General features: G+C 36.0%; 3 protein-coding genes and 1 pseudogene across 4 annotated transcripts in view; 2 read left to right on the top strand and 2 right to left on the bottom strand.

Annotated features, from left to right (window-relative positions):
• The window catches only part of LOC133296411 (flowering time control protein FY), a 42,513-nt gene extending 14,955 nt beyond the window's left edge, over positions 1–27,558 (bottom strand). The window contains exons 1-10 of one of the 2 annotated variants that reach the window (XM_061495383.1): positions 27,211–27,558; positions 17,093–17,184; positions 16,879–16,947; positions 16,610–16,714; positions 6,442–6,537; positions 6,274–6,356; positions 6,094–6,165; positions 5,918–6,015; positions 97–156; positions 1–6 (exon numbers count right to left, since the gene is read on the bottom strand). The exon at positions 1–6 is cut by the window's left edge and continues 55 nt beyond it. In XM_061495383.1, coding sequence (XP_061351367.1) covers positions 1–6; positions 97–156; positions 5,918–6,015; positions 6,094–6,165; positions 6,274–6,356; positions 6,442–6,537; positions 16,610–16,714; positions 16,879–16,947; positions 17,093–17,184; positions 27,211–27,457 — 928 coding nt within the window. In that variant the 5' untranslated portion in view covers positions 27,458–27,558. Of the gene's footprint in view, positions 7–96; positions 157–5,917; positions 6,016–6,093; positions 6,166–6,273; positions 6,357–6,441; positions 6,538–16,609; positions 16,715–16,878; positions 16,969–17,092; positions 17,185–27,210 lie in introns of those variants that run through there. The other variant, XM_061495384.1, reaches the window with a different exon arrangement.
• A 9,149-nt stretch (positions 27,559–36,707) lies between these two features.
• On the top strand, positions 36,708–37,540 carry LOC133296409 (protein SENSITIVITY TO RED LIGHT REDUCED 1-like; annotated as a pseudogene).
• Positions 37,541–48,488: 10,948 nt separating this feature from the next.
• On the top strand, positions 48,489–50,860 carry LOC133296417 (uncharacterized protein At5g39865-like). Its single transcript, XM_061495393.1, has 2 exons — positions 48,489–48,852; positions 48,956–50,860. Exon 2 carries the CDS (start codon positions 48,961–48,963, stop codon positions 49,768–49,770), a length of 810 nt encoding a protein of 269 aa, XP_061351377.1. The 5' UTR covers positions 48,489–48,852; positions 48,956–48,960; the 3' UTR covers positions 49,771–50,860.
• Positions 50,861–56,058: 5,198 nt separating this feature from the next.
• LOC133296418 (probable ADP-ribosylation factor GTPase-activating protein AGD11) lies at positions 56,059–61,278 on the bottom strand. The gene is made up of 8 exons (XM_061495394.1): positions 61,236–61,278; positions 60,387–60,471; positions 59,398–59,473; positions 58,113–58,276; positions 57,787–58,030; positions 57,112–57,228; positions 56,921–57,016; positions 56,059–56,340 (listed from the first exon to the last, which is right to left on the bottom strand). Exons 1-8 carry the CDS (start codon positions 61,276–61,278, stop codon positions 56,059–56,061), a joined length of 1,107 nt encoding a protein of 368 aa, XP_061351378.1.
• Positions 61,279–72,089: the final 10,811 nt, after the last annotated feature.

Raw genomic sequence — 72,089 nt, 5'->3', positions numbered from 1 at the left:
TCCCACCTGTATTGTAAAAAAAAACAAATGGGATATGTATCACTATACTGAACTTCATAATATCAAGAAATTTCATAAAATAAATATTTAAAACACCTGATACTAAAAGAGATTTTGTAGGGTGCCAGTCAACACTCTTCACATCCCAACCATGGCCTGGCTGAGTTCAAATGCCACAACGATAACTCCGAAAGTTAGTTCATAAAAAAGGACAAAAGAATAGTATAAACACATGAGATGGATTCTAGGACTTCAATCAAGGAATTAATTATACAGCAAATTTTGAGTAATCACATCAAATAGACTGGCTTTAAAGCGAAGTTAATAGAAGCATAAAATTCAAGAGGTATAATCAAGTATTCTGCATTAGAGAAATTACTTCTGTGCAGTTCTATTGTAAAGACTGGGATCTCATGCTAGTACACTCAGTTTATGTGATTACTCAGCTTTCAGGATGGTTAGAATTCTGTTGTTGTAGTGAGTTGTGCTGAGGTAGCATTCTGTTATGCAGTTGCATAACAGATCCAACCTCTCCTAGCTTAGCTTACAAGCTTCCCCTGCTCTATATATATAGAGCTACTGTGAGTACTATCTATCTCTCACCTAGCTTTCTCTCTTTCTCTCCCTCCTCTCTATTCTCTTTAGAAAGGTGCAAACCTAAGTATTTACAACAGACATAATAATGAGTAGAAATGATAGATTGACCTCATCTTATTTGGTACTTCAAAAGTTTCTCCATGCAGTCAACATTGGACATTAATGCCAATAATGGTATTTTACATATGATAAAACAAGTTTTTCTAACAGATTACACAACAAAGTGCATTTTTTTCTGGTGTATTTGCATTGCAATATTTCATGTATAAGCCATTTTGTACTAAAAAAAATAAAAAATTGTCAAAAATTCAGTCATTACCTTCATTTAAATTTATCACTGTTCTGTTTATATTTAAAACTGTTGAAAATTTAAATAAAAAAATCCCTTGCCTATGACCCCTGGTGACACAAAAAGGCAGAAACATTTTTACTTCAAACATTAGTTTAGCACCATTCAAAATTGACAAAGGGGCCTAAGTACTCAAACATAGAGCAAGAGGTTCACTTTAAAATGCTTAACTCCATAGAAGGTCATATGATAATTCCATTTCCACTAAGAAATAAATCAATAATTGTGCCAAATTTCATGTTTAATATTATCCTATAGAAATTAGTGATATTGTAATCAAATACAAATTTGAACAAGAGAACCAGTTAAATTGAAGGTTTCTCTGTGTTAGAATAGTTGTAAAAATAGTTCAGTATATATATAGTCCCACATCGTATGAGCTCAACCTATTAGGTCTTTTAGTCTCTTTAAATAGAGAGCTCTTGTACATTGTAATACACCATGTGTTTATTCAATATACAATTATTCTTTAATCTTAAGTTGGTATCAGAGCTTTTTCTCTCTGGGGATCCGCTTCCGCTAAAACCCTAAGCCCACTGCTTAGGTGTTCTCTTCTACTTTGCCGTGCATTCTTCCGGTGAGTTTTTCTCTAAGCCGTGTGTCTCTCCGGCTTGTTTCTTCAACTGTCAGAACCACTTCCCGCCGCCAACAACCGCCGCTCGTCACTGTTCAGGCCACCGGAACCACTTCCGGCCGCCAACAACCGCCGCTCGTCACTGTTCCGGCCACCAGAGCACTGTTCCGGCGAGTTTTCAGCCCAGACTACCTGCGATCAGGACCGTCTCATCCCGGCGACCAGTTCTGTGGTGGTCCGACCACCGTCGCGTCATCAACGCGCCTCCACGCGCCGTTCTTCTCCTCTACGCGTGGTGTTCACGCGCCACCTTCAACCGGCGCGTGTGCACTGTTCCGGTGGATTTTTCCGGCCGTTCTTGGACAGAACTTCTCGCCTTCTTCTCCTCTTTCTGGATCTGTGCTTGGTTCTTTGTGGGTCTCACTTTAGACGCGTGGTTCTCCTTGATTGGATATCGTTTGCCTTCGTTTACGGCTTTTATATTCTGTTTTTAAATGGCAGCAGCGTCCACTGGTCTCTCGGAGGTTAACTCTCCTTGTCCTCCTGTCAAAACTTCCTCAGGAATCATCTCTACTAATATTGGGCTCATTACATCTTCCAAACTGAAGGATTCTACCTCTCTTGCTGCGAATATAGCTCAGTCAGACAATGCATCATTTGGTTCAGTTTCTCTCTCACTTGCGGACTATGCTGCACTCCAAACTCTTCTCAAGAAGGCTTCTCCTCAGTCTCAACCATATACTGGTAATCCCGTTGCTTGTGTTTCTCATTCTACATCACTTGGCACTTGGATATTTGACTCAGGTGCTACCGATCATCTCTGTGGTAATAAGGAACTTTTTACATCTCTTACTTATTCTGATCATTTACCTTCTTTTACCCTTGCGGATGGAACCAAAGCCCCAGTTCGTGGGATTGGACAAGCTCGTCCGACCTCTACCTTGGCCTTGACATCTGTTTATTACATTCCTGGCATCCCTTATAACTTAATTTCTATTAGTAAGTTGATCCACTCCCTCACTTGCACCATTACTTTCTCTAACCATTCTGTTTATGTGCAGGATCCGGGTACGGGCGAAATGATTGGAGTGGGTCGTGAGTCACGGGGGCTTTACTATCTGGATGTGCCTCGTCCTTCAGTGGCACTCTCTCTCACAGAATCTCCACAACTTATCCACAGTCGCCTCGGTCATCCAAGTCTTTCGAAGTTGCAAAAAATGGTTCCTCTTTTATCCGGTCTTCAGTCTTTAGATTGTGTGTCATGTCAACAAGGGAAGCATACACGTTCCTCTTTTGCCAGTCGAGTCAATAAACGAGCTGATGCCCCTTTTTCTCTTGTTCATTCAGATATCTGGGGTCCAAGTCGTACCTTGTCTGTTTTAGGTTTTCGGTATTTCGTTACCTTTATTGATGATTTTTCCCGTTGCACTTGGGTCTATTTAATGAAAAATCGTTCTGAGTTATTTTCCATTTATACAAAGTTTTATACTGAGATTCATACTCAATTTGGTGTTTCTATTCGTATTCTACGTAGTGATAATGCTAAGGAATATGTTTCTATTGATTTTTCTAATTTCTTGGCCACACAAGGTACTTTACATCAAACTACTTGTCCTCACACTCCACAACAAAATGGGGTGGCTGAACGTAAAAACAGACATCTCATTGAAACTGCACGTACCCTTCTTCTTCATATGCAGGTTCCCCTTCACTTCTGGGCAGATGCTGTACTCATCTCTTGTTTTCTCATCAATCGCATGCCCTCATCTGTGCTCAACAATGACATTCCTCATAACCTATTGCTTCCAGATGTTCCTCTTTATCCTCTAACTCCACATGTCTTTGGTTGTACTTGTTTTGTTCATGATCTCACTCCTGGTAAGGATAAGTTAACATCCAAAGCCTTTCAGTGTATCTTTCTTGGTTATTCTCGTCTTCAAAAGGGTTATCGTTGTTATTCTCCCGATCTTAAGCGTTACTTAGTTTCCGCTGATGTCACTTTTCTTGATCAACAACCCTTTAATTCTATTCCATCTCAGTTGTCACAGGTTGATCATGTTCTTCCTGTCCCTTTTCTTGACTTGTCTTTGCCAGCTGCAGGTGCTTCTATTCCAAATGAGCAACCTATTGCTTCTATACCTGAGGACCGTCCACTTCTCACCTATCAGCGTCGCAAAACTATGCCTCCTGTCGACTCGACTCTTGCTGACTCATCGCCCACTGCTGTTGCTTCTTCCTCTCCGGATCCTTCACCAGAGGCTCTTCCCATTGCTCAAAGAAAAGGTACCCGTACTACTCGTAACCCTTATCCTCTTTATACTTTTTTGAGCTATGACCGTCTTTCTTCACCTCATTTCACCTTTGTTTCTAGTCTTTCTTCTATTTCTATTCCTAAGACCACAGGTGAAGCACTTTCCCATCCAGGGTGGCGCCAAGCGATGCTTGATGAGATGACTGCACTTCATTCCAATGGCACTTGGGACCTTGTTTCTGCTCCTCCACAGAAGTCTACAGTTGGTTGTCGCTGGGTGTTTACTGTGAAAGTTGGACCTGATGGCCATGTTGATCGACTCAAGGCCCGCCTAGTTGCAAAAGGTTTTACTCAAATATTCGGCCTTGATTATAGCGATACATTCTCTCCGGTCGCTAAGATGGCGTCAGTTCGCCTATTTCTTGCTCTTGCTGCTATTCGTCACTGGCCACTCCTTCAACTTGACATCAAAAATGCCTTTCTTCATGGTGATTTACAAGAAGAAGTTTATATGGAGCAACCACCGGGTTTTGTTGCTCAGGGGGAGTCTGGGAAGGTGTGTCGTCTTCGCAAATCCTTATATGGTCTCAAGCAGTCTCCTCGAGCATGGTTCAGTCGCTTCAGTTCTGCTGTTCAGGAGTTTGGCTTAATTCGCAGTAAAGTTGACCACTCTGTGTTTTATAGGATCACATCTCCTGATAAGTGCATCTATTTGTTAGTCTATGTTGATGACATCATCCTCACCGGGAGTGATCAAGTTGGAATTTGTCAGTTAAAACAGTATTTATTCAGTCAATTTCAGACAAAGGACCTTGGAAAGCTGCGTTACTTCTTGGGAATTGAGGTAGCACAATCTAGACAGGGCATTTCTATCTGTCAAAGGAAGTATGCCTTGGATATCCTAGAAGAGACTGGTATGTTGGCGTGTAAGCCAGTTGACACACCCATGGATCCTACTATCAAATTACTACCCGGACAAGGAGAACCATTATCTGATCCTGGACGTTATCGGAGGTTGATTGGGAAGCTCAATTATCTCACTGTGACTAGGCCGGACATTTCTTTTGTTGTTAGTGTCGCTAGTCAGTTTCTTGATTCTCCGTGTGATTCTCATTGGGATGCTGCTGTTAGGATCCTTCGTTACATCAAAGGAGCACCAGGGAAAGGTTTATTATATTCAGATCAGGGAAATACAAAAATTTGTGGTTATTCAGATGCCGATTGGGCAGGATCTCTACTTCAGGCTATTGTGTTTTCTTTGGAGGAAACCTGATTTCTTGGAAAAGTAAGAAACAAACTGTTGTTGCCCGATCTAGTGCAGAGGTCGAGTATCGTGCAATGGGAGTTGCTACCTGCGAGCTAATCTGGTTAAAGCAGTTGATTCGGGAGCTCCATCTTTGTGAACAGAAAAAACCCATGACTCTCATTTGTGACAATCAAGCTGCACTACATATATCCTCTAATCCTGTATTTCATGAGAGAACCAAACATATAGAGATCGATTGTCATTTCATTCGAGAAAAGATTCAGTCAGGAGAAATCAAAACGGAATTTGTCAACTCCAATGATCAACTCGCGGATGTCTTCACTAAAGCTCTTAGGGGTCCTCGGGTTGAATATATTTGTGGCAAGCTGGGTGCTTACAATATATATGCTCCAGCTTGAGGGGGAGTGTTAGAATAGTTGTAAAAATAGTTCAGTATATATATAGTCCCACATCGTATGAGCTCAACCTATTAGGTCTTTTAGTCTCTTTAAATAGAGAGCTCTTGTACATTGTAATACACCATGTGATTATTCAATATACAATTATTCTTTAATCTTAAGTCTCTGCACATAGCAGCTCAGTCTTGTCACACTAAAAAGAGAAAAAAAACATCAAGTCAAATGGGCAACCCACAACCACTAAGCCCTATGCCAGAGCTCGGCCACATGGATCAACCGGGGCTCTCCAAATTTCAAGTGCCTAAGCAATACAGTTTGTTATTAACTAGCCTCAAATACAGCAGAGACGCTGATAAATTATGTGGGCAAAGTCAAGCCTCGACTGTATATATTAATAAAATATTGTTACGATTCAGTTTCAAGACTCCAACCAGATTAAATACAGAAAACTCCTCATATCAGGTTCATCAAAGTACATTACCAGTTAATGAACATTCTTCTTGACAGCGTGCAAAATCCCAAACTTTAACTGTGGTATCATCAGAGCACGAACAGAACTTCAAATCTGTCCTACAAAAACTGTTTACAAAAGAGTTACAGGACATTTTCCTCTTCAGCATGCTATAATTTTCATGTATAATCAAATAAAGTATCTACCTTAAGTCACGAACCGATTCTTTATGAGCAGATTTGTTGGCTTTAACATTGTTCATGTTGTTCTGCCAATACCTAGAAAAATGACCCATGCATACATGTGATTTTAAACACCAAAATCTACTCAAATATATGAAAATGAAACTTATAAGAAACAAACAACAAATTAAAGTATATATCTACTTTATTGCGCCTCCATCGTCACCAGAGACCATCCAGTTGTCATTGTGACTCCAGACCATGGATCTAATTGCTTGATCATGAGCCTGCATGCGTCAAAATCCACCTTTGACTGCTAGTATTCTTAAACTACTGACTACTACCATAATAACATCAAGACTAATTATGTACCTGAAGAATCATTTCAAAATTAAAAGACTGTCCATTCCAAAGAGTGAATTCTCCGGTCTGTGAGCCAGTAATAAGACGCCGGCCTGTTGGAGTCCACTTTTTTGAAAATCAATAAGTGGTACAGCATCACAAAGTTAGTCAAATACAATCCAGTGGCATATAAAAAAAATTAAAAATGCATAACTATCAGTTTCCTTAACTAATTGAAAGACCCTATAGAAACAAATGGTCCAGCTGCAACACAATACAACACAGCATTTTGTACAAAGATCTCACAATAACAAGATCCAATAAAACAACACAACAATATGTCTGATTATATAGTGTATGAGCAGTCAACCAATTTGATAAACAGAACAGGCACGTCTAAATTTGTAATAAAACCTAAATCATCCAATTGTAAAGGTAAACCATTTTTATATAACAAGACAGTCCAAGAACTAAAAGGCAACATGTTAGTGACAACTATTGAATTGAACAGGGCCCACATTTAGAATGTAATTAATTTGTTTTTATTAATTATGAGTCGCTAAACAAACTAAAGTCTTTGTTATCCAATCCTAGAATCATGAAGACTGAAGTAATTATATTTTCAGTTTTGTTCTGCAAATTTCTGAAGACAACCCATCTGAACCACTCCTAGGGTATTTAGCACCAAATTTAATTTTGTATGCATACTGGTCGTGCACAACATGGAATTACAAGCCCGTATATTTCGCTTCCATTGTTATGTAAACTGATATGCAAATATGCCTCTCACACCCACCCATCTTTTATGAGCTAACAAAGTAATATCTCAAGTAATTGTATCATATAATGTGTTTTAACTCAACTAAAAGCACTCATTAAGCAGAATTCAACTTGCATGAAAGGAAAGAACACGCCAAGGAAATTGTCATAACATGCATTTAAGGGGAACATTTGGTTTAAAATAAAACTGATGGACTGGAAAGAGAGGGAGTTAGTTAGTTAGGGGATTCTTGTGGAAGAGAGGGAATTGATGGAGTGAGGGTAGTATGAATTAAGCATTTTGGTAAGTGGGGAATTTGGGATCTCTTGGAGCCTAGGTCTGATGGTTCTAAAGGTGAGCTAGGTAGGGTCTTTTTAGTGTCTTGTTCTTGTATATGGCATTTGTAAGAGGCTCTGCCTCCATTTATTGAAAGAAATAAACAGTGAGATTTTTAGGTTCCGTCAATTTGGAATTAGAGCATCTTTGATCCCGGAGGTGCTACAGATCCAAATCCTAGAGTGTGAAAACCATGGGAGACACCAGCAAGTCAGAGTTCAAGGAAATTTTGATAAAAATGGTGAAGATTTTAGATGAGGCAATATAGAAGATGGAGACACCAAGATTGGAAATCAAGAAGAAAAACAGTCTTGAGCACAATATTGGGTCTGAAAAAAAAATTGAAGAAGAAAAAGAAGATATCAAAGAAGAAGCAAAAGACAAAATCAACGGAAGAGAAGAAGAAGAAACAACTACAGAAGAAGAAGATGACAAGGTAGAAGGGGAAGAAAAAGAAGATGTAGAAGAAGAAGAAGATGCAAAAGAAATCAAAGAATAGGAAGATGATAAAGAAGACAACGAAAGAAGAGAAAGAAGATGGAGAAAGGACGAAGTTGGTCTCCACGACCAAATTGATCTGGGTTGCATCTCCATGAATCAAATGATGGCTGTTGAGATATATAGTCCCACATTGGTTGTATGTGCAACTAATGTGGAGTTTATAAGGTCTTGGGCACTCCCACCCTTTGAGCTAGCTTTTGGGGTGATGTATCCCAAGGTTCTTTACATGGTATCAGAGCCTCGCCGTCCCCCACTTTCTCTTGTGGCGTTTCTTAGTACAGGAAGGCTGGGCCTGTTGCATTGTCCACTCTTCAAGCCCAATGGGCTCTCGTGTGAGGGGGCGTGTTGAGATATATAGTCCCACATTGGTTGTATGTGCAACTAATGTGGAGTTTATAAGGTCTTAGGCACTCCCACCCTTTGAGCTAGCTTTTGGGGTGGTGTATCCCAAGGTTCTTTACATGTGCACAGAAACAGAATGGTTAGAGAAAGTAATGGTGCAAGTGAGGGAGTGGATCAACTTACTAATAGAAATTAAGTTATAAGGGATGCCAGGAATGTAATAGACAGATGTCAGCGCCAAGGTAGAGGTCGGACGAGCTTGTCCAATCCCACGAACTGGGGGTTTGGTTCCATCCGCAAGGGTAAAAGACGGTAAATGATCAGAATCAGTAAGAGATGTAAAGAGTTCCTTATTACCACAGAGATGATCGGTAGCACCGGAGTCAAATATCCAAGTGCCAAGTGATGTAGAATGAGAAACACAAGCAACAGGATTACCAGTATAAGGCTGAGATTGAGGAGAAGCCTTCCTGAGAGGGGTTTGGAGTGCAGCATAGTCCGAACCTGAACCAAATGATGCATTGTCTGACTGAGCTATATTTGCAACAATAGAAGGAGAGTTAACCTCCGAGAGATCAGGAGATGTTGCTGCCATTTAAAGATAAAATATAAAAGCCGTAAACGAAGGCAAACGATATCCAATCAAGAAGAACCACGCGTCTAAGGTCAGACCCACAGAGAAACAATCACAGATCCAAAAAGGGGAGGAGAAGGCGAGCTTCTCTGTCCAAGGTCGGCCGGAAAAAGCCGCCGGAATAGTGCTCACGCGCCGGCAGAAGGTGGCGCGTGAAGCCCACGCGCAGAGAAGACAGGTGGCGCGTGACGGCGCGTGGGAGATGCGTTGCTGACCGGACCACCACAGACCTGGTCGCCGGGAAGAGAGGGTCCTGATCGCGTGAAGTTTGGTCGGAAAAGTCGCCGGAAAAAGTCTCTGGTTGCCTGAACAGTGATTCTGACGGCGGGCGGTGGTTCCGGTGGCCGTCGGAGGTGCTGACGCGTTTGGAAAAATCACTCAGAGGCTGTTTACAGCCCTAGAAGGCTTGCCAGAAGGACGCACGGCAAGAAAGAGGACTCCTAAGCAGTGGGCTTAGGTTTTAAAGCAAAAAACAAGGTTTCTAAGCGGAGGCGAGGGTTCCCAGAACGAAAGAACTCCATCTCTGCTTCCGCATATATATCTTTTCCTTCCTTTTTACTGCCGTGCATCATACCGGCAACCATCCTTTCACACCTAACCCTTATTTAGTCACAAATTTCTTGTCCTCAACCTCGTATCATCAGGAAAAAGATCGTAAGCCTCCGTTCATCGCCGGAAACCGCCACAAAACCACCATCTGCCACTGTTCACCGCCGTCAGACAGCTTTTCCGGCGACTTTTCCGACCAACCACCACGCGATCAGGAGCGGCTCAGGGAGGCGACCCTGTCTGTCCAAGCTGCGTGTTGATCGGAGCATCCACGCGCCGGTGGAAGTCTCTGGCGGCCGAACCACTGTTCCGGCGCGTGAGCCACCGTCCGGCCACCGTTCCAGGCCGGAACACCACCATCTTGCTCGCCTCCTCACCCTCTTTCCAGATTTGGTCTCCGTTCGTTGTGGGTCCCATTCATTTGAAAGATATCAGTGAAAAACCCGCTGTTTGGACGCTTTTGTGCAACGTTTTTGCGCGATTTCTTGCTTTCTTGTAGTTCTTTGCTATTTTCTGGTCATGTCCTTTTATTTTGTGATGGAGGGCTCAAATAATGCGTCCAAAAACACGACTGGCATCATCTCCGGTACTACCCCATCTCCATTCTTTTCTCGGGCCAGTGATTCCAATTGGAACAGTGGACGCGGTCGCAGACGTGGCCGCAGACAGAGGCCTCGTTGCAATTATTGCCAGAATCTTGGGCATTTTGAAGAACGCTGCTATAGGAAGTACCCTCATTTGAAGCCACCGTCTGCCAAATTTGCTCAAACTGATGTTACGCCACCTTCAACTGGATTAGTAACTCTTTCAAGTGCCGACTATGAGGCACTTCTCAAGAAAGTTTCTTCTCAGCATCCTACTCAAGACACTGGTAATCATGTTGCTTGTTTTTATCAATCATCTCTTGGACCCTGGATAATAGACTCAGGTGCTACTCATCATCTTTGTGGTAATAAAGATCTCTTCACTTCACTTTCTTATTCTAATAACCTACCCCCTGTCACTCTTGCTGATGGCACTAAGGCTTCTGCTCGTGGAATTGGGGAAGCCAACCCAACTCCCCTTTTAACTTTGAGTTCTGTTTATTATATACCTGGCATTCCTTTTAATTTAATCTCTGTTAGTCAGTTGATTCATTCTCTTTCATGTACTATTACCTTCTCTAACCAATCCTTTTCTATGCAGGATTCGGGTACGGGGAAGACGATTGGAGCAGGCGTTGAGTCACGAGGTCTCTACTATCTGATTGCACCACCTTCTCCAGTAGCCTGTTCTCTCACAGAGTCTCCTGAGCTAATTCACAGCCGTCTGGGTCATCCAAACCTCTCCAAGCTTCAGCATATGGTTCCCTTTTTATCCAATCTTAAGTCTTTAAACTGTCATTCTTGTCAGCAAGGAAAACACACTCGCTCCTCCTTTGCTAATAGAGTTAATAAAAGAGCTGATGCTCCTTTTTCTATTGTTCATTCTGAAATTTGGGGTCCGAGTCGAACAACGTCTGTTTTGGGTTTTCAGTATTTTGTCACCTTTATTGATGATTTCTCCCGTTGCACTTGGGTTTATTTAATGAAAAATCGTTCTGAGTTATTTTCAATTTATCAAAAGTTTTGTGCAGAAATAAAAACTCAATTTGGTGCTTCTATTCAAATCTTGCGCACTGATAATGCAAAAGAGTATGTGTCTCTTGAATTTTCTAAATTTCTGGATACACAAGGGACGATACACCAGACTACCTGTCCCCACACTCCACAACAAAATGGAGTCGCTGAACGTAAAAATAGACATCTAGTTGAAACTGCACGTACCCTTCTCATTCATATGAACGTCCCACTCCGTTTTTGGGCAAATGCTATTATCACCTCATGTTTCCTTATCAACCGCATGCCCTCTTCTGTGCTAAATAATGATGTTCCCCACAGTATTTTGTTTTCCGGAGCACCTTCTTATCCTCTGCCTTTACATATTTTTGGCTGTACTTGTTTTGTTCATGATCTTACTCCAGGTAAAGACAAGTTGACATCCAAGGCCTTCAAATGTATTTTCCTTGGGTATACACGTTTTCAAAAAGGGTATCGTTGCTATTCTCCTGATCTCAAGCGTTATATCGTTTCTGCTGATGTCACTTTCCTTGATCAGCAGCCTTTTCACTCTACTCCGTCTCCAGTGTCCCAAGTTGATCAGGTCCTTCCTGTTCCTTTTCTTGACTTGTCTTTACCAGCTGCAGGTGACCCTATTCCAGAGGAGCAACCAATTACCTCCATACCTGCAGATCGTCCTCTCCTCACATACCAGCGTCGTCAGCCTGCACCTCCTCCGACTTTGCCTCTTGATGACTCATCGCCCTTTCCCGTCGGCTCTTCTCCTCCGGATCCTCCATCAGAGACTCCTCCCATTGGGAAATTCGTTCCCTCAAACTCCAATGTCAAGCGGGTCCAGGGGAAGCCCGTGGCGGGGGCCACCACCAATGAGCTAAGGCTACACCAACCGTAGCAAGTGGATCCGACACCATGTCTCAACCCAAAACCTTAAGGCATTGGATTCATGGGTCATTTCACTTATATACTCTTCACTTAGCTCATCACCAACCAATGTGGGACTCATCACACTTGAATATCTCAACAATCTCCCCCTCAAGTGTGAAACCCACCATTGGTATGCTCCCCCTCAACCGAGTACCCGAAGCGCAAAGTACTCGACCCGCCTCCTAGCCAATCACTAGGCTAGCTCGAGCCCAATCCGGCTGTGATACCACTGTTGGGAAATTCGTTCCTTCAAACTCCAATGTCAAGCGGGTCCAGGGGAAGCCCGTGGCGGGGGCCACCACCAATGAGCTAAGGCTACACCAACCGTAGCAAGTGGATCCGACACCATGTCTCAACCCAAAACCTTAAGGCATTGGGTTCATGGGTCCTTTCACTTATATACTCTTCACTTAGCTCATTACCAACCAATGTGGGACTCATCACACTTGAATATCTCAACAATATGGCCTTAGCGCAGAGAGTGGAAGAAAGGGAACTAATCTTGAGCCACATAGGAATTAAGCCTGGAGGAGGAAGCAGGTATCGAAGACGACCCGCTTTATCAAATATAGAAAATCGAAATGGGGTGCAGGGAGTTCACGTGATAGGGCGAACAAGTCCAAATGCTTTGGCCCAAAGAAGGGTAATTCAAGGTAATGGCCCAGACTTATCCCAAATAGATAGTGGAGGAGGGCATTATTTCAGACCCGCTTTGCACAATAGGGCCACAAATGCTAATAATCCATAAAATAAGCCCACATTAGTACATAATGAAGGACGAAACACAAGTAGGTTGGGCTCACAAAATACAATACAAACGAATGGCCCAAATCATAACATGTTGGCTGGGTCAAGGGACTCTAATCGAACAAATGTAGCATCCTCCAACTAAAAAAATAGGGCTAGACGAAACCCTTACGGAAATGGAGGAGAGAGTTTAGCAGGGCTCAGACACTTGTCGTCAGACGAATTAAATGACAAACGACAACGGAATCTGTGTTTTTGTTGTGAAGCGTCTTATTCACCAGATCATGTGCGCTGCCCACCTAAATGGCATGCTTATCGACAATGAGGAACCAGAAGCTGGGGCAAAGGATTTGATGGCTGAGAATGAAGGAACAGAGACGCAATAACCTCTCCATCTTAGTGCCCACAATGTGGTAGAACTAACCACAAACAGGTTACTCAAACTGTAGGAAGAGATCAGAGGGCGTAAGGTGGTGGACCTAGTAGTAATTTCATAGCTAGCAAGCTGGCAACAGAGTTGGGACTTACAATGAACAATGCATGCATGGTTATAGGTATCATCCAGGGGCAGATGGCTATCATCCAGGGGGACCCGTCTCTCTCTTGCAGTAGGTTATCGTACAAGGGGTTCAATCGTTCTTGGACGAAAGGAGTGGAGGAATATTATTGTTAGAATTAGGGTTCTTTACAATTATATAGAATTAGGGTTCTGTGTGGTGGAGTTACAATAGAATCCAAAGTAATCAAGGAAAAGGGTGACCTTTAAAAGGCTCAATAAAGCTTGAAGGAAGAAGACAAAAGGTTATTATGTAGAGTTAGGATTTTTGACTACGGAGGAGGGTAAAAAAGAAGAACAATCACAAGATATGGTAGAGATACTATATAATAACCCAAACCTGTAAAATAAGTAATTAGGAATTTTCCATAATTTATCAGATAATAATTAGATCAGAAATCTAATTATCAATAATTAAGTCACTTTTCATATAAAAGTGCAATTATAAAGAGTTTTGGGATAAATGCAAATATACAAATTGTAAATAAATTAGTGGACATATTAGAAATGTTAAGCTAATTGGCTAGAATAAGATAAAAAGAGAGGTTAATAGAGTAAGTGACCAAGTCATTGACCAAGTCATAAGTGAGTAAAACACTTAAAGACTTCACATTTTACACTTAAGAAAAGCATGACCTTTGACCTCTTCTTCCTCACGACATGTGGATGGCCATTTGTAGAGAGAGAAAACTTGAAAACTACACATTGAGCTAGAGTGCATGAAACCAAAAACTTTCAACTTAAAAGTTGCTTGGAATCTCATCCTCGGTAAAACCCAACTTTCATCTTCGAATTCGAGGCATTGTGTAATGAGTTTCTTCCTTCACAAAGTTTGGAGAGATTTTGGAGTTTTGGGTTATTGAGAGAGTTTGAGCTCATTGGTGCTTGGGAAAGCTTCCTCCAAGGATTCTAGGAGGATTTATGGTAAGAAATATCCATTAATTTCAAGTTTCTACGGATTTTTGAAAATCTTAGATTTTTGGTGAATAGTGCCACGAAAATTTGATGGTTTGATGAATTAGAAGTTTATTTGTATAAATATTCCATTGTAGAACATGCTTAGAATTGGTTCTTGATAAAGGAAAACCAAAGAAATCACCATTTGACCATACTTTAGAAATTGGTCATGAAAAGTGTATGATTTTGTGATTTAAGTCGTGAGAATGGAATATTGATGGATAGTCTTGTGTTGTTATTGGTTGTGTAGTGTTGAGCCAATTGATATATTGGTTGAAGAGCAACCGTGGGAACCAACAATTGTTCAAGACTCAAGTTTCTTGATTTCTACCAAAGAGGGTAAGTTGAGATTTATAAGAAAATGATGGATTTCTAGTCAATAGCTTAACATGTTGTGTGTTGTATGATTTAATAATCACAATTCCACATTTTGCCATAGGTTTCCTTGTGAGATGTGTTGTAATTGAGGCTCTTGAAGCAGAAAACAGCAAGTATCAGAAGTTTACAACAAGTAAACTTCTGGACCTTGGGGTTAAGTTCCACCATGCTCCATTGGAGTAATGGTTTCAGTGATAAATGTGCATTGTAGTATTAGAACATGATATGATACATCCGTGGATGCATGAGATATATGTATGTTTATGAGAATTCTCTAGCCAATAGAAATATATGTATGTACACAGAGACATCTATTTCCCTTGGAGCACAGCCCCTTGAGGGACTCCTTGTGGAGTATTTCCTAGGAATATAGCCTTAAATGGAACTCTATAAGGAAATACCAAAGAGACACAGCCCTAGTGAACCTCTCTTGAAAGTTCCATATCAAAGAACAGAGTATACAGTATAGAAATGACAGAGTATGATGTGCGTATGTTATGTTTATTTTAATGTGATGCATGTGAAGTGAACTATAGGGTGGAGTAATCCTCCAAGAACTCTTAGTTTACTGAGATTTTTATCTCATCACGTGGCAAGAAGCCCATATTTCATAATGAGCATGATATACAGCCAAGGGTCACATTTAGTAAGGTAAAAGTTAGTCCATATTTCTGGATATATGTTAAAGTTTAGATTCCAATTTCAACTGTTATGTAAAGAGTATGGTATTAAGTCAATTGATGAGTTTCCGCACAATGTATGAGTTGCAATTAAATCTTTGAATTATGTAAGTACATAATCAATGTTATGTAGAGAATAAAAAATAAAAATACCACTCCCCGTTAAACCCGACTAGTGAGTGCGGGGTGGAGGTAATCCTTGTACGCAGTCTTACCCTTGCATACAAAAAGGTTGTTTCCTGGATTCGAACTTATGACATTTCAGTCATGAAGGAGTAGCTTTACCACTGCTCCGGTTCACCCCCATAAAAAGAATAAAAAGAAAAAAATTATCCGTAATTTTAATTTAATTGCTTTGATTGTAACTGTGTTTAATATCATATGCAATGACAACAAACCGGTTGCAAATGGGGTGTACATACTACAACATTTCTCAAGAGTATTCCAGGAACCTACTGGACTACCTCCAAGTAGACAATGTGACCATCGAATTTTGTTGAAAAAAGTAGCAAATGTACCCAATGACAGTTCCTTCACTTCATGCATTACTTAGTTCCTTCACTTCATGCATTACTTAGTCTGTATGCTTCAAATAATGGGACTCGGGTGGAAGTTCTCTCACATTACCTGTCATCTTTCTTCACCTTGAGGACAAGGTAAGTTTTGGAGAGGGAATATTGACAGGCCTAAAAAAGAGGGAGTAAGTTAGTTAGTAGGGGATTCTTTTAGATTATTCTTAGAGGAGGGGATAAAAGGAGAGGGAATCGGTGGAGTGAGCGGAGCATGAATTAAGCATTCTGGTGAGTGGGAAATTGGGGATCTATTGGAGCCTAGGTCTATTGGTTCAAAGGGTGAGCTAGGAAGGGTCTTATTAGTGTCTTGTTCTTGTATTTGTAAGAGGCTTTGCCTCCATTGATTAAAAGAAATAAACAGTGAGCATTTTGGGTTCCATCAAAAACCAACTCAGAAAACAAGTTAACAGGATACCTATTTTGTTTTATACATGCTGAATAAAGTCAGCAGTAAATTTTTTCATTGATATACATAGTTGAAAACATCGCAAATCATGCAACTCAAGAAATCTATTTCCTATCATAACAAAATCCAATCAAATGAGAATCATCTTCTGTTCAGAAATGTTTGAACAAATTTAGCAGAAAAACATGCAGCCGGCATATCTCTAACTGATATCAGCATAACATATTATACCAATCACAACATTTCAAACTAACTTACAAGAACACGATTAATAGGACAACGATTTTTATTTAGAGATGTATGAACAAACTTAGCAGCAAAGCTTGTAGATGGATTGTCTGAATAGCCAATTGCTGGCAACATCTGCATGAAACATAGCATAAGGTTAAAATCTATGGAAACAAGTTGATGATTACAACAAAAAATTCTCAAAATCAACCAAGCTATGTTATTACGATAAAGGTAAAGTGCAAACAAACTTGAAACAAATAAAAAAAAGGTACAAAACCAAAAAGAAGCTCACTGACATCAATTGCTGCTGCCAGGGTAGGTTGCAGTACTGTCCTATCCCTTGAATCCCGCTGCCACATACGAATCTGAAGGCAGATTCAGATTACCTATTAATTTCCAAGTGAAATATGCACAGATGGAGATGACCAAGTGAAAAGCTTTGCAATATCGCTATGAGCCTTTGGATGAAAATGTAAATTGATAATTCCATTAGTAAGCACTAATCATTACCTGCATATAACGCACAACTGTGCTCGTATAATCAACTGCCTTCCGTTGAGTAAGCTTTCTTATTCTTTTTGCACCATGGCTATCACTATGAACTGTAAAAAATATTCACCGTCAAATTACAATAGTCGTCAAAAACCCAAACCCAAAATTCTCAGCAAATTTAGCTAAGCTTATGGAGAATGAAGAAGATATATAAATTCAATGCCTTGAACTAAAACTATGTGCAGGCAAACATTTTTCTAACACCACAAAAAACCATCTTGTAGATGAAGTAGAGAAAATTTTCATTTAGAAGGAAAAAAATAAAAGAAAAACTATTCAAGGGAAAAGAGTAATAAAATACAATGATGACATACCCTCCAGAAGTGAGGAAACAAATATACATTCAAAAGAAAAGATTCAACAAATTAGCCTGACATGTCCACTCAACTAATGACTGTGGGGAAAAAATACTCATAAGCATGTGTTAAGAGTGTTAGTGTTAATAGTGTAAAAGTCCCACATTGAGTGTGTCTCTTTGTATTCTTCAATTGGTTTGCTATATAATAGCACCAATGTTGTGTAGTTTAATACAACAAGGATTACTATCATTTTCTCTTGTATCTATAATATTCAACATGGTATCTAGAGCCTAACAAGAGGAATCTTAATTCGTTCAACTTTGTTCTATTTTCCATAATTTTAATATGGTTATAGAGAGATATCACCCTCCTTGAGGGATTCCCGTTGCTATTTCCTTTTCGGATTTTTCTTAGTATGCTTTGTGACTGCAGCTTAGATTGATCTGTCACATCAGACAAGAATGATCCTTGGGAAGTTGTTGGGTTGACCACCGTTGTCGTTGACTGACCACCGTTGACCGCGTCGTCCACCGTTGACAGCCGTCTCCGGCGACTTTTCCAGTGACTTTTCCGATGACTTTCCGGCGACTTTTTCGGCGATCCACCACCGTCTCCGACGACTTTTCCGACGACCCACCGCCGTCTCCGGCGACTTTTCCGATTCCGCGAAGCTTTGTTTTTCTTTAATCTTCTTTCTTCCCAAGATGGAGTATTTATACTAGTCATCATCCATCTTGAGGGGGAGTACTGTCCAAGTTGCTGATGTTGTCTCCGCTGATGATAATTTTAGCACTGTTTAGAAGTTCCTCTTAAGGGGGACACTGTCCATGTTGCTGATGGTCATTCCAGCACAATTGTCTTTGCCGATGATAATTCCGGCACTGTTTAGAAGTTCCTCTTGAGGGGGAGCACTGTCCATGTTGCTGATGGTCATTCCAGCACAATTGTCTTTGCCGATTGTAATTCTGGCACTGTTTAGAAGTTCCTCTTGAGGGGGAACACTGTCCATGTTGTTGATGGTCATTCCAGCACAATTGTCTTTGCCGATGATAATTCCGACACTGTTTAGAAGTTCTTCTTGAGGGGAGCACCGTCCATGTTGCTGATGGTCATTCCAGCAAAATTGTCTTTGTCGATGATCATTCCGGCATCTTCCATGTTGATGTTCATTTCGACGCCATTTTTAGCACATTGTTGATTTTTGGTTTCTAATTTAGGAGATTTATTTTGATGTTATGTTACTTGGTCTTTCTTGTAATAAGCTTGTAGCATAGTCAAGGGGAAACCACGGCTGCTCACCAACTGTTAAATGAAATGTCTGAGAGGGATCTTGATGCTGATGTCCTGGTTAGCTCAGTTGTCTTTGCCGATGATATTTCCGGCACCATCCATGCTTTGATGTCCATTCCAGCACTGTCTCTTTATCAGCTCTTCACACTGATGGTCATTCCAGTTGATTTGTTGTACTTAGTCATTTCATTTCGTTGATGTAGCATTGTTGTTTTTGGTTCCTAATGGGAGTATTATTTATGTATGAAGCTTGTAGCATATGATCTATATGCTACAGCTTGAGGGGGAGTGTTAAGAGTGTTAGTGTTAATAGTGTAGAAGTCCCACATTGAGTGTGTCTCTTTGTATTCTTCAATTGGTTTGCTATATAATAGCACCAATGTTGTGTAGTTTAATACAACAAGGATTACTATCATTTCCTCTTATATCTATAATATTCAAGAGCATGTGTGCAGAGAACCGCAGAGAAACAGATTATTTATTCTATCCAAAGAAAACAAGGTTGCAAAACATGATAATTAAAAATCATGTATATCAAACTATGGCAAACTGATGCACTTACAGTTGGCCCATTGTACATGGCCCAACCATTGATTCAAGAAGCTTGTAGTCGACTAGAGTTATGGCCCAATAAGTATGACCAAATTGTTGAAAAAGGCAATAATTTGAAATATAACAAATTACAATCGAATCCAAGTCCCAATAAAGCAACATATATGATTGTGATTTATTTGGGAAGAAAAGGAAAGCAACACATCTGGCGTGATTTGAGATTAAAAATTTGCTCAATTATTGAAAGAGGCAGTGATTTGAAATATAACAAATTACAATTGAATCCAAGTCTCAATAAAGCAGCATATGTGATTGTGATTTGTTTGGGAAGAAAAGGAAAGCAACACAATTGGTGTGATTTGAGATCTAAGATTTCGGATGTGTTTTGAATAATTTAATTGTAATTATTTATTTAATTTTAGAGGTTAATTACTACTATATTTATTTTAGGAAGTTTTATTTTTTTTAGGATTTTAGATTTTTGAATCAATTTGTAATTAGTCTATAAAAGGGTGCTTATGACCCTTATTCTAGGAGTTGAATTTTGTTATTTGATAATTAGAAATTGAGAACCGGAGGGTTACTCTTTTGTGAAAATCCTAACTTTCTGTTTAGCCACTTTTCTATTCGCTTTCCGTTGGCCCATTGTACATGGCCCAACCATTGATTCAAGAAGCTTGTAGTCGACTAGAGTTATGGCCCAATAAGTATGACCCAATCGTTGAAAAAGGCAATAATTTGAAATATAACAAATTACAATCGAATCCAAGTCCCAATAAAGCCACATATATGATTGTGATTTATTTGGGAAGAAAAGGAAAGCAACACATCTGGCGTGATTTGAGATTAAAAATTTGCTCAATTATTGAAAGAGGCAATGATTTAAAATATAACAAATTACAATTGAATCCAAGTCTCAATAAAGCAGCATATGTGATTGTGATTTGTTTGGGAAGAAAAGGAAAGCAACACATTTGGTGTGATTTGAGATCTAAGATTTCGGATGTGTTTTGAATAATTTAATTGTAATTATTTATTTAATTTTAGAGGTTAATTACTACTATATTTATTTTAGGAAGATTTATTTTTTTTAGGATTTTAGATTTTTGAATCAATTTGAAATTAGTCTATAAAAGGGTGCTTACGACCCTTGTTCTAGGAGTTGAATTTTGTTATTTGATAATTAGAAATTGAGAACCGGAGGGTTACTCTTTTGTGAAAATCCTAACTTTCTGTTTAGCCACTTTTCTATTCGCTTTCCGTTGGCCCATTGTACATGGCCCAACCATTGATTCAAGAAGCTTGTAGTCGACTAGAGTTATGGCCCAATAAGTATGACCCAATTGTTGAAAAAGGCAATAATTTGAAATATAACAAATTACAATCGAATCCAAGTCCCAATAAAGCCACATATATGATTGTGATTTATTTGGGAAGAAAAGGAAAGCAACACATCTGGCGTGATTTGAGATTAAAAATTTGCTCAATTATTGAAAGAGGCAGTGATTTGAAATATAACAAATTACAATTGAATCCAAGTCTCAATAAAGCAGCATATGTGATTGTGATTTGTTTGGGAAGAAAAGGAAAGCAACACATTTGGTGTGATTTGAGATCTAAGATTTCGGATGTGTTTTGAATAATTTAATTGTAATTATTTATTTAATTTTAGAGGTTAATTACTACTATATTTATTTTAGGAAGATTTATTTTTTTTAGGATTTTAGATTTTTGAATCAATTTGAAATTAGTCTATAAAAGGGTGCTTACGACCCTTGTTCTAGGAGTTGAATTTTGTTATTTGATAATTAGAAATTGAGAACCGGAGGGTTACTCTTTTGTGAAAATCCTAACTTTCTGTTTAGCCACTTTTCTATTCGCTTTCCGTTGGCCCATTGTACATGGCCCAACCATTGATTCAAGAAGCTTGTAGTCGACTAGAGTTATGGCCCAATAAGTATGACCCAATCGTTGAAAAAGGCAATAATTTGAAATATAACAAATTACAATCGAATCCAAGTCCCAATAAAGCCACATATATGATTGTGATTTATTTGGGAAGAAAAGGAAAGCAACACATCTGGCGTGATTTGAGATTAAAAATTTGCTCAATTATTGAAAGAGGCAATGATTTAAAATATAACAAATTACAATTGAATCCAAGTCTCAATAAAGCAGCATATGTGATTGTGATTTGTTTGGGAAGAAAAGGAAAGCAACACATTTGGTGTGATTTGAGATCTAAGATTTCGGATGTGTTTTGAATAATTTAATTGTAATTATTTATTTAATTTTAGAGGTTAATTACTACTATATTTATTTTAGGAAGATTTATTTTTTTTAGGATTTTAGATTTTTGAATCAATTTGAAATTAGTCTATAAAAGGGTGCTTACGACCCTTGTTCTAGGAGTTGAATTTTGTTATTTGATAATTAGAAATTGAGAACCGGAGGGTTACTCTTTTGTGAAAATCCTAACTTTCTGTTTAGCCACTTTTCTATTCGCTTTCCGTTGGCCCATTGTACATGGCCCAACCATTGATTCAAGAAGCTTGTAGTCGACTAGAGTTATGGCCCAATAAGTATGACCCAATTGTTGAAAAAGGCAATAATTTGAAATATAACAAATTACAATCGAATCCAAGTCCCAATAAAGCCACATATATGATTGTGATTTATTTGGGAAGAAAAGGAAAGCAACACATCTGGCGTGATTTGAGATTAAAAATTTGCTCAATTATTGAAAGAGGCAGTGATTTGAAATATAACAAATTACAATTGAATCCAAGTCTCAATAAAGCAGCATATGTGATTGTGATTTGTTTGGGAAGAAAAGGAAAGCAACACATTTGGTGTGATTTGAGATCTAAGATTTCGGATGTGTTTTGAATAATTTAATTGTAATTATTTATTTAATTTTAGAGGTTAATTACTACTATATTTATTTTAGGAAGATTTATTTTTTTTAGGATTTTAGATTTTTGAATCAATTTGAAATTAGTCTATAAAAGGGTGCTTACGACCCTTGTTCTAGGAGTTGAATTTTGTTATTTGATAATTAGAAATTGAGAACCGGAGGGTTACTCTTTTGTGAAAATCCTAACTTTCTGTTTAGCCACTTTTCTATTCGCTTTCCGTTGGCCCATTGTACATGGCCCAACCATTGATTCAAGAAGCTTGTAGTCGACTAGAGTTATGGCCCAATAAGTATGACCCAATCGTTGAAAAAGGCAATAATTTGAAATATAACAAATTACAATCGAATCCAAGTCCCAATAAAGCCACATATATGATTGTGATTTATTTGGGAAGAAAAGGAAAGCAACACATCTGGCGTGATTTGAGATTAAAAATTTGCTCAATTATTGAAAGAGGCAATGATTTAAAATATAACAAATTACAATTGAATCCAAGTCTCAATAAAGCAGCATATGTGATTGTGATTTGTTTGGGAAGAAAAGGAAAGCAACACATTTGGTGTGATTTGAGATCTAAGATTTCGGATGTGTTTTGAATAATTTAATTGTAATTATTTATTTAATTTTAGAGGTTAATTACTACTATATTTATTTTAGGAAGATTTATTTTTTTTAGGATTTTAGATTTTTGAATCAATTTGAAATTAGTCTATAAAAGGGTGCTTACGACCCTTGTTCTAGGAGTTGAATTTTGTTATTTGATAATTAGAAATTGAGAACCGGAGGGTTACTCTTTTGTGAAAATCCTAACTTTCTGTTTAGCCACTTTTCTATTCGCTTTCCGTTGGCCCATTGTACATGGCCCAACCATTGATTCAAGAAGCTTGTAGTCGACTAGAGTTATGGCCCAATAAGTATGACCCAATTGTTGAAAAAGGCAATAATTTGAAATATAACAAATTACAATCGAATCCAAGTCCCAATAAAGCCACATATATGATTGTGATTTATTTGGGAAGAAAAGGAAAGCAACACATCTGGCGTGATTTGAGATTAAAAATTTGCTCAATTATTGAAAGAGGCAGTGATTTGAAATATAACAAATTACAATTGAATCCAAGTCTCAATAAAGCAGCATATGTGATTGTGATTTGTTTGGGAAGAAAAGGAAAGCAACACATTTGGTGTGATTTGAGATCTAAGATTTCGGATGTGTTTTGAATAATTTAATTGTAATTATTTATTTAATTTTAGAGGTTAATTACTACTATATTTATTTTAGGAAGATTTATTTTTTTTAGGATTTTAGATTTTTGAATCAATTTGAAATTAGTCTATAAAAGGGTGCTTACGACCCTTGTTCTAGGAGTTGAATTTTGTTATTTGATAATTAGAAATTGAGAACCGGAGGGTTACTCTTTTGTGAAAATCCTAACTTTCTGTTTAGCCACTTTTCTATTCGCTTTCCGTTGGCCCATTGTACATGGCCCAACCATTGATTCAAGAAGCTTGTAGTCGACTAGAGTTATGGCCCAATAAGTATGACCCAATCGTTGAAAAAGGCAATAATTTGAAATATAACAAATTACAATCGAATCCAAGTCCCAATAAAGCCACATATATGATTGTGATTTATTTGGGAAGAAAAGGAAAGCAACACATCTGGCGTGATTTGAGATTAAAAATTTGCTCAATTATTGAAAGAGGCAATGATTTAAAATATAACAAATTACAATTGAATCCAAGTCTCAATAAAGCAGCATATGTGATTGTGATTTGTTTGGGAAGAAAAGGAAAGCAACACATTTGGTGTGATTTGAGATCTAAGATTTCGGATGTGTTTTGAATAATTTAATTGTAATTATTTATTTAATTTTAGAGGTTAATTACTACTATATTTATTTTAGGAAGATTTATTTTTTTTAGGATTTTAGATTTTTGAATCAATTTGAAATTAGTCTATAAAAGGGTGCTTACGACCCTTGTTCTAGGAGTTGAATTTTGTTATTTGATAATTAGAAATTGAGAACCGGAGGGTTACTCTTTTGTGAAAATCCTAACTTTCTGTTTAGCCACTTTTCTATTCGCTTTCCGTTGGCCCATTGTACATGGCCCAACCATTGATTCAAGAAGCTTGTAGTCGACTAGAGTTATGGCCCAATAAGTATGACCCAATTGTTGAAAAAGGCAATAATTTGAAATATAACAAATTACAATCGAATCCAAGTCCCAATAAAGCCACATATATGATTGTGATTTATTTGGGAAGAAAAGGAAAGCAACACATCTGGCGTGATTTGAGATTAAAAATTTGCTCAATTATTGAAAGAGGCAGTGATTTGAAATATAACAAATTACAATTGAATCCAAGTCTCAATAAAGCAGCATATGTGATTGTGATTTGTTTGGGAAGAAAAGGAAAGCAACACATTTGGTGTGATTTGAGATCTAAGATTTCGGATGTGTTTTGAATAATTTAATTGTAATTATTTATTTAATTTTAGAGGTTAATTACTACTATATTTATTTTAGGAAGATTTATTTTTTTTAGGATTTTAGATTTTTGAATCAATTTGAAATTAGTCTATAAAAGGGTGCTTACGACCCTTGTTCTAGGAGTTGAATTTTGTTATTTGATAATTAGAAATTGAGAACCGGAGGGTTACTCTTTTGTGAAAATCCTAACTTTCTGTTTAGCCACTTTTCTATTCGCTTTCCGTTGGCCCATTGTACATGGCCCAACCATTGATTCAAGAAGCTTGTAGTCGACTAGAGTTATGGCCCAATAAGTATGACCCAATCGTTGAAAAAGGCAATAATTTGAAATATAACAAATTACAATCGAATCCAAGTCCCAATAAAGCCACATATATGATTGTGATTTATTTGGGAAGAAAAGGAAAGCAACACATCTGGCGTGATTTGAGATTAAAAATTTGCTCAATTATTGAAAGAGGCAATGATTTAAAATATAACAAATTACAATTGAATCCAAGTCTCAATAAAGCAGCATATGTGATTGTGATTTGTTTGGGAAGAAAAGGAAAGCAACACATTTGGTGTGATTTGAGATCTAAGATTTCGGATGTGTTTTGAATAATTTAATTGTAATTATTTATTTAATTTTAGAGGTTAATTACTACTATATTTATTTTAGGAAGATTTATTTTTTTTAGGATTTTAGATTTTTGAATCAATTTGAAATTAGTCTATAAAAGGGTGCTTACGACCCTTGTTCTAGGAGTTGAATTTTGTTATTTGATAATTAGAAATTGAGAACCGGAGGGTTACTCTTTTGTGAAAATCCTAACTTTCTGTTTAGCCACTTTTCTATTCGCTTTCCGTTGGCCCATTGTACATGGCCCAACCATTGATTCAAGAAGCTTGTAGTCGACTAGAGTTATGGCCCAATAAGTATGACCCAATTGTTGAAAAAGGCAATAATTTGAAATATAACAAATTACAATCGAATCCAAGTCCCAATAAAGCCACATATATGATTGTGATTTATTTGGGAAGAAAAGGAAAGCAACACATCTGGCGTGATTTGAGATTAAAAATTTGCTCAATTATTGAAAGAGGCAGTGATTTGAAATATAACAAATTACAATTGAATCCAAGTCTCAATAAAGCAGCATATGTGATTGTGATTTGTTTGGGAAGAAAAGGAAAGCAACACATTTGGTGTGATTTGAGATCTAAGATTTCGGATGTGTTTTGAATAATTTAATTGTAATTATTTATTTAATTTTAGAGGTTAATTACTACTATATTTATTTTAGGAAGTTTTATTTTTTTTAGGATTTTAGATTTTTGAATCAATTTGTAATTAGTCTATAAAAGGGTGCTTATGACCCTTATTCTAGGAGTTGAATTTTGTTATTTGATAATTAGAAATTGAGAACCGGAGGGTTACTCTTTTGTGAAAATCCTAACTTTCTGTTTAGCCACTTTTCTATTCGCTTTCCGTTGGCCCATTGTACATGGCTCAACCATTGATTCAAGAAGCTTGTAGTCGACTAGAGTTATGGCCCAATAAGTATGACCCAATTGTTGAAAAAGGCAATAATTTGAAATATAACAAATTACAATCGAATCCAAGTCCCAATAAAGCCACATATATGACCCAAGTCACAAACATCCACAAGCTGCATCTTCAGAAGATTCTGATGAGCTTTTAAAATCTTAAGCCTCATCTGGTCATCTCATAACATGACCAAACCACGTTAGACGAGTTTATATCATATTCTCCATGGCAGGTGCTACTCCAACTTTTTCACTAACACGTCCATTCCTAATCTTATCTTTCCTTGTATGTTCAATCATCCACCTCAGCATTCTCATCACTGCTACACTCTTTTGCTTTTGTCATTATTTCACTGCCAAAATTTCACTCCTGCCATAGAACATCACCGGCCTTATAATTTGTCTGGTACAACTTGATGAACAAGAATTTTCCCTTGTGTTTGATATGCACCTTTTTTATCACAAAGTACACCTAAAGCATTTCTCTATTTCATTCACCCAGCTCAAATCGTAAACGCTATTCCTTTAATCGCCCCCATCACTTTGCAAGGTAGGTCCATGATACCTAAATTTCCAACTTTTAGCACAATGAGATACCTGAATTTCACCTCTAAAAATTTCCAACTCATTTCCCATTTAATCCATCTTACTCCTAGTTAATTAAAAACACTCTGATCACAAAGTTTCTGTCCAAAACTCAACTTCACAGTTTAATTCTCCATTCCTATCATCAACTAGGACAATATAACCCCAAAAAGAGAGAGACTAGCTCTTGGATTTACTAGTGCATGAATTATTTAACCAATCAAACATTGCTTAAAAAAAACAACACACACACACACTAGCCATATCATTGGGTTTATCCAGCAATATAAAGAAATTACAACAACCGACCATACCTACTAAAAATCAATAGCGAACAAGTGTTTCCATTATATTAAATTTCCCTAAATAATAATAATAACAAATGCATGAAGCAGAAAAACCGAACCATCGTAATGAGGCGGAGGGGGGCCTCCGGGACCGGGGTGGTGAAACTCAGGGGCAAGGTTCGTGGACGAAGCAGAAGGCTGGCGCATCATCGGCGGCGGCTGCGGCGGCGGTCCACGGTGAAATTCCGGACCTGGCTGCTGATGGTGGAAATGCGGCTGCTGCTGCTGCTGCTGCTGTTGCTGCTGTTGGTACTGGTGCTGGTGCTGATGCTGGTGCTGGTGGTTATGAGGATCATTGTACATCATTGTGACTCGGATTGGTAGAAAGTGCAAAGTCTGGGAATAAGAGACAAATGGAGATTTGGAAATGGAGAGAATAGGAGGGAGAAAAACCCTAAAACCCCTAATTTTGGTGGGGATTGGGAAAGAGAGAACCAAGAATGCGGAGCGGGAAAGAGAGAGAGAAAGATGGGATAAAACTGTAGACGACGGCGTTTTAATTAAAGTATGTGTTAGTACAGTTTGTTTAACAAAACTTTATAATGATTAGATAAGTTTATCAAAAAAATTAAAATAGAAACTTCAAATAAAAAAAAATTGTACAAAATGTTTTATTATTTTTTAAAAGTACAAAAATATTACTTTGTAAATTTAAAAAAAAAAAAAACTGCATATTGTTAAAGAAATGAAGTTAAAACAAACACACCCTTAATTGAGTGATTAAAAACGATGAAGATATATGTCATGCTTAATTTATTGACTAAATATTGCTTTTGATATAATAAAAAAATATGCCCACCAAAATATATATATATATATATATATATATATATATATATATATATATATATATATATAAGTGGCTATAACTGTTTTTGTCATGACTTTTATACATAATAATTAATATGTTTATTACTATATTTGATTCGATAATTTTTTAAAATCTAATTAAATTTTGTCAAACATAATGAAAAATACTAAAAGTCGTAACTTTTTTGTCAAATTTTTCATATAAAATAATTTAGTATATTTGTTGACTTTTAAATGAATGAGTAATTTCAGCTACTTTTTTATTTTATTTGGTGAAATCTACTACTTTATTTTATCTAGTAATCATCTTTAAATTTAATTGAATCCTGTCAAGATTCCTTTTTTTTCTATTTATGGATCGCAGCTACTTATTATTATTGTCTTTATAACGAAAAGATTTTGTTAATGAGTGCCTTAAAAAATAAAAACTATTAAATGCAAAGTTTAAGCATAGTAAATAGCATGTTAGACCTTTGAATGGGTATATTTAAAAAAGGATGATAAAGGTGATTAAGAAAAAATAAACAAAAAATATATAAAAGAGAAATATAAAAAAATTATGAGGCCAGGAGAAAATAACGTGAGTCATGATGTAGAAAAGGATCTTGACATCAATGATAATCACCTTAACATCGAACTTTGTACATTGACTAAGTCATAATAAATGTAACATGAGCATGTTACATACGGCACAATTTTATCAACGGTATCAAAATCAAAACCAAACATATAAGCCCAAACAGTGGAAGCTATTACAATGTCAATACTACACACCATAGATATCATATCTCCGTGAATGTAACAGATCCATGTAGAAGTCCTTCTCCATCACCTCTGAATATAGATAAGATATCTCTATAAATATCCATAAGTGAATACAGTCTAATAAAGATACAATATTGACGCCCTCGCTTATGTAAAATGCATAATCCAAATACTTTGACGCCACAATGATCAGAGGAAGAAAATTAAAGATGAATTGGCTTGTCTCGGATTGATTATTACCAAACAAATAGTTGTATGACATATTCACATTCCTAGCATCAACCGAAGTAGAGAATGAACTTCTACGTAGATCATGGTGATTTTTAGTATGACTCTTATTAGCTGGGCATTCTCGTGAGCATTTATTAGATATCATTGTAAATAGTAGTTTAGAAGTCTCTTTGCAATTTCTCTTCTTTCGGTTATATAATAGAATCTCCATTATGTAATTGAAACACACAGATTAGTCACAAAAATCTCTTATTCTGATATTTAACACGATATCTAGAGTCTAACGAGAATAATAATAATCCACGTCTTTCTGGTGGACCCCATTGTCTGCCGAGTAAAATTCTACACCGAAAATTGTGACGTTTGTCAATTTTTGCATTAGTGTTCTGATCAAAAAGTACGTTGACGGAATCAGAAGGAGTCGATCTACTAAATGCCGCAAGACCCATAATCATCGGAGGCTGCACGTACCGATAAACCACAATTTTGACCATTGTTGACCACCACCTACGACCACTTTTCGGGCAATTTTTTTGGCAAGCCACCCACGGTTGTGATCGTCGCAGCGAGGCGAGTCTCTACATTAAGGGCCCACTCCCAGATTCATTCTCACGCGCATGAAACAGCCACACTTCGTCGGTGCATGCAGAATTTTTCGACTGTCGTTTGCCGCCGACCAGGGACAAACGAGGTCGCCCAGACGTCTTCTCTCCATACCTTCCTTCACTTCATTCAATGGATATCATTTGGGCAACGCACCAAGTAGCTTTGTGTTTGCTTCTCGGAACAACACCGCCAGTGTTGCTGTCAGATCTGTTCATGCTTTCCTAATCTGACAATGTTTTCCTGTTCACAGTTTGATTCACCATCAGTTTCAGCGCTGCAAGGTTTGATACGTCCATGTTCTCATTTCTGCTTACATTTTGTTTTGTGGGTGCCACCATCATCGTCAGATTAGATCTATGCACGCTTATCGTCATCGGTCGATCTTGCTACTGTGTGACACTGAGGTTCCTTATGACTTTGATTTTTTATTTATTTTGCTAGTGCTTTATTCTATTTTTTGAATCATGGATGATTCTAGCTCGTTTCCTCAATATGTTTCTCGGCCCACTATCCCCGATTCCAAAGCTATTGTTGTGCATACAAGTAATACCTTTGTTGGTTTCACTCAAAATTCATCCTTTGGTCATTGGGTTCTTGATTCCAGTGCCTCTGATCATATTTCTGGTAATAAGTCTTTGTTCTCCTCTCTTTCCAACTCTAGTTATTTTCCTATTGTTACTATGGCTAATGGTTCCCAAGTTCAGTCGTATAGGATTGGAACAATATATCTTTTTCCCTCTCATACTATTGATAATGTGCTTTATGTCCCTAGTTCACTCTTTAATCTCCTTTCCATTAGTCGTTTAATACATTCTTTTGATTGTTTCATTTCTTTTACCAAAAATTCTGTTATTTTATAGAATCAGAGTTCAGGGAGGACAATTGGCGACAGATTTGAGTCCAATGGCCTTTACATACTCTCTAGCTCCTCTCATAATCATTTTGTATGAGATTCTCCACTCACTGTTCATGCTCAGTTGGATCATCCTAGTCTTACAAAGCTCCAGAAGAAGGTCCACTTTGCAATGTAAATCATGTCAATTCGGGAAACATACTAGCAGTTCTTTTCCTGATAAAGTCATTGGTCATGCCTCATATCCTTTTAGTTTGGTTCACTCTAATGTTCGGGGACCCAGTCGTACTGAATCAACTCGGGGGTATAGATATTTTGTCACCTTTATTGACGACTATTCTCGGAGCATCTGGTTATTTTTACTGAAAAACCGCTTTGAGTTGTTTTTCATATTTCAAAGGTTTTATCATGAAATTCTTACTCAATTTGGTATTCATATCCGCACTTTTCATAGTGATAATGCTCGTGAGTATCTATATCAGCCATTTTAATCATTTATTGCCTTTCACGACATTCTTCACCATACGTCATGTACGCACACCCCCCAACAAAATGAGGTTGTTGAAAGAAAAAATCGTCATCTTATTGAAACAACTCGTACACTCTTAATTCATGGGAATTCTCCTTCTATTTTTTGGGCTGATGTTGTCCTCATTGTATACTATCTCATTAATTGCATGCCCTCCTCTATCCTCGATAACCAGGTACCGTGCTTTATCTTATTTCTCCATCAGCTTTTATATTTCTTACCCCTTCGTATTTTTGGTTCTACTTATTTTCTCCATGAACTCGGCCCCAATCGTGACAAGTTGTCTTCTAAGTCCCACAAATATATGTTCGTTGGTTACACTCGAACACAAAAATATTATAGGTGTTACTCTCCCAGCCTCTGTCGCTTTTTTGTCTCGATGGTCGTTACTTTCTTTAAGTCTGTGCCATTTTTTGGCTCCGCCTCCGTTCTTGGTGACTCTGTTGATACTCAGTTTCCTTTACTTTCTTTTTCAGTTGAATATGTCATGGCACCATATCCCCCACCACCATCGCCTATGGTCACTTCTCCATATGTCCCGATACTAGATCCCTCTCTCTAGGTTTATCACCGTCGGCCATGTCCGCCCATGCCCCAAGACACTAACTATATTGTTAATGAGGTTCCTATGGACTCAATTCTACCATCATCAAGGCATTACTCGGGTAAAACAACATCTCTATCATCATTTTTAGACAAAAGATCTCGAAAGACTTAAATATTTCTTTGGAATTGAAGTTTTCCAATCCAAGGATGATATTGTGATATCCCAGAGGAAATATGCTATGGACATTTTTGAGGAGACAACTCTATTAAATGCTAAGTCTGTCGATACCCCTATGGATCCAATAGTCAAGCTTATGTCAAATTCTCCTTATGAAGATCATTGAAATGTAGTGATTCATATTCTCGAGTACATCAAGACTGCTCCTAGTAAAGGTCTCCTCTATAAAAACAAAGGTCATACAAAAGTTATGGAATGCTCAGATGTTGATTGGGCAAGTTCCTCCATTGATAGAAGATCCCTCTCTTTGTATTATGTATTCATTGGAGGTCATTTGGTTTCCTGAAAAAGCAAGAAACATAATGTAGTTGTTAGATCAAGCGCTGAAGCAGAATATCACTCTATGACCATAGCCACCCGAGAACTTATCTAGTTAAAACAACTACTAAAGGAACTCAAGTTTGGAAACATTGGCCCAACATCTCTCATTTGTGATAATCAAACTGCTTTGTATATTGCTTCCAATCCAATGTTTCATGAAAGGACCAAGCATATTGAGATAGATTATCATTTTGTTAGGAAAAAAACCCTCTCAGGAGATATAGTCACTAGGGGTGTTCATCAACCGATCCAAACTGATTCAAACCGCAGTGACCGAACCGAAAAACTGAAAACCGAATAAACTGAAAAACTAAAAACTGAAAAAATACTGCAAAATTTAATTGGATTGGATCGGATTTCGGATTGGTTGATGAAAACCGATACAATCCAAACCGATCCAATATATTAATTCTCCTCTACCTACTTGGGCATTTTCCCAATCATAGCACAAAAATTTCTAAACCCAAGGCCGATTAACCCATCAACCAAACCCATGAAAAAACATAGTCACATCTCATCAACAAAATTTCATCTGTGTAGAGCTTCGTATCTCATTGCCAAAAAAAACTATATTATTTTGTATTTCAAAAAAAAATTTACAATGCCAATATATACAAAAGATGTTATTTGCACAATAATCATGAAACTAATTTTAGGATTTTCAAAAAACTGAAAACCGATCCAATTCAAACCGAAAAAAATTGGATTGAATCGGATCGGATTTGAAAAAAATACAAACTGAATTGATGATTATATGACCAAAGCGAAGAGATTGGATCTGATGATTTTTGCTTCCAAAATCGATCCAATCCACACCACGAGCACCCCTAATAGTCACTAATTTTGTTAATTCAAATGATCAATTAGTTGATGTATTCATTAAGTCTTTGATAAGACCTATGATAGATTACATATTTAACAAGCTTGGTGCATATGATCTTTATGCTCCAGCTTGAGGGGAGGAGTGTTGTAAATAGTAGTTTAGAAGTCTCATATCATGTAGGTCTCTTTGTAATTTCTCTTCTTTCAGTTATATAATAGAATCTCCGTTGTGTAGTTGAAATACACGGATTACTCACAAATCTCTCGTGTTAAAATTTTTTAACAAATATATCTACTTCAATCAATCAACTCACAACAATGAATCACAAAACAAAGCTCCTAAAACACACTAATTCAACCTTAATATGTGGAGGACATTTTGTGGTTTGTATTTGGGGTTTACATACAAAAATTTACCCTAAAATTTTAAGAAATTGACAAAATAAATTAATAAATGAGAGACTGGGGATGAAAATCAACTAGACAATTAATTTAGACTTGTTTGCAAGGTTTGAAAACCAATTATGAAGAATGAGAGAGAATCGACCACCGATAAATAACCCTTACTCGAGTATATGAGATTTTTAAAACATAACCCCATACCCCATATTTACTCAAGTAAATAAGGTGGTGTTTACTCGACCAAAAGAGTAATTTACTCAAGCAAGGGAGCCATTTACTCGACTAAGAGACCCCATTACTTGATTAAGTATTGGTAAATTGGTTAAACAAAAATTAATTGATATATGGAGAAGGATATTGTAACAACCAATTAGTGTTACTACCAATGTTACTACTAATTAATTTCACCGTTAGATCGATTATGTTGATCCAATGGTTATATTTATTTCCATCTTTGTATGATTATGATTTCTCATATTTAATATTTAATAATTTTTATAAAAATAAAAAAACTACAATTTTTAAAAAATTAATATATAAAACATTGTTTTATATTTTTGTATATCAATATTAAAATAATATATTAATTCTTCAGAATTGCATTTATCAGCAATGTTAATACATCAACCACTTATCCGGCTTAATCTAACCCTTTTAGACCTGATTAAGTTATACAACATTTTGATATATTAGGGATTCTTATGCATAAACTTAGGGTTTGTTTTTTCTACCGTGAATGCAGATAAGTTATCTGCATTGAGCACAAAACTACATCATTTTTGGGGCAGAAATCAATATATTTTTGTAATTTTAATTTATTTTAGGGTTATAATCATTTTATCATTATAATTTTTTAATTTTTCAATCCAAAACAATGTCATTTTGAGAATGAATGAAGATAACTTATCTGCATACTGTAAAAATATCAAAGCCATAAACTTATATTATACGACAGTTATATCAAATAACTAAAAATATCATAGAATATAGGGTTCGTATTTTCTATAGTTAATTTAGATAAATTATCTACATTGAGCCCAAAATCACATCGTTTTGGGACAAAAACCAAGGTATTTTTATAATTATAATTTATTTCATGATTATAATAATATTTCTAATTATAATTTTTAATTTTTCAACTCAAAACGACATCATTTTGGAAGTGAATATAAATAAATTATCCACACTCACGGTAGAAACATTAAAGCGTAGAATATAATATAAAAAGCCTTATATATCACATCAAACGAGTCTTAATTTCAATCTAAACATAGGATGATGTTATCGCTGAAAAAAGGAATTAAATGCGAGAACAGAGAGACAAAGGAGTCGGAAAAAATAAAAGAGCGTGTGATGCACGAATTGAGTTTTGGCTGGAAACGATCCGGATTACTGAGGTTAGTCTCCGGAAACGAAACGCAACTTTCGTGTTTTTATTTTTTATTTTTATTAATCTCGGACAGGGGTGAACTTTTTGGAGTTTTGGTCGAATCAGAAACCCTATGGGAGCGTTTGGTATAGAAATAATTTTTTAGTACCTGGGTATCACGATTACTGGAAATATTGTTGCAAAAAAAGGTGACCGGGAATAATACGAAAAAAGTGTTTGGTAGGCCAAAATATTACAAGAAATATTTATTAATTTTACTGAGGGAAAAATGTTTGTTATTTTAAATGACAAAAAGTTATGTCATTTTAAGATAGGGATAGACACAAAAAAATATTTTTTATTTAAAATTTAAACTAAAAAAAAACCACTCACTTTCTCTCCCATGATTTTCATTCCTTGTGTCTATCTCTCTCTTAAAATGACATAACTTATGTCATTTAAAATGACAAACACCAAACCCTTTTACTGAACGGGTGTTTGGTTGATGTTAAAATATTACTGGAAAAATAGGTAACTTTTACGAAACTACCCTCCCTCGTAATAGATAACTTTAAACACGATTTAAAAACAAAAATCATAATACAACACTGAAGAAAGAACAACCCATTTCGTGTAACAACATAAAACGGAGGAGAGCTTGTTTCACGGCCTGCATCATGAACCACGATGCAGAGCTTGTTACCGATTTGTGTAACAACATAAAACAGAGGCAACAAAGACAACAAAAAACTGAACAAACCAGAGAGAATTTCCGTCGATGGGCTACCTCCACAACAACATTGTTATTCTGAGGAAAACAACTTGTTCGAACAAAACTTATGCTAGGGCTCACAAGGGTATTTTTGTCTGCAAAATATATAAATGGATACCCAGTAGGTAGGTATAAAAAATTACCATGTCCAATTCGACATTTATCCTGGGTATCCCTTTAAGTACCATGTACCAAACATCTCCTAAGGTGGTGTTTGGTATAGGTTTTTTGAGAGGATAGCTAGGCATCTCAAAGAGGTATTATGTGTTGTCCATGTTTGGTAGAAGAGAATCCAAAATTTGCCTACCAAACTTAGTTGCCCAGCCTTTTAGGATTGTGTGAAAAAATTGACAAAAAATAATGTGTAAGAAACCCACTTCTTATATGGTATTCATGATAACCACCTAAATGAGGGATAGAAGATGAAGTAAAAGGACCAATATATTGTGAACTTCAGGCAGGCAACTGTATTTGTTATTTAAATATTAAGGGTTACTTTTGTAATTTTATACCATTTACCCATCAATATTCTATAATCAATCAAACATAGACTTTATAAATCTTACCTAATTTGTCCTGTAAATTTTTTTCTAACCAAACAACTTTTTTTACATTTTCCTACCAAAATCACTTTCCAACCATTTCCCTATCAATTACATTTCCCTAGTATTCAAAAAATTTCTCCTCAACCAAACGCCCCCTAAGTTTTTCTTTAAAATATAAATGGGAATGATATATCTTACTAGAATTGAAAAGATGCATGCTCTTCTTTGCACAAATAGGAAATAGCAACCATCTTTTTTTACTTGTGTCTCATGCTCTATATGTTATATCGAACAAGGGAGGGGCTAGGGTGGAAATCCATATAAAAACTTTGCCCTAATCAAGTTCAATTTTCCATCTTTTGTTCTAATTATTACTCACATAGGATGAAAACTTGGAGAGTTCATTAAATCTGTCATGTTATTTGCTTGAGTCGTGTGATATTTCATTCCGTGTAAAGTATTTTATTTTTATCTTGAACGGCATGTAGTATTGGGACTAGTAATATAGTTTTAATTAACTTACGATTTAAGAGCATCGGTATCCCGGATTCGATCTCGTTGTCCCCCCATTTTTTTGTGAAATTTCTTAGCATAGGTAGTTGAGCCTGATGCATCATCTACCTTTTAAATCCAATGAGTTCTTTTGTGAAGGGGCGTGTTCGAAATATATAAAAAATTTGACATTGCGTTCTGAAGTTTGAAGAAATGTGATATCAGAAAAAAATTCAGGAGAATTGTAGTATCTGAATGGCAGCTTCAGCAAAAACTCTTACAGTTGAAAATTGCACCTCAAATAGAGACTAACAGTTGTTTTACCCCGTCATGGAAGACAAAGAAGGAAAGCAACAAAGGTTGGAATTTTGGAAGAGAAACAAGAAGCATGGACTCCAACAGATTCTCAGACTGATCCATTCAGAGAAACAACATTGATGCGAAAAATTGAAAAATCTATAGCTAAGGTTGGGAACTCTAAGTTCTATAATATTTTTCGAGATCAAATCAAAACATCAATTTTTGATTACTTCCATAATGTTTTGGGTTTTGAGAAAAAAGATGCATATGGTAATTTATGGTATTGGGAGCATTGAATTGTATAAAACCCCTCGGTTGCAACTTAGCCTTGCAATATTGATGAAAAGAGATTTCCGTTGGATTGGAGACATAGAGGTATTTAATCCCATTCTCTCTGTGACTGAATCTCGGGTTTTGGAAGCTTTAGTTGTTCTGTTACATCTATAAATAAACATGGGAGAAGAGAGGCCCTAAAGCCAACTATGTTCTTCATGCCTCACTGTGAAGCAGAGTTATATAACAAACTGTTGCATGCAAATTGGAAACTAAAACTCTTGAGTAACATGGTCATATTTGGGAATAGTTTTGAAGCCTACGAGCAGCATGTGTCAATTTGTAAGAACTCACCTATTCTTAACTCAAGGGAGCATATTTTGGCTGTTAGAAGATTCATAAATGAATTTAGAATCAGAACAATTTCACATGATTACTATAATGCTTTTCATGATTCAAGTTGGCATTTTTTCAGCCGTGTCCATGAGATAGGGCAGCAATTTATTAATTCTTGATGGAGGATATGAGATAGGTGTGGATTCATTTAAAACGGGTGTATTCCTTGATGAATATGATTTGTTTGTACATCTATTTGGCTTATTATTGGTTAAGAAAGTATTCAGTTTGTTACTACCCATTATGGAATGAAATTCACTGCTATGGCTTCCCTGTTACTGTTTGGGATGAAAGGTGCATCACAATATCAGTAAGCACAATACATTTCATTAAGAATATCATGCATACAACTGGCATCAACTTACATAATGGAGCTCACCTCATTTCATAAAGGGGATGACAATATAGATTATATGTGGAAAGTTTATGTTGATGGTTCATCAAATACTAAAGAGAGTGGAGCTGGAATCATAGTTGAAAACCCATAAAGGGTTTCAATAGAACACTCCATTCAGTTGATTTTTCCAACTTCAAATAATCAAGCAGAATATGAGGCTCTGAAAGCTGGGTTAATGCAAGCCAATGAGCATGGAGTTAAAAGAGTTAAAGTTTTAAGCAATTCGCTACTTGTTACTTCATAAATTGAAGGAAAATATCAGGCCAAAGGTCTTTTGTTGATGAAATATCTAAGTAGTGTAAAAGAGATCATATCCAAGTTTGATGAGGTTACAATCACTCATATTCCATGGGGAGAGAATAGTAGAGCTGATATTATGTCTAAATTGGTAAGTACCAAAAATCTGGGTAATCACAGAACCATATTCAACAAAGTATAGCTGAGTCGATTTGTGAGATGGTTATTATGTCATCTGAAGATTGGAGGCATCCAATCATTGCTTATTTGGAAAGAGGAATATTGCCAGAGTATTCAGCAGAGGCCAAGAAATTAATCTGAGATGCAGCTATGTATACGAGGGTAGAGGATCAGTTATACAGAAAAGACTTGCATTCTCAATATTAAAGTGCTTGAACTCGGAAAAAGCCGAGTATATTTTGGCCGAGATACATGAAAGAATTAATGATCAACACATGGATACCAAAGCCTTAGCTTGAAAAGCTCTTCGAGCAAGGTGTTATTGGCCCACTATGGAAGTTGATGCAAAAGATCAAGTAAAGAAATGCAATAGTTGTCAAAAGCATGCCAAGATGATATTTTATCTTCCTGAAAAATTGAGATATATCTCGGCTCCATGGCCCTTCTATAAATGGGGAATGGATTTGCTAGAACCATTTAAAGTGGCTGAAGGGCAGTTATGATGGTTGATTGTAGCTGTTGATTATTTCACAAAATGGATAGAAGTTGAACCTGTCACTACTATTCCTCGGCTAAAGTTCAAAGATTCTTTCAAAGAAATATCATTTTCAAATTTGGAATTCCAGCTGAGATAGTGACAGATAGTGGAACCCAGTTTACTAATAAGTGGTTCCAAGAATTGATGAATGATTTCAAGATTCAACATCACTTCGCATCTGTTGAACATCCCAAATTAAATGGGCAAGTTGAAACTGCTAATAAAATAATTGTGGATGGAATTAGGAAGCGGATGGAAGATGCTAAAGCAATTTGGGTTCATCAACTATATTTTGTTTTGTGGAGATACATAACAAGCATTCAAACAGCAACCGGAGAGACTCCAATCATATTTACTTATGGATGTGAGGCTATGATCCCGGTTGAAATAAGATAGCATCTTGGAGGAGAATGAAGACTCTTGAAGAGAAAGAAGAAAATAATAGCGAAGCTCTGACAATAGAGTTAGATCTAATTGATAAAGTCAGAATCACGGCTCATTACCGAGATGTGGTAACCAAACAATTGATAACAACTAGATACAATAGGAAAGCAAGACTGAGATCGTTTGAAAAAGATGATTTGGTACTTCGGAGAGCAGATATTGGAAACAAGAATGCTAGAGATGGAAAGTTAGCAGCAACTGGGAAGACCCTTACTGGGTAAGAGAGGAACTCGGTAAAGGAGCTTATATACTAGAGACTATAGAAGAGAAGTCAATCAAGAGAACATGGAATGCAGATAAACTCAAAATATATTACAGTTAAGATCCGATTTCCATGGAAAGGCTATTTTAAATTTTTTTAATTTCTCGGCAAATTTTTTTGCTTTATAGGGATTGTCTAAAGACGACTATATCGACAAAATCATGTAATCAATGGTTTCAATTTGAATAAATGAGGAAATTTTCATTGAAATTTACCTTGAAATTCTAATGCATTAATATACTGATTCGAGATAAATATGTGATTTGTCATAATGACTCTGATTCGAAATGTTCAAAAATTATGGTCAATAAACCGAACTTAAACATGTGACAATATTTCCTTTACCTTGGATAAAATCTTGGTAACAAAAATCGGATTACAGATTGAAGGAATGAACATTTACCTTCACAAATAGGAACTTTGCAAAAATGCTAAGTTAAAATAAAGAAATGTCATGAGAATTAATACCTGACAAATAATATAGATTGACCAAGGCCAAGTCAACGATATCATTCAGAAATTATATCTAATAATAAAATAAATTTATTATGGTTTGAAAAACTCGAAGATAATCCCACTTCATCCCCCATCCACATAGGCTATTTGCAATAATGGGTACACTAGAATAGGGCCGCCAAACCCGTGCTTGAGGATCTTTTTGAACACGATCAACATCAGCCATGTTGGATTTGGACATGAACAGGTTCAGCCATGGGTGAGGTGTCTGTAACATGCCCAAATCCTAGCCCATTAGCTATGAGTAGCTATAGTAAACATGCGAAGAAGCAACCCGTAAGATTCCAAGACTTTATTATGGGCTGAAAATAGAAAAGGGCCCTGGAGGATTTAATAGAAGGCCATCCATATAGTAGTCCATTAATTACTCAATTTTTACTTTTCAATGTATGCAATCTTACAGTACAAATATAGCCAGTGGGCCTAGTAATCATTACGGAATATTCAGGAAATTCTCTATTCTCTTTCTTATTCTCTCTCTAACCTTCTTCCTTCTACTATTCAGATCTATTCCTGTTACATTGGTGCTTTCATTGAGTTATTGTTGATAATACAAGACTCCGTGACCTGACTAACCAGGTCCATTCCCATGATCAACAATTCGCTACTCTGGAAAGAACATTGGACCACAGATTGGAGACCTTTGAGTTGGCACAGAATCAAAGGTTTGAGGAAAACAATTAGCGATTTGCAGCTGTGAACAATCATATCCAGGATGTTTATACACTCCTTCAGAATATACAAGGTCAGATGACGAATTTACTTAACAACCAACATTCGGGGGTACTAGGCGCAGGTCCAGGAAACGTTGTTGGCTCTCCACGACCTCCACATCCTTCTCGATCCATGAAAATGGATTTTCCCGGATTTGGTTCGGGTGACCCAGGTCCTTGGTTATTTGTAGTTGAGCACTATTTTTGATACCATCAGGTACCAGATCTAGATCGTCTTGATTTAGTATCTTTCAATTTAGATATGTCTGCTTCTTGTTGGTCCGAAGCACTAATGGGAAATGCTGAATTCCCTGACTGGGCTACATTTGTGCAAGCTATTCATCACCGATTTAGACCCTCAGAATTTGAAGATTCATTAGGGTCTTTAGCCAAGTTACAACAATCAGCTTCTGTGGCGAAATTTCAGGCAGCATTTGAACTCAATGCAAGGCGGGTTCCAAATCTTACACCGCTAATGCGTAAAAGCCTGTTCATCTCCGGGTTGAAACCTTAGATTCGACATGCTGTACTAGTTCATAGACCAAGGGATGTGACTGCTGCCTTTGCTTATGCTAAAGTCTATGAGGACCAGTTTGCTGAAACAAGACCTAATAAACCCTGGCAAAATCGATCATCCAACTCGTTTACCTCACTTACAACCCAACCAATTGTAGCCCAACCAATTACCACAGTTCCCCATACCCTAAATCCTAAACCACCACCAGCATTACCCTCTATCTCAATTAAACGCCTCACTCAAGCAGAAATGGAAGCCCGCCGTGAAAAGAATCTGTGCTATAACTGTGATGAAAGGTTTATTCCTGGTCATAGATGTAAGGGTAGAGCTACCTTGTTGTATCTAGAAGGAACTGATGAGGAACCTCCTGATATAGAAGAAGAGAACGCATTACCTAATCCTACAGATGCACCAGACCCACTAACCCAAGACATTGCCCATGCTATAAGTTTTAATGCCCTTTTAGGACATCGCTCCATAAATTCCTTTCGCCCGCAAGGTAATATTGGGGGTCAACCGGTACAAATCTTGGTGGATGGAGGTAGTACTCACAATTTCATTACCCACCTTATGGCTGCATACCTGCATTTAACACTACATGTTATACCTCCTTTTAAAGTCCACATTGGTAATGGGGATGCTCTTTTATGTTCAGCTACTTGTACAGCTACCCCTATTGAGATCCAATCCAATCTGTTTATGATTGATTTATATGTAAAAGAGTTAAAAGGAGCGGATATAGTCTTAGGTGTACAATGGTTATCCACTTTGGGACCAGTTGTCACAGATTATTCTGTTTTAACTATGTCTTTTACTCACAATCATTCACAGGAATTACTGAGAGGTGACACCAGGGTCATTCGAAGCCACATTAGCTCATCCCAGTTACAGAAAGTAATGCAGAATGATTCCATCTCGACGTGCTTGATGTGTCTCAACGCGCAATCTGATGTTTCTGTGCCTAACTAGACCTCTGCTGAGTTCCTTGATGGGTTAGGCCAACTTTTGCAAGATTTCACTGATGTATTTAGTCTACCCACTTCCTTACCACCAGACCGTAGGTATAATCATCGTATTCACTTGTTGCTGGATTCCAAACCAGTGTAGGTCAGACCATACCGTTATCCTCATTATCAGAAGGCAAAAATAGAGAAATTGGTCACATAGATGTTACAAACATGGGTAATTCGTCCTAGCCATTCTGCCTTCAGCTCACCAGTTTTACTTGTTAAAAAGAAGGATGTCACTTGGCGTTTTTGCGTGGACTACCGTGCCCTCAATGCCATCACTGTTCAAGACAAGTTTCCCATTCCCACCATTGATGAACTCTTGGACGAGCTTCACGGAGCAACTCTTTTTTCTAAACTGGACCTTCGATCAGGCTACCATCAAATTAAAATGCATACAGAAGATATTCACAAAACTGCCTTCCGCATACACCATGGGCATTTTGAGTTCATAGTTATGCCTTTCGGCCTTTCCAATGCTCCGTCTACTTTTCAGGAAACTATGAATGCTATCTTTTCCGCATATCTTCGAAGATTTTTTGTAATCTTCTTTGATGATATTCTTGTTTATAGGTCATCCCCAGAGCAGCACTTGCTTCATCTTCAGACAACGTTAAGCACTTTAAGGGCCCACTCCATATTGATCTATCTTTCAGGGGGTGTTTGGTTGGAGGATTTGAAGAGATAGATAGGGAAATGGAGAAGTGGGTTTGCATGATGACCTTGTTTGGTTGAGCGGTTTCACATATTTATCTACCTAAGTGATTATTCCATCTAACCCATTTGCATGTGTTTCTCATGGAGATAGCCGACCATTTTATCCCAACAGATAACATTCTCCTCCTACATACAAAACAATATCATAATATGTAGCCCCAGCCATGGCAAGTACAGCATTGGGACCAAACCACATGACATTGAAGAGAATGATGGAGCCAACTCAGAATAGTGTTACCAACTCTATCGTAGCCAAAGTGATCCCAACGCACTCCTATCGATGCTTTATGATATGGCCACTTTGCAGCAAGCAAACAAGCATGGACATCAACATTTTCATTTCATATAGCTCACTTCTCACACACAGCTGAATAATGTGGACTGAGACAACAACACCACATACCATAAAAAACAGTAGCCAAAGTGATAGTCATTGAATTAATTAATTGTCATTGAAATGAAAAACTTTTTGTTTTGGGACTAAACCCTATAAATATCTATCCTCCTTACCCTCTATCAGCTAGTGCATATAGAGACCTTAGACAAACCATATTGCTGACCTGTTAATAGGGATAACCTTGCATTCTCGAGTCTTAACATTTACATGAGCTAAGTGACATTCATAGAAGGATATAATGCTAACATATTGGGACAAAGCAGAGGTGAAGTCTACGGATATACGATATTCACATTTAATTCCAAACAAAATTTGGAGACAGTTGATTTATTGGCTAATAAAATGACCATTCCCATGTGTTGAAGTTGAAACAATAAAGCAGACTCCCCAACAGTGCCATAGTTGAACTAACTCACCTCTGTGAATGAGACCATCTTCAGTATTTGAATTGCTCAACAACCTATACAATTCATGCCATGACCTCAGCTTCACTGACAGTAACCATCAAGTAAAAACACTCTATCATTATCAGTTTTGAAAATAATATTGAGATATTGAGAACAATGCCGAATCACGACTTAGTTAAGGTTTTATTGAGAACAATGCCAAATCACAACAGGGAAATTATAGTCAGTATCTTATGAAAGGTAATATTTTCACTCATTATTAAAATAACTGGTTTAACTATATAACTAAATGCCTTCCCTAAAGTTTCATTTAAAAGCTACAAATCAAAATGTATCAATGCAATGCAAACAACATTTACATTTTTATCAAAACATATTAATTGTCATTAAAGAGAGACAATGACAAGAAGAAGAATAAGAAGAACAGGCCAGTGACAATGTGGTCTTAGTCTTTCCTATACCTTGGACATTAAAATCAACATGATCAATTAAGAAATTATGTTCATATGATTACCAAACTTTAGCTGATCAAAGAGGTGAGCCTGATGTAAACTTAGCTGAGAACTATGACCTGAATATTGAGGATCACCTATCTCACTGTGAAGTATAGACATCAGTATATTGGTCTTGCAATGACTCAAACCAACCGGCACCTAACACAATCTGTCAAAAACGAATGCAAAGCAATGTGCATAGTAGGATATAAAGTAACATACAACACAAACATAACTACATCAACATTTCATGCCATACATAGATAACATATGTAACATACAAACATGATACACAATATTGTCAACTGAAACCAAAAGTACAAATAAGTGCCAAAAATTTAAATCCTACGTCTACAACATCCACGTCGATGGTTCCCCTAAATAACAACTCCACACAACATAACAACACATGTGGTAATGCAACACATTTAGCAACCCATTACAATACAAGTCAACGAAATATCAACATTGCAATAATGATGATCCCAAATGTTATAACAATTACAATAAGCAAAACACTCTGTAATTTCATAGCATTCTCAAACTTCATACAACTACAGCAACTCGGTTCGTCAAACCACTCAAAAAATGGCAATCATGCTGTGTTCTGGAATTAGGACATCGAAGAAATTGTCTTCCCGGATTCCTTGGTGTATGAGACATTCGCAACGCAGCCGGCACTCCGCAATAGCACTTCTTCATCCTGGAAGGGGACAAGGACGAAGAATGCCTCGAAATGACGCTTTCACCTCCACCTATGCCAGACCCACATCCACCTATGCTTCCGTCAATGGTTGTATTATACTCGTTTCCAAGACTCCTCCCACGACGCACTGTGTATTTTGGTTACTGCCGTAAGAAGAATGAGAAAGATCGCCACTTAAGTTAAACTTATAGCCAACAAACCAACACAAATGTATATAGTCAAATCGAAAACAATTTCAACAAAGATATTCCAACAATGTTAAGTCTTTCAATTACTGGAAAAATAACAAGGTACACTCATAAATTTAAATTGTATGCGTAATTAATTTTGTACTTCTTTTCAGCATAACAATAGTGGTAATCCAACAATATCTCACATAACCATTTAAATTGTATGTCTTCCCTGTTCATTTACCTCCACAAACAGCTATTCGTCCAGCTGAAATGTATATTTCTCGCCAATCAGAAGGGGAAAATCTGAATGCTTCCTTCGTACAACCTGAACAGAAAAACATGGTACATGAAGATGACTTACCTCACTGAAGTCGAACCCTAACGTCTACAATGATACCCATATCCAAATAGAACAAAGAGCGATCACCATTTTTGGACCACAACAACAACGAAACCCATAACCAAATAGAACAAAAATCGAAGACCATACCTCTCCAAGTCGAACCCTAACGTCTCCAACACCCATGCAATGCAGAAAAAACCGTATGCCTTCTTTCTATGCGTTGGATGAGTGTCTGGAACCAGTCTTGACGTCCCCCTTGTTATGGTTTCTGAGCCAAAAACCTGGACAGCTCACTTCCAAAGACACAGAAATTTTTTATTTTTTTAAAATATGGTCGTTGCCAGTTCCAACTCTTTTTTACATATGGTCGTTGGGGCTGACAAGGTTATTTCAACTTTTTTTTCGTTGATGGAATCATTTCAACTTTTAAAACAGGGTTATATTTGTAATATCATATTTTTTCCCTATTTATATTTTACCTACAACCAAATATAGACTTTATAAATGTTACCTAATTTTTCCGGTAAATATTTTTACAACCAAACAACTTTTTTTTACATTTTCCTACCAAACGCCATTTCCCTATCAATAACATTTCCCTATTATTCTAAAAATTTCTCCTCAACCAAACGCCCATGATTGAATCGACTTATCTTTCCTTGATGGCTAACTCATGGGCTGAGAATATTTGCTCCAAAAGCATGTGCCAAGCAGTGCAATAACCGAGAATTGATATGCAAAATTCCCTTTTGGCCGAAATGCTTATCATCCATGGGTCTGGTCGCGATGATAGTTGTTGTGTCTTCACCATTAGTGGGAATCAAAGCTTACCGAATTTTTCCATTAACCGCATCAATGTTCTATGAATAACAAAGGTGTCTAATCAAAAATTGGTATATTAATATCAAATCTATATTCTCTCTCAGTATCTATAAAGGAGATATCTTTGATGATAAGCAGATGTGCACAATAATAACGACATAGTCGAGATGTGGGGTATGTGCACAGTAATAGCTCAGAGAGATGATTTAGAATGTGTGTACTTTATTGGCTTAATCCCTTATTTATGATGAGTTATCTAGCAGAAATGGACTCTTGGTCCTCTTAAAAATATAGGAGATCCAGTTGTTGATCCATTATTATCGTAGTACGATTATCCATTGCTGTCGTACTAGAATTAGTATATTAAGAAATATTTTCTTAATTCTCTCTTAACCATTAAGAATGTGAGCCTTTGTCAAATTCATAACAATAATTATAATATTAAAGTTGTTTTTTTTTTCGGTTACGTCAACACAGTCTAAAAAAATAGCTTTTAAAATTACAACTATGTCTTACTAATAAGAGATAGTTGTAATTGGTTGATCCAAAAAAATCTTTTCTTCCGTGAAAAGAGAAAGTACATTTCCCTATTAGAATATATCATAATAAAATTATATAAAAAATTAAATTTGTAAAGTACCATTTAATTATCCGAAAATAAGAGTTATTGATCTAGTAACGATTTAGTTAAATTTCAGAATTTAACGTATTAAAGAACAGTGAATTTTATCTATAAGAATTACAACTCCAAAGAGGATGAAAAAGTTGAAATTCCAATCGGATTGATAGGAACGGTTAACATAAAACACTGGTTGATATTTTCTTTTTTTAAAAAGAAAAACAAATTGGTTATGGAGCGTGCTTTTAGCCTTTTACTCAAAAAAGAGGACGGTGGGGACTGACCTCACACTTTGTCCCCATTCCACAACACAAAGAGGACGCCCAAAAAGTCGGTTGCTTTGGTTGCATTTTCAATTTCTCATGTTGCCTTGCCTGTCATCCCAAAAAGTCCAATACTATCACTTGGCCTATGGGCTATGGTCATATTTTTTATTTATTTTTTTATTTATTTAAGAGAAAATTAGCTAGTGAGTTGAGTTTCAGGAAAGGTCACAGAAGCCTCGAGGGAGAAGAAAAGAGAAAATGACATGAATCAGAAAAAGAATATAGGATATTGCAAATTTTAAAGACATCAATAAAAAATATTTATTGTCGAGTGTTTTTATAGTTATATTGCAATGTGCAAAAGATTTTAGATAATAAAGTTATTAAGGATTTGAAAATAATAAATAACTAAACAGAAGCATTTAATATTGAAAATATAAAGACAGTTAAAGTTTTATTAATTAATCATAAACATTTAATATTATATCAAATATTCTTTAATTTGTTTTCTTATAACACTCGCTAGTCTCTCCCTATGTATGGAAAAGCACTCATTGCTTTCTATGAAAGGAAACTAAATCACTTTTTTGGGTTAATCCTTTAATTTACTTATATTCAATAAAATTAAGTCCTCGTGAGGTACTTTATCATAATTGAACCCCAGATTTAATTTTATTTTTTATTTTTCAAACAAAAAATATCTCTGATTTATTTTTTAAATAATTATTTTAAAAGTAATTTTTTTTTTTCAAATTCTTACTTATATTTTTAAATTAATTTATTTTACATTCTATAATATTAAATTTGCCTTCTTAATCTAAAATACTTCATTTTTATATATTTAAGTTATATATATCGTTAATTTAACTTTTTAGTCGAATCTTTTTTATTAAATTATGTATATAATTCTTAGAGGTAGGATATTATAACAACCAATTAGAATTACTATCAATCAATTTTATCGTTAGATAAATTATGTTGATCTAACGGTCATATTTATTTTTTTCACATTAAATATGGAGAATCATAACCATATGAAGGTGAAAATAAATATAAAATATTAAATATGAGAAATCATAACCATACAAAGATGAAAATAAATATAACCATTGAATCAACATAATTGATCTAACGATAAAATTGATTGGTAATAATAACATTATCCTACTCTTAATTCTTAATTTTTAATTTTTAATTTTATTCTTGTAAATTAATTATACATAATTATAAATATTTTTCTTGTCACATGTTTTATATTTTTCCATACATAAATGCACGATCATTAGTTTTTGCTTACAAGTCTATGCAAAAGTACAACTTCTTGCCTTCATAGCTACGACTCTCTCTCTCTCTCTCTCTCCGTCTTTCTTTCTAGAAATCAAACAAAACCAACAGAAACGAACAACCATCTTCTTCTCTCTTTCCCCACCTCCACAAAAACACATTTCAATTTCATTTCCCTCAAAACCTCAACAATCTCTCTCCCTGCAAAATCAAAACGCAGAAAACATAACAGCTCCAACGACACCCAAACTGACACAACCAAACCAAAAACACTAGCCTCAGAACGACAACCCACACAAAAAAAAGCAACCACCGCCCAAGTTCCCTCCCTCCTCCTCCTCCTCGTCCACCACCACCACCACCACCCACCGCCCCTTCCCTCTTTTCTCAAGGTAACACAAATAAATATTTAAATATTAAATAATCGCTTTATTTACCTTGTGAAATTTGGATTAAGCTTCAAAGATTGAAACTCTTGGGTTTCTTTGTTAACAGGGTCGATGGCGGAACGTGGAAACAACAACAACAACACGTCGTCGTTTAAGTTTCCGTTCTTCAATCGCTCGCTCACCTCGATTCACTCCAACAACAACAAGGAAAAACCATCGAACCTCGAACGCGCGTATTCCATACGCGGCAACGTCGTCAAGAAGCTCTGCAGTTTCTTCGAATCCCCAAAACCTGCTTCTTCTTCTGAAGAATCGCTTCTTCTCAATAAGCTCAAACCCACGAAATCAATCGACAATTCAGATTCTTCAGAAGAACCACTTTTCCCCAATAACCCAAAATCCACGAAATTACTCGATTCTTTATCTAGTGGCATTCGATTGCCAGGCACGGAGGATCGGATCGTGTTGTATTTCACGAGTTTACGAGGGATTAGAAGGACCTACGAGGATTGCTACGCGGTTAGGAGTATATTGAGGGGTTTTAGGGTTTGGGTTGATGAGAGAGACGTGTCTATGGATTCTTGTTACAAGAAGGAGTTGATGAGTGTGTTCGGTGAGAAGAACAAGAACAATAACGTGGCAGTGGCATTACCTCAGGTTTTTATAAGGGGGGTTCATGTTGGGGGTGTTGATGTTATTAAGCATCTGTGTGAGGTTGGTGAGTTGGGGAAGATTCTAGAAGGGTTCCCAAAGACAAAGGCTGGGTTTGTGTGTGAGACTTGTGGGGATGTTAGGTTTGTGCCTTGTGGGAATTGCAGTGGGAGTAGGAAGTTGTTTGATGAGGATGAAGGGTTGATGAAGAGATGTTTGGAGTGTAATGAGAATGGCTTGATTCGGTGTCCTAATTGTTGCTCTTCTTGAAATTTGAAATCCACCCTCTCTCTCTCTCTTATGTATGTGTAGTTGTTGATTTTTGCAATTGCAGTTGCATGCACATTTTTAGGTGCTGATAAATGATTTGATGAAGATGGAGGAGTTGTCGATGTTGGTTGTGACGATGAATATATGGGTTTGGTTAAGGTTTTTCATGGCTCAAAGCACTGCTTGAATTTTTTATGGTTGGTTTTTTCTTGAATTGTCTTATGAGCTGATGGCCTCTTCAGCTCCTTGAACAAAATTTTGTTCAAGAGTGTGTGCTTTTATAAACCCCCCCCCCCCAAAAAAAAAAAAAAAAAATTTGCTAAATGGGTTTGAGTGTAGCTGTTGTAGTTCATACACAGTGAGGAGTGCTTCTCCTCAAGGTAATGTAAATATGTAAATATTTAGTATTATGATTCAAGGGATTTGCAAACTGTTGACCATTGAAGTTTATATTGAAAGTGATTTGTTTTTAAGTGCCTTATTTTAATTTGTTCTCTCATCTCTTCTTGTATTTGGTTTTTGATAGCACGTAGGTCCTGAACTGCTTCAGTTCAGCATTTTGAAAATGCAAAAATGGGTTTTGTTTATTAGAAATGTATTCGTCGGTAGGGACAGGGTTTCTCTTGGTGGCAATTTAAGTATTTGGTCCAGTGATAGTTAGGATTAGCAAACAATGGCCATTGATAGTTTATGAAAGAAATTGGCTTATTTTAATGCTTATTTTTCCTCTCAGATGTTGTGCCTTTATTTTCTCATATTTCTACCACGTATATGATAGCACGTGGAAGAATGATATGGCCATATGACGTGCAGGTGTGCTGATATAAAGTGTCCTTCTTCATGGGGTTTTAGCAGTGACTCGTTGTGCTACTGTATAAATATCATAGTCAGTTCATGCATGTTAATAGAGGCTGTTCTGTTGTTTGCCAACACCTGAGCCCTCTAATTGAACTCTGATGATCTAAACTGATAGGATGGTGGCTGGGTGTTAATTGAGCTATGTGTATTCCTTTGTCTTAATGTTCTGAACACCTTTGCCCTTTCTTTATAAAATTTTGGATCGGAATCGTTGTAAACTTCTTCTTACTAAATAGGGTCAAGATCATTTTACATCAGTGTAAGTTACACTCTTAAAATCTTGTCTTTTGATTTCACTTATACCTAAGGGTTCTAATTTTGTAGTAATGTGAGTCATTGGATACAAGTGAATCAATAGTCAAGATTGAGTGTAAGACTTCTAACTCTTACACCGGTGTAAGAATATTCTGCCCTACTAAATAATATTGATGCAATCTGTAACTAACTAGACATTATTGAATTTAAAGATGAAAAGCCACAAAAATGAGGGTGAAAGACCTTAATTGATTATTCTTTTTCATTCCCATAAGAAGTTAAGAGGTGATATTCTTGCCTATAATATAAGGCAGTAAGATTCTAGCAATGCAATGTTGAATGTGCTGTTACCTTTTCATTTTTTTTTTAATTGTGATGGTATATTTGAAGTTGACAAATGCGCAAGAATAGGTTGATTTGAATGTTATATAAACTCACTCGGTAGATGTGTACATATATCCCAATTCCCAAGTAAAATTAACATGATAAGGGAAGAGAGCTTAACACAATGTATTTGACATGTATTTATACTCGTTCAACCTAAATCAAATGGGCAATGTCCAGTTTTCAGCATTAGTTTTACTTTTGAGATTTTTCACTAGATTTGAGATTTTTATTTACAGCTGAGTCTTTCCAGGCTACAACAACTGAATATTCTTTTATCATAGAGCCTCTGTAACGTAAGTATTCTTTTACCTTCTAATGCTGCAATGAGTAAGCCAACTGCGCCTAACTATATAGCAAACTCACAGTAACTAGCACAACAGTTATCTCGATCTTTCAAGATTTATTATTATAACTGAGTGTATGCAATGGGTGGCTCTCAAAATCACTCAATGAGTATATACACAATCTTTATTTTGTCCTCTTTTGATGACATAGCTCATTTGTTCTGCAGTGTGTACTTGAAAAGGTTCAGCTTTGAATGAACTTAAACTCTTAAATCTTATAAACTCTCTTGAAGTCATTTAGATTGATGTATCATGCGTAAATAATATCAACTTGGTGTACCTCATGAGAACACAAATTCTTATAATATTCTTTCGGCAATATATTAGTTCTTGTTAGTTCTTCAAATCATATTGCTTGAAATGACTTTGTTCAACTTGTAAACATCTGTTTCAATCTTTTGTTCTAATGCTTTTTCATTGACGTTATTCATTTCAAACCTAGCTTTCATCTTTCAAAGCTCAACTAGTCTCATCTCAATCGTTCTCACCAGTTTTGCTTCTAGTTCTCTGTTATAGTAATTTGAGATAGGTTTTTCGTGATTGTTATTAATTTGGCGACTTACTTTGTTAATGTTGATTTCTCTGGACAACGTAAATTTTGTCTTGACATTGTAACTCAGAAATCTTGCTGCTATCTTTTTTCTGACCATCTATTCATGTCGATATATGTGTATATATTTTTTTCGGTCTAAGGATATGCATATCAAAATTTAATTAAAAAAAACTCTTCAAGTGATATAATTAAGAGAAAAATGCTTAATTGCACAAAAAATTTCTCTAACACACTCACGTAAAAGTGAGTGGATCTCATTGTTAAAAAAAAGAGAGAAAAAAAATTAGTAGGATCCATTTACTTTTACATGAGTGTGACAAATAAATATTTTTTATAATAAAAGCAGAAATATTAAACTCTAAAATTAAAAAATAATATTTTTAATTTAATTTATAATTCATCTAAGCAAAAATATAAAATATTTCATTCAAAATAAATTTTGATATAAGGTTTTACTCTTTCTATGTTTGATTTTGGTACAAGGTTCTTTTCCAATTTCCAAGTTAACGTCAAGACAGAGGTGCTGGCAGCTACTCAAAAGCTGATATAGTGGACCAAGACCCAAAAGTTAGTAATACTATCATTTTCCAGTTGCATCATGGTTGTAGACTGAAATTTGGATAAATCCTCCAACACGTTCAAAATTTATTTTTTTATTGTTATTTATTTTTTAATACATGAGAGGGCCAAGCACTTAAATGGAAGCCAATTGCTTTTATTTTCTAGAGATAAATAATTATCTAATTAAATATTTAATCAATTCGTAATTGTAAAGTTAGGATCTTGCTTTACCTAACAATTTTGATGGCTTTATCATCTTCTTGAAGGCACCCGAGTTAGAAGTCCAATGTCATCAAATGTTATTGAATATGACTTTGTATCTCTCAATTGTCGGCAACTAGGAAATAAGAGAAAGAAACAGATAGATTGTGAAAAGGAGAGACTCGGCATTGGTTATTCAAAGAACTTCAAACATCAATAAATGTTAACTTTCACTAAATGTATGATCGATGCACTAAATATAACCGACATTTATTGATTTATTTGTAGGGCCTTTCGGTGATTAAAGAAATAAATTTTTTATTATTATATTGAAATCATAAAAAAAATTTGATGCTTAATTCATTAAAAGAATTTAATAAAAATTTCTAAATACTTATTAACTAGTACTTTTAAGATATTCCTTAACAAAACACTTTTTTTTCTGGTACAATAACAAAACACATTTATGTATTAAAACTTTGATTTAATAGTAAATTATTCTTGTAAATTTTTTAAATAACATACGTTTTGTATTTAAAAAAATAAAAATATTAAAATATTAGAAAGTCTGGTTGATCTTATATAATTCTGTTTTTAATCTTATTTTATTAATTATCCAAACTTTATTTCATTTTATTATGAAACATTTCATTTTGCTTATGATAAAATATTCAAACATAACCTTAATTACTATACATTTAAAGAAGAAGGTTATATTTACAAATTCTTATAAATTATATTATATCTTATTGGTGAAACACTCTTAAGTGAAGTCTTATCGGTAAGACATAGTATAATTTGTAAGTTTGTAAAAAAAATAAAATTATTAATATAACTCTCCTAGTATTTAAAACAATTTAAAGAGTGGTGCCATCCTGCATGAAAACTGTTTTTATGAAATTATTCATTGGGGACCGAGTGGTGGGAGAGGACCTCGGTTCGAATCTCACCAACACCATCTGAGGAGGGGTATAAGTACCGTAATCCTTGAAATCGCACCCGAACTCTGGATTAGTTCCATAGGCGGCTCAAAGAGTCGAACCCGTGTGAATACCAGGAATTCTGATTCGTCTCAAAGAGATAATTAGAATCAGTTTAAAAAAAAGAAAAAAGAAATTATTCATTGTTTATTTTAGAGTCAATTTTCTTCTATGAGATCTATAACGATTATCTTAAGCCTCTCAGAGGAGTGTGTCCTCATATCATTTCTAACTTTGCTACCGTCAAATAATCTATATATTGATGGCATTTACTTTCAGGTTCTCTCAACATTCAGCTTTCACTTCATTGGGTATCACAAATGACCCAGATGAATTTCTCAGAAATAATGTTGGAGCGTAGAACGTTTTTTCCGATTCAAAAATTAAAAACTAATTAAAAAAATAAAAAATAGAGGTAAATCTTTGAATAAGGCAAGAGATTATGAGAGAGGTTGTTTTCATGCTAGAAAAAAATGACAAATTATGGAAGCAAAAGACATGAGGAACAAAATAGGCTTCATAGTAAAATTGAGTATTTAGAAATTGCATTAGCTCTTGGAACAAAATAGGCTTCATATATAATATAAGGGGAAAATACTTCTTATGTGACTGCAGAAGGGAAAACTTGCAGCAACACAGGATACGCGTCCGAATCTTGGTTTTTTTTTGTTTTTTTTTGTTTTTTTTATAGAATCCGCACGTGTATCCTTGGATCCGCACATGTATCCTAGTGTTAAAAATTTGCTGTAACTTTTCTCATCAGTAGCCATATGAGAAGCGACGGACCCATAATATAATGTCTATCAACTAATAATGACTGTAAGCATACTTTCTATGTTGAACAAAAATAGTGAAAACTCATTCAGTCGTTCCTCCTTAATTGAAGGCTTATTTTAATCCTAACCATTTGAATTGAAAATTTAGTTTCAGTAAATAGATGTGTTTTTTATTTATTTTCTGAGCATAAAAGGCTTTTGAACTGGGAGTGTAAATGGGTTATGCCGGTCTACGGTCTAACTTATATCAGGTCAGACTTGACCAATTATATATAGTCAAATAGAACATACCTAAGCTTTTAAAAAAATCTATTTAAAAAGTAAGCCGTAAACTTTTTTTACAAATCGCGCCTATAAGCCTACAAGCGGGCTATATCATATTATATATTTTAAATAAAATAAATAAAATTATTATTTTAATAACTTTTAATAATAAAGTAATATTATTTTAATTATTTTTTTAATTATTGAATGTTTAATAAGCTTGAACAGGCTTAGGTCTATGCTTTTGTTTTCTAAATATAGGTCACGTCAGTCTTATAATTTAAGTCTACACAAGATTAACAGGTCAAGTCAGGCCTAAGATATTTTACACGAGCCTAGATTATTTAAACTAAAAACTAGCCTATTTACACTTCTACTTTTAACAATATAATATGTCTTTCTTTCTAACCTTATGTATTATTTTTTCTCATTCCCTCCCCGGAGATACGAAACAGTATGAACAGTCTCAGTCTCACTGAACCCCATAAAATCTTATATAGATATTACTGAGAAATCGCTGGATAGATTTCAAATTTTCAAGAATGCATAACTACATTAAAAGGTTAATACTTTAATGGATCCTTTTTCTATAAAAAGAAGAGCGTTTGTGTAGAATAACTTTCTTAAAGATAATAAGATGCCAATACTCGAATTCCCACATTTTGAACTATGGCCATAATAAGGTTCATGATGGAATGCTAAGTTAAACTAACATCAAGTTAAAGATGGAACAGTGCTTATTAAGATAATCTTAATAAATGTGGAAATTTATGGATAAACCTTCTCCCAAAAACACTTACAAAAAAGTTATAATTCTTCATTGAAGTTGTTACATTATGTGTTTTTCCTTGTTGCTGGTATCCTTAATAAGTTGTCAAGGTTCTCAAAATACATGTTTGAAGCTTATCAAGTATAATTAGCAAACTGAGTTAACTCCTTAAGATACCAGTACCTAGGAAGAAAAAAAGACACATTGGTAGAGGATTAGTCCCCACACCACAGGTCACAGAATAGTGATGTACAAGAAAGAAAAAGACAGGACAATCTTGGAACAGATATTCTTATGATGCATCCTCCAAATGTGTGTTGAACTGAGTATTGACCCTTAGCTATTGAGTAAGAGGAACACACTCAAGCTCAATCTCCAGCACACCTCTCTCAACATTCTGTAACCTCACTGAGATTTCCTGTTTGATCTTGCCTTCATCAAGGGATATGATACCATCTCTAACAAGAGTGTTGTCATTGCTTGCTAAAAATTTCCCAAGCTGCATAGGCTCATTTATTGTAGATTTCTCATAGGCCCTTGCGGCTAAAACTAGAGGTTGAATGTCTATTTCAGCTTCACCCATAAAATCATCAGTTGAAAATGTATCCTTATCATACACAAGCTGCATGCACCCCAGTAAATCTAATCAAACATTGTTGGCACAGAAAATGGTATACAAACAATATTGTTGTTGAATACTATCTTCTAAAGACAAAAAGGCACCCTGACAATGCGAGTGAAGGGGTGAGGGTCTATTTTATGCAGCCAAAAAACAAACCAAAACTTGCCCTCTTGAATAGTATCTTCTAATTAAGGAAATAGATCCTATATTTATCTGATTGTATACTTTGTAATTAAATAGTTCTTGACAGAAGTCCAAAACTGCGATGTTTTCAATTTCAGCTGTTATCCCTTTTAAGTCATCTTAAATGCAACATATTTTTCTTCGTAATAGTATAGTTTAATAAGTTAATCTTATAAATCTGAAGCCTAATTTCAAGTTTAGAGGGAAATGACAATGAATGGACATTGAGTGTTGCCGCAATTTTGAAATGATCAATTACGAAAATAACCTCACCCAAAGTTTCAAATCATTTTCTGCATTCATGAGGTTGTCACTAATAATTTTTTTGGATCAAGTACTACTACGGTACCAGAACACCAATATCATCCCTTTCATGATTTACAGGAATTGAACTTACCACTTTAAGAGGAGGAATGTTCTCTGGAATTGATAGCATTAGGCTTTCATTCCAGACTGGATTCAAATTGTTCTTTATGTACCGTGTTTTTACTGACTGCAAGAACAGATATCAAAAGTGTTACATTGAAAATGTTTTATTTTCTATATTCCATCTATATTTTCAAGTAGTTCAGATATGAAGATGCTCACTTGGTGTCCCAAAGAAAGGATGACATAAGGGTCGCTGGTCATTACATCTCGAACTGCCAGACGAGTGCCTCTAACGACATTAACCTTGATCAACCCAACAAATTCAACCATACCTGCCTATAGCAGTAAATGGGAGCAAAAAGATTAAGTATTCAGAAAAAAAAATTCAACATTTCAATAACTATCATTTCCCCTTTTATCTATTCAGAACAGTATGCTTCCATTATAATAATGCTTTGATTCTCAGCTGCTTCTTAATAAGTCAGTCAAAAGCACATAGGGTAAATATGTACTAAAAACCTAATGAAGCAATTCCTGAAAAATTAGTCTTGTAAAGGTAAAGGTTGAGGGCAAGTCTTGAAGCAATGGTAAGTTACTCTATGTGACCAGAAGATCACAAGTTCGTGTATGGGAAATAGCCTCTTTGCAAAAATATACAAGGGTAAGATTGCATACAATTGACTCTCACCTAAAGGTTATGCTTTTTGACATATCGCATACCCTGTATATAATTATTGTCTGTTCTCAAAAACACTAATCATACCAAACAAATTTAGATTCTTCTTTTCAGTAAAACATGTCTCTACTTTGTTGCTTTAACAGACTCCTAAAGGAGTGGATCAATTCATTTGACAGATGGCTGATAGAACTGGTATTAATCAAACAAAACATTACCAATGAGTTACTCTTCTTTGAAGACTTGTGCTCAGAATCTTTTCTTGTCCGGCTATTTCGGAAGGCATGTCCAATACGATGATGTTTGGTTGGGTGTTTTTCATATTGTTTCTTGTCCATATGAGAATTGTAACATGAAGAACTGCTCGGAGGCAATGATGTACTTCTTCTTCCTTGATATTGTACAATGGAGCATGAAGAATTGTCATCACTTTCCATAAATTGTTGCAGCTCATATTTTCTCCTGAAAAATGAGAAATACATTTCTGAATCAAAATGGTGTAATTCCTCCACAAAAAATATGAATTATGTTCCCTTTTAGTTACCTAATGAAATCAGAGCGCTCCTCGATGGAGGAATATGGTTTTGGTTTTTTTACATTACTTGGGAGGCAAGCTTCATACTTCTTATTTAATAATGTATTTCCACCTAACTTCACTAATGCATCAACTTGTTCATCTGTCCATTCATCTAGCTTCAGTGATAGAACCTGTAATAGTTTTAAATAATGTTAGAATTTCATTTTGAAGATGTGCCAGTGAATGCATATAAGCACAAATAACCTATGTGGATGGGGGATGAAGTGGGGACAAGGGCCATTCAGTATTCCCCTCCCACCACAATAGAAAACAAATGAAGTATAAAATGGAGTGGTTACGTAGCAATGACTAAGTACTGATTTTGATTAAAAAATTGTCAAGAATAGGCAGTATTCACATTGGCTTTCTGTTTAGTGCTTAGTTCTAAGCTACCAAATTTTATTTATCATTTTGTCTATTTATCCTTGGTAGTAGTTTAGGATGGCATGTGTTCATTAATTGGATAGAATCTGAGCGCCTTCTACATGGAATTTACTTAATTACTAGAAATCTTAATTTATGACCTTTTTCCATCTAGCAAGCATTTTATCTTACTAATATATCATGTGATGGCGAGTGGATCCTCTCATGCGTTATTTAATATGATCATGTCATGTGGGAGAATCCTAATCATACAAGGGTGAATCAATAGTGATAACGGAAGAGGAAAAAAAAAATATTGGGATAGGAAGTTACAAAATTATCAATGTTGATTTGTTCATTGATGATTAAGATTCTTTCACATGACATGATCATGTTAAATAACACATGAGAGGATACATTTCCCATGTGATGTCAGATAAATATTTTCACAATTGCTAATGATTAATGATGAGCTCACTTTTAGATAAACATGGAATGTAAGTAAGCTTACAGAAAAAGAGGGAAGGAGCAAGAAAGAAGTGACGGAGCCTATAGAAGTGTGTCACTAGTTATAACTTAAGAATGTCTGAAATACAAGATATGTTAAATCGCTTTTGTAATGAGTAAATTCCCATAACTTCACTTGTACTAAAGATTATAAGAGTACAACAGAGCCTACACTGATATAAGTTTAAAGAGAGCAATTTTAACAAAATTCTTTTAATGCTAGCATAAATATATTTCCTGCAAAAAATTTAAATACATGGTTCATGTGAAAATTCTTATTTGCTAAAGAAGGAATATAGCCTCAGAAAGCTTAATGATACTGACATAAAGACAATTAAGCTGTCATTGACAAGGTCGTGTATAAACTATGTTGGAAACATACCTTTGATATGTGGACTCCTAGACTTCTATGTATGCCAGAACACTTGATGCAAATAAATACTCCAAGACTTGAAGATCTGATGTTCAACAAATGTAATGAATCAAAAAAAGTATGAATAATATGAGCTAATGATTTTTTAATAAGATTAACTTATCATTGTACTCTGAATATAATACTCCACATCTTCAAAAATTCTTGAGCAATTATTGCACAAATCATCCCAACAAATGAACTAAATAGTGAAAAAGCAAAGTCAATTCTTCAGGTAATCTAGATATACATAATTAACAACAACCAAGCCACATATCGTGATATCGGCCAAAGCTCAAAGGACTATCATCATGATATCAGTTCTGGTACCACCTTGGAAGTAAGATAAAAAAAACCTCACACAAAGTAGTAAAAGTGTTACCCAATATTTATTAAAAAAAGAAAATTCACTCAAATACAAAGGGGGTTAAGGAAAAGAGCTATCCGCATAATTTTATCAAGTGCCAATAGTTTCCTTCTTCATCTTCTGCAATTAAAATGAACATTTTAAACATTAAAAGTTCGGATTTTTTGTTTCATCAAACACACTTGGTCTATCACCCCCTACCTTCATTTTTTTTTTCTTTTCTTTCCCAAGATGTATCTTATGCACATCTAGATGTTAGGCCCAAAGAAGTAAATTATACAATAAAAAATGTAAAACTTAGAAGAGGTGAAACAGGAAAGTTTACCTGGTTCACCAAGATAGGAACCATGTATAGAGACAAACAAGTTGAAATTGTTGTTACTAGTCAAGTGTAAATAACCTCAACAGAAAAGCATGTTTATCTTTTGGGGTTAGCTTAGAAAATGAAGGATAGGTTCTTTTTTTCTTTTCTTTTCTGGACAGACACTGAAACAACACTCAATTTATGATTGATGACAATGTTATTTAAACATCATCAATAGTGAACAATCCAAACAGACCGAATTCCAATGCAAATCAGGTTAATACTTACACCCATTTTGGCTCTGGAGTTCCACAATCAGCACAAAAATGGTTCCCAGCTTGATGCATAAGATTTGTTAGCCTTTTCTGTGGACCTATTAATTGGTAAATATAAGGGAAAGGAATAAGATATCAGTTGAAACTAATCAAGTAAAGAGACCAATGGGATTAAGTTTCCTTTCAAGAAGATAATAACTAAGGCTGAATTCTACTGATGGAGGCAAACTAAGACATAAACACTGCATCTGCAGATAATCTTCTTTCAGTATAATAAATAAAGTCGTGGAGTTGAGGAACTTTGATCCTCTACTGTCAGAAATTCTTTCATCATATCATGTAATTCACGGTTGCGCGGTTCGAATCCGCTTATCTCCAACTCGTGAACTTAGCCGATATAAAGCTATATGATAGCACCCAATTTTTTCGATTTGGCAGTTTGATCTATGGAATTTACATCTATCATGTCACATGACACCAACAACTTTCCTACACACTCAACATTTTGTGGAGCCCACACTTTCTAAAGCAAAAAAAAAAAAAAAAAAAACTAAGCACGCAAAACGAATCTCTATAACATTACACAATCACTTTTCTTATAACATAACTCTTATAAAACCCTTGATCTATACTATGATTTCTCATTCCTTAAAGTAAAGGGATTTGCATTATCCCTTCTCACCTTTCAAGTGGTCTGTCATAAAAGATTTTTCACAAAAACATACAGGGGGAAAAGGAAAAGGTGAATGAAACGATTCTACTATATGAATGAATCTATTCTTCTTGTGTATAAAAATCAGTCATTCTATTATTTTGAAGGAGGGGGAAGGAGGAGAAAAAAAAAGGGATGAAAAGCTCTAACCTGATCCATCTTTTATATCAGAATTTTCATGCTGAATAGACATCTCTAGCTTCCAATATCTGAAACCCAAAATGATGAAACGGTTCTACAATCTATGACCATCCATATATGTAAGTTGCTTCTCTGCATGATGATACAAGCCATTGCACATATTAAATCTGATCATCTTGCACATAGCATTCACAAAAACAAAATGAATAAACATAAACGATGCCTAAGAGATTGTAATGGCATTGGCATAGCATATAAGGTTTGAAAAGAAACACTTTTTTGAAAATAAATCTTACATATCATAATAAATCTTTCTCCTCTTAATTTTGGGCATTCAAGAAGGAGCCAATGGTAACTTCTGCTATGAGACAAACCAAATAGGTGCCAAATCAAAGAAATCATAAATGGGGCTGTGAATAATTGAAATAGCATACCAAAGAGCTAGAAAAATTGGAAATTTTCAAAAGGGTATTAATGAAAATTGGAATTTGGCAAGCATTGAAGGTGAAAGCTTGAAGCTTTGAGAAAATAGCATTGGAAAAAAAAAGTGGAAATACAATTGACAAGCAAAATGTGATGGGAATTTGGGAGTGGCAACAAATCAGAGGCTTCAGGGAAAGGAGACAGATCAGGACTTGTTTTATTTTCTAACAAACTTCAGGTTCCGGAGAATCATGTGTGCGTCCTTACATGGCATGTTCATGATAACTTGGTACGTATTAAAGAAGCATACATATCAAATATCAAACTAAGGCTACCCAATACCCATCAACCCCACCTACAAATAGAAGTTTCCACCTTCTTTTCCTTTTCCAAGTCAATATTATAAAGGAATATTTTTTTTGGCCCTCAAACTTGAAATTTAACATTTCAATGGCTTTTAAGAATTAAGGGAATATTAACGTTACATGAGGGAAAAATTATCTGATCCACTCACAAATTAAAGGTGAAACCCACTCTATTTTTTTTCTCTTCTATAATTTTTGAGTGCATAAGATAATTTTTTTCTTATATAACATGAAAATAATATTCTCCTACGATTTAAGCCAATTTGTTTGGTTTGGGAAATAAATAGTTTTTCAACTCAAAAATGTTTCTTCCCTAACATTTTTTTCTTCAAATTAAACATGTTTCTTCACTAATATTTTAATTACGATATCCTTCTTTACTAATTTTAAGGGTATAGATAGAATCACAATTCAATACTAAGATTTAAAGACATACTAAAAAATAGCTTGAAATATATCATATAAATGGTATATAATGCACAGTGTAATAATTTTAAATAGGAAATCGACAAATTAACTTAGACGTAACGTAAGTCTAAGAAAATAAAACTATAAGTCATAAGTCAAGATTGATTCATAAAATGAATGCATAGGCCTCCTTTTCACAAGAATGAAAACAGAGCAATATTATAGCGAATAGGATGCATAGAGTGAGTGAGTGTGCGAACCCCGATTTCAGACGAATGGTGAAATAATCAAATAGGTACATTCAACATCATTTCTTTTGCTTTAACAACAAAAAATTATTTGCCTTTTTAATTTCTTTTGCGAGAATTGATGAAAAAAATAAATGAATTGTTGAACCATATTGGTGATATGGTGTTACGATCTAATTATAAGGTATAAGATTTGAGTTTCACATTGGTTATATGATTGACTAATGTAGGATTTATATCGACTTTAAACTCTTCTATCTCATGAGCAAACTTTTAGGGTGTGATTCTCTCAAAATTCATATTAATTGATATCAAAACCTCCATCCCAAGTCTCAAGTCATATGGAATCGCATCTATTCATGTATATGAACGAATTGCTGGCTTGACAAATTGTATCAAATCGTCCGATTTTTTAGAATTAATCAAGAATTGATTTTGGATTAGATTTTTAATCATAGCCAGTTTGTGCATGACAACCATTCTATTTCATAGCACTGTTTCTGAAAAGAAACAATTCTTTTATATTTCTGTGCTTTGGAAAAAAAAAATTGATAACATGTTCTATTTTTATTCTGAATGTAACACCCCGTTCTAGAACTGGTTTGTTAACATCGCATTATGATATTAAGCGCAGTTACAATCACATGGGTTCAATTAAAATCCGGATAAATTTTTCATTTTAAAACATACCGAACTTATAATACCCAATTCCGTGATCATAACCATATTACCTTGCGGAATCAGATAAATTAAGCTTAACATCATGTTCTTATTCCATTTTTAAACCATTAATTTACTTCCTATTTATTTCACAACTTCTACTATATTGTAGATCTCTTCATTAGCTACGCGTGGCTTCAAACCGCGCTCAAATCGGAGCACTGTAGCCCAAGTTATGACAATTTGAAGCAACACAAGAGAGTGTTGGTCACAGGCCCCGCGCGCTTCAGCGCGCTACCGGGCGCTCAAGCGCGCGTTATCGGGCGCTACAGCCTCCATCTGGGCGCTTAAGCGCACAGAGGCAGGAAGCATCAGGTATTTCAGTGTAAATGGGCGCTTAAGCGCGCATCAGGGTGCTCAAGCGCGCTATCCTGGGCGCTTAAGCTCCCATTGGGACGTTTTAGCGCGCAGAGACAGAAGCATCTCCTCCTTCAGTGGCTAAGGGCGCTCAAGCGCGGACCAGCGCGCTCAAGCGCGCAACCCTGGGCGCTAAAACTCGAGGGGATAGTAAGCATTCCATCTTTCTGCAGCGAAGGGCGCTTAAGCGCAAGCCAGGGCGCTCCAGCGCGCAATCCTGGGCGCTTAAGCCCCCACTTTGGGCGCTCCAGCGCGAGGAGGCCGAATGCATTGGCACTCACAGGGGCAGCAGGGCGCTTGAGCGCGCTCCTGGGCGCTTAAGCGCGCTGCCAGGGAATTCCAATTCCCACATTTTTCAAGTCCAATTCTAGGGGAAGATGCATCCCCCCTCCAAACCCCAATGGTTCATACCTCAAAAACTAAATCCTAGCACTCATCCAACCTCTCCTCATGAGACTTAGCTAGAATTTGGGCAGCATAACCTTTGTTTTCTCAACGTTTCCCAATTTAAACAAAAGGTACCTAATTGATTCTCAGCCCAACCAATTCAATAACTCAATACATAACAAGCATGCATATATTGAATTCCATGTAGGCATCATTTACAGTACATATTCATTACGAATCATGGAACTTAGCTTACAAAACACTATGACCATTCCCTTGGCTCCCATCAACAAAAGAGATGACCAAAGGCATGAGCATAGGCTAAGTCCATTCCAATATACAAATCATAAATCTAGCATTGCCTATTAATTACAATTCTATACATGTGAGCTACAAAACAACATGTATAATCTCAAAAGAAATGCCACATTTCATGCATATGCTAATCCAGATATGGCCACTTGCCACCAGAGGCTCCTGCAGCATCCTTACCTGAAAGGGGGTCCCCACAACACGGGGTGAGATATACGAATATATCCAGTAAACCAGGGGTCCTTGGAGCATCTCTCCACCCCACAGTTCCATATCAGTGTAATAGCAATAACAATAATAATGCAGTCAATACATATCTATGCAAAGTGCAATACATCTCCAGGAGAAATCTCTCGAGCTCTCAAGCTGTCCTAAGGAAACTCAGATGCAAATAGTCCTACTGGCCAGCTAACTACCAAGTATGATTTACGCATCGTCATGCAACATACCAACATAGGGAAACACCATCCTATGCCACACCAAATGCATACACATAAGTATAACAAAGCATTACACTATTTTATTGCATTTATATACACAATCATAACCTCTACCTTTTCAGGGCTTGGTAGAACAGTCAAGGGAATTACACTCAAGGTCTGAAGGCTTACCTCAAGCTTCCGTTCAACCTTAGTTCACCCCCAATGTCAACAATACTCTACTCCAAAACCAACACCTACACATGGAGTAATGCAATCAACACATTGCATCCAAGAGTATTTCACCATCAACCATCAACTACTCAATTCAAAACACAACCCAAGTATGAGCTTACCAATTCCAATGAGCTACTCAAGCTCCATAGCTTGCTCAAGCGGTTGATCACTCACGGTCGGTCCAAATGTCTCAATCCTAGACATCATTAGGACACAATCATCAATCAACCAAGCCATACCATTTATCAACAATGCAAGAAATCCAATATCTAAGTGTCATATTTTTGCCATTTTCCAAATATAATCATTTAGCTATCTAAGCTCATTTTCACCGATTAAATGACATTCTTAGCATTTTCCATAACATGCTCTAAGCTCCATTCTTCCTAGAACATAGCTAATTTTAACAACATTTCATCAAAAACCCCAATTCACTATTCATAAACCCTAACTCATGCAAATTTCAAGGAATCATGGGGTTCAAGGGTTAGAATCTTACCACCAATGGTCACACAACCAAGGAAGGAGCGTTCCTCAAGCTCCCATGGAGGTAGAACTTCCCAAAACCCCAAAATCTCTCAAATGGTCGAATTTTTGAGAGCCGAAATCTCTCTCCACAAAGCTCCCCACTAAGAACTAAGCTTGGATTATGAAAGAGGGGAAGATTTAGAGTGGTTTAGGCTTTTGAATCACTCCAATCGGTGGAGGATTGCTCTTCCTCTCTCTCTTCCTCCCTTTCCCCCCTCTCCTTCTTCTTCCTTTCTTTCTCTTCTCTGAAGCTGGCTCGACGGGGAAAATGGGGGGGGTTTGGGGCTCTTTTGGCTTTTAGTCACTTAACATAGGTTAAGTGGCTTTAAGCGGGTATTGGTTCGTCTATCTATTCAACTCCAATAATTACCAAACTTTACCCAAAAGTCTGGAATATTATTCTAGGAATATTACTATTTTTATTTTTATATTTTGGGTACTTTTGCCTACACCCATCTATGCCCCTTAATTTTCACTGAGTACACTTTTTAACTCCAAAGTGACTCAGATTCATTTAATTAAGCATTATACTTAATTTCTCTCAGTAAAACATGCTTAATTAATTAATTACACTTGATTTACTAATTATTTAAGTTGGGCTATTATACTGAAAATGAGAATTGTGTTTGATAACACAACAAATAATATAATAAAAAATAATTCCTATTAAATATAAAATAATTCTGAATCATCACTTTTCTTTCCATATGGTGTGGTTGTGGTTGTGGTGGCGGCGACGGTACGGTAGTGGTGGTGGTAGTGACGTGGTGAAGATAGTGGTGGTGGTAGTGACGGCAGTGACTGCAACGATGGCAGTGGTAATGGTGGCGGAGGTGGTAGTGGTGGGGATGGTGGTGGTGGAGGTGACAACAATGGCTGCGACAATGGTGGTGGGTATGGTGGTTGGTGGCGGCAACAATGGTAGTGGCATAGTGGTGGTGGTTGTGAAGGCATCATGGTGGTGGTGGCAGTGGCTGCAGCGGTGGCGGTGGTGGCGATGGTGGTGGGTATGGTGGTTGGTGGCGGCAACAATGGTAGTGGCATAGTGGTGGTGGTTGTGAAGGCATCATGGTGGTGGTGGCAGTGGCTGCAGCGGTGGCGGTGGTGGCGATGGTGGTGGTAGTGACGATAATGGATGTGATGATGGTGGTTGGTGGCGGCGACGATGACGACGGTGATGGTGACGATAGTGGCTGCGGCAATGATAGTGGTGGTGGTAGTGATGGCGATGAGGGTGGTGGCAGTGGCGTGTGATGGCGATGGTGCCGGTGACGGCAGTGGTTGCGATGATGGTGGTGGTGGTTGATGGCGGTAGTGGTGGTGATGACGGTGACAGTAATAGTGGTGACGGTGGTGGTGACGGTGACATGGTGGTAGTGATGGGTGGAGGTGGTGGTAATGGTGGCGATGACATAATGGTGGTGACGACGACACTAGTGGTATGATGGCGGCAACGACGATGATGGCGACCGTCGTGTTCGGGATGATGGTGGTGGTGGTGATGATGGTAGAGGCAGAGAGTGATTGAGAGAGATAAGTGTTTCTCATTTTGTGCCTGGGAACAAAAAAGCAGAAATTTTTTGATTCTTTTTTATGTCCCTAGCACAAAAATTAAACTGGTTCATCCCAGGAACAAAAAAATAAACTGATTTTACCAAATAAGTTTCCTATTCATTTGTGTTCATGTGAACAAAAATTAAAAAAGAATTGATTCCTGAAAAATTGTCATGCACACCCTTATTGTGAGCCCATTTACTCTATGTTTGCTTAATTATTTCCTTTTTAGTTTTGTTGACTTATTGTAATTAATTCGGATTCAGTGATCAGCCTTAATTTGGTCATTGTCCCTAGGGTTATAAATAGATTAGACTAGGTTAGACTTTGATTTAAATAGGTCAAGTTTGTGTAAAAAATATTGGGTCTGTCTTGGCCTGTTAGCTTATGTAGACCCCAAATTACAAGTCTGGTCTGACATATATAAAAAAAAAAAAAAAGTATTGGCCTAAGCCTATTAGCCTGTTTAAGCCTATTAAACATTTAACAATTAAAAGAATAATTAGAATAATATTATTTTATTATTTAAAATTATTAAAATAGTAATTTTATTTATTTTACTTAAAATAAATAATATAATATAGACCGGCCTGTAAGCTTATAGGTTTGACATGTATAAAAAAGTCTATGACATGTTTTCTAAATATATTCTTTTAAAAGCCTAGATTTGTTCTATTTAATATTTATAATAGATAAAATCTGACATAATATAGTCTAGGTCGTAGACCCCTATAGGCCGGCCTAACCCATTTACATCCCTAATTGTCTCTAATTTTTTTTTATACTTATTCTAATTATCTTTTTGAGTTGAATCGACTCCCCGATAATTCCATAAATTTCAACTTCTCGAAACGAGGCTAATCCCTAATAGATTGATACAATAAATGAAAAATAAAACTTATGCGAGTTTGACATCACAACTCCTAAAATTCTTGATGATATCTATTCCCTCATTTAGGGGCCTTATTGAACACCCACATTGCAATTTGGACTCATAAGAGCATTCCAAACCACCTCGCTGGACCAATCATGGCCAACAATAGCCCCACCTCGATGATAACGTAGCATCGATTTAATAGAGTCAACTACCTAATGGACTCTACCTATTGCAATTTGGAACAAAGTTAAGAAGAAAAAGAAAGAGAGTTGCCCACTTTGTTTTTATATAAACAATGATCTCAACTCAAAATCTCAACCAAAATCTTAAAGTGGTGGGAAAAAAATTAAAATATTACACTTTTAATAATTAATTACGAATTGGTAGCAGTTTGGAAACTATTTTCGAATTTATTGCAGTCATTCACGTCCAAATTAGGCGTGACTCCCAAGGCATTCACGCCTAAAATAGGCGTGACTCATCTGGTGTTGACACGTGCCACAAAAAATTAATAGTTTAACCGTAAAACTGTATAAGGCCATAACTTTTGACTCGGGTATCCGAATGAGGTAATTCTTTTTTTGATTCCACATAACTTTTCGAGATCTACGCAATGACATCTCATTTGATATATTTTATCTCTCACAAACACAATTCAAATTTACAAAAATGATACTATAAAGATAGCACTAAAGTGGATTAACTCATGTATAAATAAGATGACACCAAATTTCCTATTAAATACAAAACGCAATCAGCTCCTATTAAAAACAAAACACAATCACCTCCTTTAACATTAAATTCAAAATTCAAATAACCACCAGCAAATTTATTTGAATTGGCGACAATCTGTAACCAACTCATAAAATTACAACGCAATCAGCTCCTATTAAATACAAAGCACAATGAACTCCTATTAAATACAAAATTCAATCAACTTATTGGAGGTTATTTGAATTTTGAATTTAATGTTATAGTACCATTATTGGGCATGAATGAGTGCAATATATTCGTAATTAGGTTCAAAACAGCAACTTATTCGTAATTATTTATTAAAAAGCTATATTTTAATTTTTTTTGTGTAACATGCCAAGAGCTGGCAAGGGCAGGGAGTGATCACCGGTGCGAAAGGGCACAGACAATGAGCGGCTCATGCCAAATCTTGCAGCTTGGGGGTTCATGAATGAATCGAATCAACACCCGAAAGAGAGGGATTCCAGAGACTCTGCTGGTATGGGACGGTACAGTTAGGAATGGCTTATAAGAATTAATTGATACTACCTATACTAACAAGATGCATCTACTTTTCGGTAGCCCGGATCGGAAGAACTCCACAGTTAAGCGTGCTTGACTTGGAGCAATTATGGGATGGGTGACCTGCTGAGAAGTTTTCCCGGGAAGTGTGCGAGTGAGGACAAAGCACGCTGAAAAGTCTCGTGTCAGTGTGTGGGGACAGTCGTTGATCCTTGCAAGTTGCCGGGCCTTACAAGTGGTATCAGAGCAGGGCCTATCTTCCAGTACGGTGTGGTTCGAGGACGAACCAGGCGGAAGCTGGTGGGCATGTAACATCCCAAGAGCTGGCAAAGGCAGGGAGTGATCGCCAGTGCGAAAGGGCACGGACAATGAGCGGCTCATGCCAAATCTTGCAGCTTGGGGGTTCATGAATGAATCGAATCAACACCCGAAAGAGAGGAATTCCAGAGACTGTGCTGGTATGGGACAGTACAGTTAGGAATGACTTATAAGAATTAATTGGTACTACCTATACTAACAAGATGCATCTACTTTTCGGTAGCTCGGATCGGAAGAACTCCACAGCTAAGCGTGCTTGACTTGGAGCAATTCTAGGATGGGTGACCTCCTGGGAAGTGTGTGAGTGAGGACAAAGCACACTGAAAAGTCTCGTATTAGTGTGTGGGGACAGTCATTGATTCTTGCAAGTGGCCGGGCGTTACATTTTGCCTCTACCAAGTGTTTGAAAAAAATAGTGTACAAGGTTATTTATTTAATTATTAAAATATATACAATTTTTTATAAAATATATACAAATTTATATAATATTCTACCAAGTGTTTAGAATATTTATTTAATTATTTTCTTTATTAATACAGATTTTTCAAATTGATTTTTGAGTTTAAATCACAAATTAAATCTTTATTTTGTTTTTCTTATTAATAATAATTTTTAAATTTTTTTTGGTAATACACTATATAATACAATTATTGCAAATTTGAATTATTTTTGTGAGAGATAAAATATATCAAATGAGATGTCATTGCGTAGATCTCGAAAAGTTATGTGGATTCAAAAAAAGAATTACCTCGTTCAGATACCCGAGTCAAAAGTTATGGCTTTCCAAAATTTTAGAGTTCATAAGTTGACTTTTTTTTGCCACGTGTTAACACCAGATGATTCACGCCTAAATTAGGCGTGAATAGTCACGCCTAATTTGGGCGTGAATAGTCACGCCTAATTTGGGCGTGAATAGTCACGCCTAATTTGGGCGTGAATGACTACAATTAATTATTAAAAGTATAATATTTTAATTTTTTTGCCTAAAGTGGTGGGTGAAGACCTTTTTAATGATTTATACGCAAGAGCCCTTTGAGCTTGAAGCGTGGATATGACACAAGCCCATTATTGATCTGCCTTGTGCTGCACAAACCTATTTTTTGGTTTGTCTTGTGCTATTCTTAATTCCACTTGAAAGTGAGGGGTGATGAGGATCGAACTCGTGACCTCATGATTACTTAAGCGCTCTGATATCATATAAAGAACCATTTCAACCCAAAATCTTAAGGTATTGGATAATTGCCTTTTTAGTGATTTATATTATATTCTCTAAGAGCTTCTACCAACCTAAATGACAATATATTTCTTTCACATTATAGACTAGAATACCCCAACTTCCAATCCATTAAAAAGATAAACCCTTAATTGATGAATAATATTTCAATTTTCGCATCATGTGAAGCTTATCAATTGTCTAAACATGTAAAATTTACTTATTCCCCTCACGGATATTAGATAAAACTCGTCCGTAAAAATAATAAACGATGAAAAGGAAATCGAAGCTAAATACATGTGAACTTGGAAAAATATATAAGTATTTTTAGCTTTGAATTTTAATGTTATGCTGAACAATAGTATTGGATATCGTTCTTCGTTTCAAAAAAAAAAAAAAAGTCTTGCGGTGGGAAGGTGGCATCACTTTAAATAATTGATGATTATAGTCAAGAACAGCTAATATTTCTTCTCTAATGACAAGTTGACAATCCATTCAATAAGTAACAAGAGGTTTTTATTTAATTGTATTAGAATATGTTGGCTTGGCGAAGAAGATATTGCTTCTTAACGTTGGCTAAGATTGCTCAAGAAACCGTGGATCAATTGTTTAGAGGTTGGAGTTAAAGTTCCTAAAAATACAATTTTATTAAAATTTGGTAGCTCATGTGATTTTATTTCGGCTTGAATAAAATTAATTAAATAATCGATAATAATATAAAAAAACAAAAATTGGTGAAGGGGACTCTCTTCATGTTTCGGTAGACGAGATATGGTGGTGCAGGTGTATCGACTCTAACACAAAAATCAATAGATGAATAAGACGAGACATAAATACAAGAAAATAACATGTGCATGATACTAGCTTAGTTGATATATGAGAGCTGAGCAAGCGGGAATGAAAGTATATTAATCCTTTTCAATATAATTTTTGAAAGAGTTTTAAAACATTAATTTTAGACTTGCCCCAAACTTTAAATTAATTCATCTAAAAAGAAGAAAATAATACGTGCCCTGTATTTGAAGTTTTAGGATTTAGAATTTATTGGTTGATAGCTAAACCACATCATCCCTTTAATACACGGAAAAATCTAGTATATTACCGTTGCCTGATGATACGAATTGTATCAGAGAAAGAAGAGGAAGGAGAGATTTTAAGAGAAAGGTAACTCAAGTTTTTATTCAGATGGTTCTTTGCATGTATAGAACAGTATCTATATGTACCCAAATGCTTTATACGAATG

The sequence above is a fragment of the Gastrolobium bilobum genome, unplaced genomic scaffold (genome assembly GCF_033153095.1).
Source record: "Gastrolobium bilobum isolate Gb01-03AN ecotype WA unplaced genomic scaffold, APGP_CSIRO_Gbil_v1 utg10593, whole genome shotgun sequence".
Lineage (NCBI taxonomy): Eukaryota > Viridiplantae > Streptophyta > Magnoliopsida > Fabales > Fabaceae > Gastrolobium > Gastrolobium bilobum.
The sequence above is the reverse complement of the archived record's forward strand: the minus strand, read 5'-3'. Positions and strand labels throughout refer to the sequence as shown.

What these genes read in the sequence shown, in the direction of transcription:
- LOC133296417 (XM_061495393.1), top strand. Translation starts at nt 48,961, where the DNA reads ATGGCGGAACGTGGAAACAACAACAACAACACGTCGTCGTTTAAGTTT.
- LOC133296418 (XM_061495394.1), bottom strand. Translation starts at nt 61,278, where the DNA reads ATGTCTATTCAGCATGAAAATTCTGATATAAAAGATGGATCAG. An exon ending in TGATATAAAAGATGGATCAG is followed by an intron (nt 60,472 to 61,235) that starts GTTAGAGCTTTT and finishes ACCAATTAATAG; the next exon opens with GTCCACAGAAAAGGCTAACA. An exon ending in CAAAGAAGAGTAACTCATTG is followed by an intron (nt 57,229 to 57,786) that starts GTAATGTTTTGT and finishes TTACTGCTATAG; the next exon opens with GCAGGTATGGTTGAATTTGT.